The sequence below is a fragment of the Pseudopodoces humilis genome, chromosome 12 (assembly GCF_049639895.1).
Source record: "Pseudopodoces humilis isolate 2021_Gansu_Grassland_sample_001 chromosome 12, ASM4963989v1, whole genome shotgun sequence".
In the NCBI taxonomy this organism is placed as follows: domain Eukaryota; kingdom Metazoa; phylum Chordata; class Aves; order Passeriformes; family Paridae; genus Pseudopodoces; species Pseudopodoces humilis.
Window position 1 is genome coordinate 7,125,809 of NC_142211.1, and position 72,089 is coordinate 7,197,897.

The window sequence follows — 72,089 nt, forward strand, 5'->3', positions numbered from 1 at the left end:
CACCCCCAGATGGGTGGAGTGCCTCAACCGAACCCCCACAGGGGCTGGGCAGGGACACATCTCCCCTCCCCGGGGAACAGGGCCAGGACACCCCTTCTCCCGCCCCCCCACTGGAGCAGGGAGCAGGGCCACCCCTCTCACTCCCTCCCTCCCCGTGGGGACAGGAGGCAGGGGCGTAGAGAGCAAGATTGCAACATTTGGGGGCAGGACTGTAAGATGATGCCATGCTTGAGCAGGGTATTGCAGGAGGGAGAGGGATGTGAGAGAGAGGGGAGGGGTTATGGGAGGAGTGAGGGAATGGGGCTGAGTGAGGTGGATAGAGGGAGTCATGGGAAGGAGGAGGGAGATACAAGGGGGTTCTTCCATGTGTGTAGCTGGCACATGGCCAACTCCATCTTGGATTTCAGGCACATGAAGGCCCGGGAATTTCACGGTTGGAATATTAGGATATAGGTAAGAATCTCTGGGAGTTTTCGCAACACTATCAGAGCTGGGGGGCTGAATGAGACACATGGCTCTAGAAATGGCACTATTACAGTGCGTTTCTTGAGTTTCTGGATTTGTTCCATGTATCTTTTTCAGCACAGGAGCAGAAGGTATAGGGAAAAAGGTATGGGATACTGAGGAAGGTTGCAATGGCTGTTTTTTTATGTCTTTTTCTCTGTTGATCAATTCTTTTCGAATTATAAGAAAAATTTGGAGATATTTTGAAGCATTTTTGTCTCCTTCCTCTATTTTTAGAGTGAGAATATTAATAATTTGATTCCATGTACTGACAGAATTTAGTTCTGACCAATCAAGCTGTGGATTGTTATGAGATAACCACTCTGTGAAGCATTTTAACCTTTTTCTAAAGATTTTAACGTTTATAGTACTTAAAAATTCTTACAATTTGGATTCTAATTTTGGTTGGGGTGTAGATATGTTAGATCCCATGCCTGTTATTAAAATTGTGTTTTCAAAACTCATTTTTATCTTGTTTTACTGCAAAGCAACAGAGTGGTGGAAAGGCAGGCTTTTTTTTTGGGTTTTTTTTGGTTTTTTTTTCTCAGCTTACTACCCCCCCCACATACACACTGGGTTGAGAGAAGCTGTCCCGCAGCTGTCGCTGCCCTTGCCGCCTGGCTGTCCCGCGAAACTTGTCACGGCCGGTTCCATGCGGATGCCATGGTTTGGTCCCCGCACCGCGCAGAGGGGGGGCTTTCCACGCTGCAGCCACCGGCACTGCAGCCCTGGCCCTCGCCCCTGCCGGCCAGCCACGCACCCTGCATGTGCCCGCTGTCTGGCTGCGTCAGCGCCGCTGGCTCGGGCGCGCGCTCAGCTGATCCTGGCTCGGCTCCCGCCCCACTTTCACTTTCACCGCGACGGGCCAGCCGGTCTGACTCACCACTCTTACGTTGCCAATCAGTAGAAATGTCTCCTCCGTGAATTGGCTTCCTCTGGACCTGAGAAAGTTACCAATCCAGCCCTTGTAATCTCTAATTTAGCTTTTCAAAGTAGCTGACGTGCCCAGGCTTGCGAAATACCTGTGTTTCCAACCGGTTTTAGGGGATCATGCCCACCCAGGGACGCCACCTGCTATTACTATGTCCCCAGCCCCTCTGCTACCACTGTTCACTCCACAGTGGCCAGGGAGGCAGGGGAGGTAGGTTAGCTTGTCAGAGGAGACCCTAAAAACGAGGCTCTTACCCTTTGCTGAGATGGCAGTCGCAGCTTTATTTCTTGGGATCTTTCAGGGTGAAGTTGCAGGAGGGAAAGAGGAAAAGGTATCGATAAACAGTCCTTTTTGAGGACAGGGGAAAGGGGTGTGGGGGATTTACACAACCAATAAGGGGACCTGGGGAGAACAAGATAAGGGAAAGAACTTACAATTCTACTTTTTCGGGGCTACATTCTTTGGGTCATACCATTTTTCCTAACTGCATTACAACAGTGCTTCTCTTCTATCCTAGATTTCTCAGCTTCTTTGAGCTGAGCACCTTGGGGATACTCCCTCACAGGGAGTCCCGCATATCTCAGTTCTCCGGGTCAGGACAAAAACTCCAAAGCTGATAATAAAAGGCCTTAAAATCTTAGAAAGTTCGGGGACTTAGAAAGAATGTTAGGTTTGGAAAGCCCTGGGAAAAGCAGGCCCTGGAAATGTTAGGCCTTGTGCTTGCTAAAGACCAGGTCAAGCTGCACCTGTGTAGTCAGTATATGATAAATGATACAATTGTTAGATGTGATTAGATATAACTATTGTTTAGAGAACATGGGGAACCATGCTAGGGGGCTAAGGGGGGATCATGAGAAATTCATGCTTGGGTAAAAACAATGCTTACAATAGAACAATGTAAGTTTAATAATTAATATGTAAGTTGTATAACGATAGAGTATAAAACATGTCCAACTCGAAAACCCAAATCGGGTCACATTTGGGTATGTGTACCCCTGACACCCAGAGCTCTTTAAATAAAGCACCTTCATATAACCATTCGTGGTTATGTATGTTCCTGAACGCTAACAAAGCCTGTTAGGATCATGTTTCTCGTGTTTATTAGGATGTTATCACAAAACTTGGCAGGTCTTTCCAGACTTGCTGCACAAGTTTAATTCACTGCAACCTGGTACATTTCAGCTCTGATGGCTCAAAATGGCCCTGAACTACACAGTTCTTTTATCTTTATACTTATTCTTATCCAGTTAACAATAGACACGTAGGTTATTTTTCTTAATGACCCAATGACCCATCACCTGTGTGCTGCACTGCAACATTTTCTATCCAGTCACCTACTATTACCCAAAAACCTCTAGAAGAAGAACATGAAGAAAGAAGGAAAAGAGACAACAGTCTAAATCCTCCATCTTACTTTCTGCTTTCTAAACTATTTTAAACTCCAAACTAACTTTTTCACCCAGTGACTTAAGAAAACTCTATAATCTACACACTCACACTTTAAGCTTTTTTATCTAACTTTAACAGTTGTTTTCATGAAACACTATGAAAACATGCCCATCATAAATTTCATGTTATATGAAATTCAGTGTTCTTCTGCATCTCAGAGCCAGGTATCAGAGACAAGGGCACACACTCTGTGTTTCAGACTCCAACACCCTCAGCCATTCCTCAAAGGACCTGTGTTCTAGACTCTTCACCAGCTTTGTTGCCCTTCTCTGGACATGCTCCAGCATCTCAACATCCTTAAATTGAGGGGCCCAGAGCTGGAAACAATAATCAAGGTGCAGCCTAACTGTTGCAGTCAGCACCCTCAGGATATCGTCCAGGAAGCCGCAGGATTCTGGGGACCAGCATGGAACACCATCCGAGACGGGCTCCTGTTCATGAAATCATTTATTCAGCATGGGAACAAACTCAGGTCCAGAACAGAGAGCCCCGAACAGAGGCCGAGCAGGGGTTTTTGAAAGACAGAACTCCCGAGGGTCTCCACCCTTGAGGGTGGAGTTCAGGGTCAGGGACCAGTAAAAGCACACCAAGGGACAAACCCCCCAGGGACTCAAACCCAATCAGAACACCTGGGCCGCCCTTCACAAGGGGTTTGGGGTGGGACAATGTAACTCTTTGTCTCCCATGAGGCACACGGCCACACCTAACCAGTGCCAAATACAGGGGAAGAATGACTTCTCTAGTCCAGCTGGCCACACTATTCCTGATCCAGGCCAGGATGGCATTGGCCTTCTTGGCCACCAGGGCGTACTGCTGGCTCATGTTCAGCATGCTGTCAGTCAGTACCCCCAGGTTCCCTTTTGCCTGGCCACTGATGTAAAGTCTGTATTTTTTAAGTGGAGTATTTACTGTGTCAGCCAGCTGTGCAGACAGGGGCACAGATATGCAGGTTATCAATTTACCAAAAAAATATGGGGGTAGGAGTATTGTGGAGTTGTTTTAGGGAGTGGAGTGTCTCTAGTAGGAATGCAGTGACTCCCTTAAAAAGGCTAGTGCCTCCATGTGTGCAGAGGTAAATTGCTGCAAGCAGAGCTAGAAGGAAGAGTAGAAGACCCAAAGGAGTGTGCATTTTGCACAGTGAGGGTCATGCATAAGTCATATAATATAAAATTAATTTTTTCTGCTAAAACTTCAAGTGTTGTAGTAGTTGTTTTCCTATGTTTTGACTCTGGGAAAAAAAAAATGGTGTTTAAACCTTCAGGTCTTCCTTATTAATATTAGTATGAATTTTAATATCTTCAAAATTACGAATATTTATTCAGCTTTTACTGTAGTACAATTTTAACTAGTCTTATGGGTTTGCAAATTAATGAAACCATTTGTCCTGGGGTGACTTTATGATGCTGGTATCTCCAATCGTCTGGTTTATGTTATATATTAAGTTCTGCACCTTTAAGACTGGCTCTGAGAGCAAAAGGGGGGGAAGAAGAAGCACGCAGCTTGTGTTGAAAGCAAGCATCACTCCCCCACATCCTGATCCTGGAACTGTGGTGTCTGCAGAATGGACAGACAGCGGGACAGAGCTTCTCTTTGGCTTTTAGTTAGTTCTAGCTAGCTGAGGCAGAGGAGTCCCCTGGACCTTCTTTTTCTTTTTTCCCTGGATCTGTGCAAACCTGCTTTGGACTGAAAAACACCCAGACAAACCCTGGGAGCTCACGCCTGGGGCCCACCAGGGCCTGAGCCTCCTCACTGTCCAGCTCCAGAGGGACTGATAAGAACCTGAGCTAGCTGAGCTACACCACATGAAAAGGACTTTTCTTCCTAGATTTGCCATCCCATCAAACAGTGAGAGGTTTTATTATTTAATATTATTCAATTTCTTTTAAATAAACAGCTTTTTCCACTTCTCTCCAATGAATTTTTTTTTTTTTCCCGGACCAGTTGGGGGGAGGGGTCATTTGAATATTTTTCCCTGGTGAAACCCCCATTTAGAGTTTTTCTCCCAAATTTGCCCTAAACTAGGACACCATAAGATTCTTCAGACATTTTACAAGTACAGATGCAATGATAACATCTAATTTCAGGTATCTGAGACTGACTGCAAATGGGATGCTATTAACCTCTCTCTGTTACAAATGTGTCAGAAAACTGTCAAGAAAGTGTAAAATGGAGGTTAAAGCTGGAGTGGAGATCCACCAGCAGCCCGTGGAGGACCCTGTTGCCACTGGATACGAATAGATCACACGGACACAGGTCAAAGTGTGGTGAAAGGAAGAGAGAGTTTATTTTTCTTCCCAGGATTTATAGGTTTCTGACCATGGCCAGGGATTGGATGGTCAGGATACCACTTTCCCACTGCACTGTCCATGAGAGATGTCCATCACAAGACATGTAACAGAAGGAATGTACACATATCTATGTTTAGAGTTACTCTCCTGGGAAAGTCTTTAGAGAACTATGTCAGCAAGCTCAGAAGCTGAGTTTTCAGGATGACAGGACCCCATGCTTGAGCAGGTGGACATGCCTTCAGAAGGCTGTGATCCAGCGGGAAGCTTGTGCTGGAGTCAGCTCCTGGCAGGACCTGCAGCCCCATGAAGAGAGAGGAGCCCCTTCTGCAGCAGGTTTGATGGCAGGATGTGATAGATTGACATTTAAGAAACAAAAGTAAGAAACACGGAAATTAAGGCTGCTCGAGGCTGATGGGAGTTTTTTCTCCTGACCAATAACTTTCCATTTCTGAGAACTGACAGTAGTTTTGACCACTGAAAAGTGAGATCAACCTGTTAACACCACCCTTTAAACCCTAAGCCCAGGAATTTCTGTTTCTCTTTGGTTTCCGGCTGTAAGAAGTAACAGATCTCTGGTTCAGCCCCCTTCCCCCAGACCAGACCATAGGTGCGGGGGGAGCGGGGGATAGCCGGAGTTCTGCAGCTCCTGGGAGGGGGATGGAGACAGTGAAGTAGCAAGAGCCCCTTCACAGAGGGGCTGAGCCGAGCCACTCGCGAAAGCCCCCCGAGCCTTGTGCAGTGGTGCTGCCAGGCCAGGCCGGTCCCTGGCTCGGCTGGAATTTCTGCCGCTGCTGGATTTCACAAGAGACTGCCAAGTAAAGGGAGGAGAAGCCACCAGCCCGCAGCGTGCTGCTTCTGAGTGATAGCCTGGCTGCTGAAATACTCACCACCCTCTCCTAGCACAGCCTCTGAAAATTTTCCATCACAAACAGCTCCAGCCGCTGCCCTGGCAGAGATCACCTGACCATCCACAAGACCTGGGTGAGATTTTAACTTTTTGACTACCCAGATGAGACCCGCAAATTTAATCCTTTTTCCAGAGAGAAGAAAGCGAAAGTGATCAACATGTAGAGAGACAACATGAACTATCAAAGTTAGGGAAAAACAAAATTAAGCTTCAAATGAGAAGAGAAAAAGGAGATGCCTTAATAAGCTGAAATATTCTTTTGTTAAAATTATAGAGATAGACAATGATGTTCTGAAAAAATTCCTTTAATTAATGAAAGAGTATTTTGGGGGAAATGAAGTATTTTAAAGTGTAGATCTGAGCAAAAGTAATTCATTGCTGAAGCTGAGCAGATAGTGAAGTAGTTATGACCTCATGAAATGCTGGAACAGATAAAAAAGAAGTGAGAGTTGATAGAGTGGTTCCTAAGAAAAAACGAGAAAAACTCTGTTCCCAGAAATGATCACAGAGATGGATGAAAAGAACCTTTGCCTTTGAAGAACTCATCCTTAAAATAACACTCCTTGAATTCATGGCCTGTGAACACACCTCAGAGTAGTGTGAAATGGGAGAAGACTGATGGCAGAGTTTTCCGGGCGGCTGGCATTGGAAAAATAGAAAACCATGGGAAAACGGTTTTCTTGTGAAAAACTCTCTATAGAATGACAAAAGAGAACTTCTTTTTTCTCTACAAAAACTGATAAAAAGGCTACTATATAGTCAGAACTGCTTTAACCACCAAGTTTAGTCTCTATGTTGTCAATTAGACAAGGGAATAGCTGAGTGGTAGGGAAAAAGAGTTTCTGGAGGTTTTATTCTGGTTTCTTTTCCTTGTAGTTTTGTTAATAAACTTTCTTTATTCCTTTTAAGTTTTAAGCCTGTTTTGCCCTTCTCCTAATCCATATCTCACAGAAAAAAATAAATAAGTTTTCTAGTGATTTTTTTAGCTAGTGCTTTAAAACCACGACACAGGGTTTGTGATCCTGTGGAAGGGTGAAGAACTGCAACCCATAGGAAGGTCTCACATTGGAGAAATTCATGGAGGACTGTCTCCTGTGGGAGGGACCCAACTTTGGAGCAGGGGAAGAATGTGAGTCCTTCCTCACGAGGAGGAAAAAGTGGAAGAAACAACACATGAAACTGACCACAAACCTCCATTCCATGTCCCTCTGAGCCATTTCGGGGTGTGGAAGGAAAGTGTCTTAAGATTAAATTTTATTTCTCATTATCCTACTCTGATTTGATTAGCAATAAGTTAAGTTTATTTCCCCAAGTCAGGTCTGTTTTGCCTGTGCAGTCTGTCCTATCTTTTTAAATCTTAACACTCTCTGTGTCATCAAAACTGCAGAAAAACAAAAACTCTCTAATAACATTTTTAATGTTAGAGTCAAGGCATTACTTTATTCTGGCCAGGATGTACGACAGAAATTATCTCATCCACACATAGCCTGAGTGTGCAGTGAGAATCATTCCATGACACACAGCTTTTACTAGACTTTTCAGATCTTTTATACAGTCAAAACTCATAGAACAGTGTTCATTGGTCCCAAGTTAGTTCTTAGTATTTGGTCTCCTACTGGATCTGGATTTCTTCACTTCTGATGTTAATTAGATCTTCATTCTTTTATTTTCTGATCAGTCTTTTCCAGACCAGATGTCTCCAACTCTGCCAGAGGCAACATCTAAGGGTAGGTGTTCATAGATGGCCACTGATGTTCTGTTGATGTTGCATTGATGGCTTTTATCTTTCTGAGTATCTTTGGGCTACTCCCAGTCTGTTGGTATGTTAAGTTAATGAGGCCTTAACTAAAGAAACAATGCCCTGGAAGAAAGCTTCAGTTTTCTTCCCCTGGGGCAAAGGTGAACAAACTTGGCTAAAATTATACAAAAATTTTTAAACTGGTATGTTTTCCAACATCTGCATAATCTTGCTCTCTATCCCACATGTAAGTGTGCTGCAAGAACTAAGTGCCAGCTGCTAGTGAGACCTGCATGTGGGGAATTTGGTGCCAGCTACTGGAGTTAGATCAAGAGTATCGGTACCCCCGTCCTTTGGTGTCAGTTACTGGAGCAAGTGTGATCTCAGTAACAGCTACTGGAGCAAGTGGGGGTCTTTAACCTCCACCAGGATGGGAATGGTTGTGTGTTCCAAAAAACAGCTACTAGGACATACCAATGTGAGTGAGGGGTCCAGCACTATCAGCTGGAGCAGAAGTGTGGGTCACAGTCAATGTGCCTGGTGCCAGCTGCCAGCAGGGTGTGAAAGTGTGTATCCTCCAGAAATCCAGGTTGTATATGTGTGCATAATTTCCTAGCAAACATCAAGCTGGACAAGCAGGTGTGTAGTGTAGGAAGCTCTGGGTATAGGCAGGGTTACCAGGTGGGCAAAGAGTCCATGCTGGTATCCAAGCACAGTAGTGAATGTGAAGTGCCTGTGAGAGATTGAAATGTTAATGGTTAATGACTCAAAACAACTGCCCCTTTGTGGAGGTGGCAGTGCTTTGCTGAGGCCAGGTTTGCACTGCCTCCCCCCCTCTCGCCCTCCATGGGAGACAAGGTGGGTTTTTTGGTGGGTAATATCAAGCCTCAGGTCTGCATAAGACAGAGGGGGTGAACAATCACCACTCACCACCAGAGGCTACTGGCTACTCCCACCCAGCCCCCACCCCCCCATCTTGTCCCCTCCCATCCTGTCCCCCTGGGGAGGTCCTGAGAGTATTCATCCCTTCTGATGGAGCATAACTGGCTCAACTACGCTGACATGAGAGGCAGCTGTGTGGTGGGTTTTAGTGCTGGCTAAAATACCCAGGGTACTTACTCATTCCTCTCTGTGAGATATAGATTAGGAGATGGCCAAGACAGTCTCAGAACTTAAAAGGAATAAATAAACTTTATTAACAGGAATACAAGAATAAGAAACCAGAATAAAACCTCCAGAAACCTTTCCCCCCCTACCCAACATTTTCCTTTCCCAGCTGACAACATAGAGACAAAACCTGGGATGTTAAAACAGTACCAACTATACAATAGTCTTTCATCAGTCCTTGTAGGGAGCGGAGTTTACTCTTGTCATGCCATGGAGACTTCTCCACAAGAAACAGTTTTCTCATGGCTTTTCATTTCTATAAATAGCAGCCTCCCAGGCAAAAATTCTGCCATCATGACATTTCCTCCCATTTTCACAGCCCTCCCAGAGGTGTGTCTATGGGCCATGAACTCAAGGGGTATAATTTTAAGGATGACTTGCTCAAAGGCAAAGGTTCTCTTCATCTATCTCTGTGATCATCTCTGGGAACAGAAGTTTTCTTCTCTCCTTGGGAGCAAAGGGTCTTCATCAACTCTCATCTCTCCCTCTGTGCTAGCATCTCATGGGATCACAGCTATGCTTCTGCTCAGTTCTACAGTTTGAATACTTCATCCCCCCATACTTTCTTCATGAATTAAAGGAGATATTTCAGTATATCATTGTCCATCTCCATGGCCCTACCAAAAGAATATTTCAGCCCCATTCAGCATCTCCTCATCCATCTTCCATCTGAGGCTTGACTCCTTTTACTGACCTTGATGTTTTCATGTTGTCTTTGTACATGTCATCATTCCATCTTTTTCTCTTCCTGGAGAGAGGAACAAGGTCTGCAGGTCTCATGTGTGTAGTGAAAGAGTTAAATCTTGCCCAGGCCTGTGGATGGTCATGTGATCTCTGCTAGGGGTAGCGGCCAGAGCTGTTTATGCTGGATGATTTTTTTGGTGGCTGTACTGGGATCTCACCAGCCAGGCTAGCACTCAAAAGCAGCACACCACGAGCCAATGGCTTTCCTTCCCCCTGCCCAGCAGTTTCTGGTAAAACTCAGCGGCAGCAGAATTTCAACCAAGCCAGGGGCCAGCCTGGCCTGGTGGCACCGCTGGAAAGGGCTTGGCAGGCTCTGCCAGCACTGCAGCAGAGCCTGGCCCGGCCTGGGGTGAAGGCCTGCAGCCTCCATACCCCACCCAGGACCTGCTGGGGTACAGCCCAGCCTCCCCCAGGCCGGACAGGCTGCAGGGGATCAGGGCCGGCCTCATCAGTGTTCCGCTACCTTTCAAGGCCAGAAGCAAAAAGGAATAAATTCCCAGGCTTGTAGTTTTTAAAAGATGGTATTCAGAGAAGTGGACCTAATTTTTAAATGGTGCAAAATATTGTCAGTTCTCAGAACTGGCCAGCTATTAGCCTGTCTCAGGCACAGAGGAAGCTCCCAGCAGCTTCTCTCAAACAAATCACCTCCATAGGTGTTTCTTACTTCTTTCCCCAAATATCAATCAATGTCATACCACCACAAGCTGTCATGTCAGTAAAGCAATAAAATCACGGACAAAGGACTCTAACTACTTAAAGTTAGAAAGCGGTATGCTTTACTATAGCCAGGTGACATGCCAGAGTCATCTCCCAAAGACATGCACACCCCCCACTGCCCCTTATTCTCTATTTATTCCCCAAAGTATTACATATGCATAGGATTACACAATACACCTATACATATTCATTGCCTGACTCTGCCTGCTCTGGTCTTTTTTTTCTTCAGACTTAAATTTTTCAACTGTCTTGTTGGCAGCTCTCCTGGTTGTCTTGGACACAGTTCAGATCTCTTGCTTGCAGGTATAGACACAGTTAATTTCTCTTCCACAATAGTCCATCCTTCTTGTCTCCTTCTACAAATACAACTTAAGTGGAATGATATATATATCCTTGGACCATTCATTCCATTTTGGCAATTGTTGGCTGCATTGTATTCCCTTTGCAAGCAGGACCTGCATAGGCCTGCTTCTAACCAAGCATACCCAGTCCTACACTGCCTCTATCCCAAACTCTCTTTCATCTCCTCCACTCTGAATTTTCTCATATGCTGCTCCTATTTTAGTTAAAATCTTAATTCTATAATTTTCCTAACCCATCAGAAGGTGTCATAAGCCATCAAAGACCCTTGAATTTCCCCCAGAATGATTTCTGAGGCCTTCCACCAGAGACCTGAAAGATCCCTGACAGGGAAGATGTTCCCGCCAAGCCAGGGGTATATTAACCCATCGAACTTTTGAGTTTTAAAGGCCTTTTCCTCCATCCCCAACAGATCAAGACAGCAACCATCGCTTCGACCAATGTGTTGGAAATGATACAATTTTAAAATGTTAAAGTAACTTTAGTCATGGGTTTGTTCTGTTGCCTTTTTCCCAACCTGGAAATGAAACTCAATTTTAGTAAGGAGGTAATATAAAAGCATATCTTTATTTGAAGGCCTCCAAGGGCAGTTATGGAAATATGTCCACAAAAGCCCACCCCCACAGGGGTGAGTACATTTGTATAGGTTTTAGGAAATTAACTTAATTGATAAAAAGCACCAATTAGGAGGACAAGTGGTGATGCAATTTCCCCCTAGGTCAAGCCCCTTCGCTGGAGTCGCCCCCTTGGCACTAGCTATACTTTGTCCATGAAAATGTATCTCAAAGAGTTGTTCTCAACCTTGGTTCCCAGGAAGAACCAAGATAGCATAAGGGCCTTGTACTCCCCAGTCATGGAACTCTGGAATTTGTTTTGTCTTTCTGCCTAGGGAAAGGCCATGGAAAAGTACTGGGAAAACTAGTCACTAATACAATAGGCTACAGAGCTACAAATAGATGTGCAAAGAATACAGGGAACACACAAAAAAAAAATAAAAAAAGCAAAACAGTTCACCTTTGCCAAAGACAGGCAGGGAATTAAGGTTTCTTTTCAAAAAGACTGTTCACCAAGGGTTTGGGTTTCACTGGGTGAGGCCAGGTGGCTTTGATCAACAAAAATCTTAAAAATGACCATATAATACATATAATATTGTCTTTCACGTTTATGTATTAGCTTTTGTTGTTATTGATCACAAGTATTTGGATATGCTACAGTTTGTAACTCCTTTTGGCTGCTTATTAGTGTAACACAATCTATTCGTTTTGCACTGTATAGCTTGTAGAAATAGTGGTGTGATGAATGTATTATATCATAGGCCTTAGCAAAACATGAAATGTTAAAATGCTCCTATGTAACTAAGAGAATGGTGTAAGGCAATTATGCTTGTTTCTCCCACATCTGCTGACTGACCTCTCTAAGTGATAAGATAACAGTGACACAAATCAGATCTTCAGAGAAGAATTATAGAAGAACTCCTTATCAGGGAACGTGAAACAACAGAATGGAAGCACAAGAAGAAATAAAATATATGGACTTAACCCACAGGATGTCATGCAGATAAGTCAGAGTGTAAAATCAAACAAAAGAGTTCCTGAAACATCAAAAACCTCACAAGATTGTTTGAATAATGTTGTTATAAATACATATTATGATATTGGCTTTTCACAAAATATTGAAATGGATATTATATATCATGTTCAAGTAACTTTGCTATAGTTTTTATTTCTATTAACTAAACTTAGGCATAGTAGTGAAATAGCTCATATAGTTATGCTTGTGTACTGCTTGCTTGGTTGGGATAACATCTAATGGACATATGATAAAGACCCCTGCTACTGTTATGCCAACTATGAGCACACACCATCTGAAGAAAGTATGGACTAAAATCCAAGCTGTAGATGATAACAGGAATGGACGAAAACCACAGCTGAGAAATATGCATGCTCTAAAAAGGCAATCTCGGGGAGGAGCCATGCTAAGTAGTTCTTAGAATATGTAAATTAGTTTTGAGTAAAAGTTTGAGTATGTATAACTGTTTATGAGTATGCAATAGGCTGATGCAATAGGAAAAGTATATAAAGAGTGTCTCTGAAATAGCAGGTATGTTCTTGGCTGAATGCCAAGCACCTGGACATTAAACTTGGCTTTGTTATCTTTGTCTCCTATTGTCCTTTATTAAACTTTTAAATTTTACCACGAAAATGAACCTCATTTTTCACACGTATTATTAAAAAAAGGACCGCAATTATATTGGCTTTTGCATTTATATATTAGTGTCTATATTGATTATAAATATTTAGATATAGTATATATACCTTTATTTAGCTGTTTGTTAGTATAACGTAATCTACCAGTTTAAGTATGTACTGCATTGCTTATAGAAATAGTAGTGTGGTGAATATATGATATTATAAGCCTTAAATAAACACTGGATGTTAAAAATGCCTCTATGTAACCAAAACAAATGGTGTAAAGCAATCATATTAACCCCCTTCTCCACTGACTGAATTCTCCAAGTGATAACCATGACAAACCAGAGCACTGGAGGACAATTAGAAAATACCATGTTAAATTTAAAGAGGACATATGTTGGATTGCATGAAAAAGAAATTCCCGAGTCCCTCAGGGAGAAAAAGAAACCTAAAGACTGAATTAAAATCTTTAGAGTTAAAGCCTTGAGAAGTAAAATCTTTAGAGAAACTTAAACATGTTAAGCCATAAGTATAAAGTAAGAGTATAAATTTTAGTTTTAAGTAAGTTTTAATATAGCTTAAATACCTTAAGTGCCTGTGTTAGCTAGTGAAAAGCCTTATTACCCAGTTTAAAGTTCAGTGATAATACCCTTCACAGATTCAACTTAGCTCTAGACATAATGAAAATAAAGTTTACATTTTTAGATAGAACAGATAGAATTACTCATGTAAGCAGATAATACCTTATACGTAAGATTTAGGTAAAGAGAACATTGCTTTCACATGTTAGAATTAAGTTTGGATTGGTGAAAAAAATATTTTTTTAGAAGCGTGTTTTTAGCTGATTGGATGATTTATTAATTTAATCCCCTGTATTGGGGATCAGAATCCCACCTTCATCCACCCATTCACCCATCGATCCATCAATCCAGCAGACCAAGGAAGAACAGCAGCTCCATCATGGCCAACTGCTTCTATGGCCCGGGACAACAGAACTCCACACCGAGAAGCCACTGCCCTGAACATTGGGACCTTGTGCCCATGAGCTGCTGCTCAGAACTCAGGACTTTGCGCCAAAACTTTTAGTAAAGACTTTAACTTTCTAAACTTTTTGCCTTTGAGACTGATGCTTTTATACAATAAAAACCTTTCTAGCAAACATCAGCTGCTCATGTCTCTTTGAGACCTGGAAATATTTCTGTAATCCCCATTGAAGCTGTGACAAATGGTGCCCCTGTTTTAAGCAGCTAAAGGAGTGAAGTGGTTGAGCACTCCAGAGAACTAGTTGAAGGCCTACTTGGAACCAGAATCCTGGGATCGAAATAACCACGGATAGCCGGTGAGTGCTTAAGGAAAAAGCACAAATTCCAGGCTCTGGACACCTGGACCAGGCTCATGAAAGAACAATCACCTACTACATGGACAGGTGAGCTCTGGGGTAATGGGAGTATAATGGGGAATAATATTTCTAAGGAACAGAAGCATATTTATAATAATTTAAAATCACTGTTAATAAAAAATTATTTTCAAGTCTCAAACAAGGAGTTAAAAGATCTTTTAATATATGCTGAAAAGCATTTCCCAGAAGTGAATCCATCTAATGGTTTAAATACCTTACTCTGGGACCAAATTGGTGTCAAAATAATTGATGATGCCACCTGTAGAGACAAAGTAGCTACTTCTTTATTACCAGCTTGGGGATTAGTTACAGAAGTTATATAAAGATCACATACCAATCTTGCAAAATCAGAAAGATCCTCCATCCCTTTTGCGCTGCCTGAGCAAAGTGATGGAGAAAGTTCTGATAGTGACTCAGTCCCACAGTTTCATGTTAACTCCCAGGGGAACCTGATACGGGAGGGGGTGCCTTGCTTGCATTCATCGCTGCGAGCTTGTTGTCCGATCCGAAGAAAACACAAACAACCGAAGTCGTTTATGCGGTGCTTTATTGAGGGCCCGGGAGCCTGTGGACTAGCGTCCAAAGACAGAGCCCCATTTCACAGAAAAATCACAGGGTTTTTATATGTTTTCTACACGATTTCTTCATCATCATAATTTCTTACTTCTCTTTCACTACCTGGTACGATTATCTCTCTGACATTTAAGTTTTGCCAAAAAGTACATTCCTAGATTATCTCCTAGTTACACTGCTTACATTGCAATATCTGCTATATAGTTCATCTGCAGGTTACATGTGGCCTACCAAGCCTTAGCATAACTACTACTAATGTCAAACTGATGCTAACTAATACAGTTTATTGAACCAAATGGCAACAATTCCCCCCTTTTGAGCATTCTTCAATCTTCTGCAAGAATGCTCAACTCTTAGTTATCGTTGGTTCTTTCAAATGCTGGATTATCCTGCCCAACGACATCTTCATACTTCGGAGGAGGTCGGCGTCTTTCATTAAGGCGTATCTCATTGGTTCTTGCCAAGGCTTTTATCACTCTTCTGGTGCGTCTTGTTTCTTTTTCGATGACTCCTAGAACACACTTATAGGCTAACCAAACAATTAATAACAAAACTACAAATAACAGAATGTACTGTACTATTGACGAAACCCATCCAGAAACCTGAAGTCCTAAGGACTCAAATATAGCTCCGATCCAATTGTGTTGTGCTTCTTTTTCAATTTCTCTTGTTTTGGATTCAATCGTTTCCAATTGAGAAATATCTTTTTCTACTTCAATGGTCACATTTGGAATATGGATGCAGCAATGGTCAATTTTCGTTTTCAGATATTGACACACACCATGCTCTTTTAACAATAGCATATCTAGTGCCATCCTGTTCTGTAAAGTCATTCGAGATGTGGCTTGCAATTGCAAATTCATGTCTTTAAATCCTTTCTTGGTGGCTGCTGCTAATCTCTCAAGTTTGCCCTAGCAATTTGTATAGCATTTCTCTGTTCCTGTAGGAGGCTACAGGTGCAAATAGTGATTCTAAAGCCCATCCAAATTTAACTCCACCATCTGGCTCGTGCCATTCATTTTCCAACTCAGTGAATGCATCTACTTCTCTTTTCTTCCGGTTGGGTTTTAATTTTGATTGTTTCCACAGGGGACAGAGGGTTGGGACTCCTAGAGTTATTTGTGTCACAGGCCCATCTATAGGAATATGCGTAGTCCATTGTCCATGTCCCATTACCCAAACCAGATTTCCTGGACTTTCAATAGTGGTAACTCTACAACTTACAGCTCGTCTGATTCCACTGTTTCCGGATGCTTCTCTTGTAATTGTATGATTAAATTTCCTGCATTCGCATCCCCACTTAAGCAATACTCTAAGAGGTGCCAGGCTAATTTGGCTTTCAGGGGTATCACATGTAATAACTTTGGTACAATTCCAGTTTTCCTTAGCTGCTTTAATTCCTCTTGTAGAGGTCCCTGTTCTATAGACTTCTTCCGAGGTTTGATTTTTACTTCCTGTCCATTGTATACACCAATCTACTGCCCCAATATAGCTATAATGTTCTAATAAACTCGGACCCCATATGGTTTTCCAATCGTCCCACAATGTGGTTTTGCTCGTAATATTTTGACAATCTTGTAACTCATCATAACTACACCACCCTAGATCATTAATCCCTCTCATCTGGGTGAATTGGCTGCTGGGCAGTTTCATGCAATCTTCTTCAGGTCTGATAACTACCCTTTGGACAGTCTTTTGACATACCATAGATGTGCTGTCTGCCGTTTCAGGTAGTAATGGAATGGGGATTATTCCCCACGGAATTGGTTCTCCTGCTGCTTGTGGGAGGGGCAAGCATGCCGTAATTCGAGACACATTTTGGACCTTTCCGAAATCTCTAATCAATCCTACTACTAAATTCTCTTGTTCGTGACTTCGATATGCAGCCACTTCTGTATCTCTCAGTTCTCTATGCTTCTTTTGTGCATCCTTACCCCAAATTGTGACAGTTTTTGCTTCTGGACAATCAGCACCTTTCTTCCAGGTTGCTTGCACATTCTGGACTTCAGTTTTCCGGTCATAAGTCAGGTTCCCATCCATCCTTTCCACTGGTTTGGTAACTGCAACTACCATAGAACCGTTAACAAGAATTGGTTTCGTCATTACCAGTAACAATATAATCAAAAAGGCTACTTTTTGCGAAAAATCATTTGTGTTGGAGAGACTAGTTGAGTCTCCCATTGTACAGGGACTTTCTTGACTCGGGTGTAATGGATCCATGAGTCGATTCCTTCGACCTTTACTGCAGTGTAAGTTGTCAGGATCACTTGACGGGGCCCGTCCCATGTCTCTTTCAAGGGGTGGGTGGACCAATTCTTCACGTACGCTTGGTCTCCTGGTTGAATGTCATGCACCGGATTCTCCAGTGGCATAGGTCGGTTCCACTGCAAGGCTCCCCTTAAAGCATTAAGAGTTTTGTTTAGTGACATGATGTAACCAAATATTGTCTGATCACCCTGCACGTGCAAGTCTCCTTTCAACACATTAGCATGGTATGGTTTTCCATATAGAATTTCGTATGGACTAACTCCCACTCACTCCCTGGGTTTGATTCTGATTCTGAGCAATGCCAATGGCAGTGCCTGTGGCCACTGTATCTTTGCCTCTTGGCAAATTTTCTTAATTTGTCCCTTAATTGTTTGATTCATCCGCTCCACCTGACCACTCGATTGAGGTCGCCAAGGGGTGTGTAAGTCCCAAGATATGTCTAATATCCTGGCCACTTCTTGTACTATTCCTGCTGTAAAGTGTGGGCCTCTATCTGATGACAGTCCTAAAGGTACCCCAAATCTTGGAATGATTTCCTTCAACAGTGTTTTGACCACTTCCTTAGCCTGATTGGTGCGACAAGGAAAGGCCTCAGGCCATCCTGAAAAAGTGCATACATACACTAAAAGATACTTAAAGTTCTGTGCTTTCGGTAATTCTGAAAAATCTACTTGCCAGTAATCTCCTGGTTCTGGTCCCACTTGTAATTTCCCTAACTGAATCTGTTTCCTAACGATTGGGTTATTCTTCAAACAAGTCGAACACATGGCATTCACCCGTTTTGCCAATGTTAACATCTGGTTAGAAATTACTTCTCTTTTTAGAAATGTTACCAATGCCTCTGCTCCCCAATGGCATTTATTATGTTCCGTCTCTAAGATGGCTTTCATAATTCGGGTGGGAACTACAACTTGTCCCATAATTGTTACATACCATCCAGTTGCATTCTTTTGCGCCTTCAGCAGCGATGCTAGCTTTTCATCATCCGGGGAATACTTCGGTTCCTGAATTAAATGTGGAGTTACAGGACTCACCTTAGTGGGTATCAGGGCCATTTGGGTCCACACTTCTCTGGCCGCTTCTCGTGCTGTGACATCAGCTAATTTGTTTCCTCGATATATTTTTCCTTCCTCCTTCTGGTGACCTCTCACATGCATTATTGCAACCTTTTCAGGTTGGTGTACTGCATCTAGCAAGGCTAGAATTTCAGTTCTATATTTGATAGTAGTTCCTTGGGAGTTCAATAACCCTCGTTCTTTCCACAAGGCGCCATGAATGTGCACAACCCCAAAAGCATATTTAGAATCAGTCCATATATTCACTTTCTTTCCGGAACTTAACATTAGGGCTCTAGTGAGTCCAATGATCTCAGCTCGCTGAGCTGATGTTCCAGGAGCCAAAGCTTTTGCTTCCACTACAGTGGTAACTGTTACCACTGCATATCCCGCATACCTGGTACCGTTTTCTACAAAGCTGGACCCGTCGGTGAACAGTTCCCAATCCGGATCTTCCATTGGAACATCTTTCAAATCCATTCGGCTGGCATACACTTGTTCAATCACCTCCATGCAGTCATGTGCTAATTCTCCTTCTTCCTGCTCACTGCAGAGAAATTCTGCTGGGTTAACATGATTAGTCATTTTTAGATCTACATCATCCTGTTCTCTCAGAATTGCTTGGTATTGCAGCATTCTGCTGGATGAAAGCCAGTGACCCCCCTTTTGTTCCAAGACTGCCAGTACCATGTGAGGCACAAATACCTCTATTTTCCTTCCCAAAGTCAATTTCCTGGCTTCCTGGATGAGGATCACTGTGGCCGTAACTGCCCGCAAGCATGACGGCCAACCAGCACTTACTGTATCTAGTTGCTTCGAGAAATACCCTACCGGGCGTTTCCAGGAACCAAGTCTCTGAGCTAGCACTCCCAGTGCCAATTTCTGTCTCTCATTCACATACAACTGAAAGTCCTTGTTTAAATCTGGAAGGCCTAATGCCGGAGCTTCTTTCAATGCCTGTTTCAAGTCTTCAAAGGCCTTTTTCCTCTGTCGATTCCAGCTCAACTGCGGTTCTTTCAACGCTTCATATAATGGTTTAGCTAGAAGTCCAAAATTCAGAATCCACAGCCTGCACCACCCTACCATTCCTAGAAAGGACCTTAGTTCTTGATGGTTCCTGGGAAGGGGAATAGCACAAATAGCTTCCACTCGATTGACTCCCAACCGTCTCTGGCCTTGGGTGATTTCACATCCCAAATATATTACACTTTCTTTTATCAGCTGTGCTTTTTCTTTTGACACTCGGTAGCCAGCTTGGCCCAGCATATTCAAGAGCAATAGTCAATTTCAGACACATTCCTTTTTCTGCTGTCGCTAAAAAGATATCATCCACGTACTGAAGAATGACATAAGAGGAAGGTAACTCTCTTACCTCAGCAGTCTTCCATTCTTCCAATTCCTTTGCCAGTTGATTTCCAAATATTGTAGGGCTGTTTTTGAATCCTTGCGGCAGTCGAGACCAGGTGAGCTGTTTCTTTCTTCCAGTATCAGGACTCTCCCATTCAAAGGCAAAATATTTCCTGCTTTCCAATGCCAGAGGGATGCAGAAGAAAGCATCTTTCAAATCAATAACAGAAAACCATTTAAATGTTTCTGACACAGATGTTAATAAAGTATACGGATTGGCAACCACTGGGTGAATGTCTTTAGTAATGTTATTAATTGCCCTCAAATCCTGCACTAGCCGATACTTACCATTGGGTTTTCTAACTGGAAAAATAGGAGTGTTAAAGTCTGATTCACATTCCTGCAAAATTCCTTGTGCTAAAAACTGAGTTATCAAAGGAGCGACACCCTGTTTAGCTTCTAACTTGATTGGGTATTGTTTTATTCTCACTGGCTGAGCTCCTTCTTTTAATTCTACTACCACCGGCTGAGCAGCTTTTGATTTTCCTGGATTCCCAGTCTCCCATACCCAAGGTACTACAGCTTGATCTACTTCAATAGGAATAGGAGAGGGATCAATTTCTTTTATTACAAACAATTTAGCAATTTCTTCTCCCGGAACCTCTAATTTCACCCTCCCATTTTCGAATATGATTCTGACATTTAATGATGACAACAAATCTCTGCCAAGCAATGGCTTGGGGCAATTAGGCATGTACAAAAACTGATGATTTAATTCTTTTCCTCCAAATCTCAAATTTAATGGTTGCAAAAAGGGTCTTTCTTCTAATTGTCCCGTTGCCCCCACTACCTGTATGGTAGTATCGCTGATAGGTCCTAACCTTTTGTTTAAAACTGAATGCGTTGCCCCCGTATCCACGATAAACTCTTGTTCTTTCCCATCAATATCAATCCTGACCCTTAAGTCTTGTTCTAGTCAGCTTTGATTCTGATAATTTCCCAATACAAATGCTTGGGCGCCACCTACTGGATTCACGGGATAACCTGTTGGTCCATTCACTGGCATTCCTCCCAATCCAGCTTTCACTGGGCACTCATTCTTCCAGTGTCCTATCTGACGACAGAACGCGCATTGATTGGGAGCAATCTCTCCTTGCTGGGGACTAGGAGGGGCCATCCCCCGTCCTCCAAATTTAACATTCTGGAATCCTGCCCTGCCACGTCCAGAACCACGACCGTGCCCAAAACCACCTCTGCCTCCCCCCCTTTCACTGGCTTGCTGCATTATAGCTAGTATGTTCGCCTGCTGTTTCTTGGCCGTTTCTTTTTCCCTGTTATTATAAACTTTCCAAGCCACTTCTAGCATTTTATCCAGGTCCCGAGTATCTTGTCCTTCTAATTTCTGCAGTTTTTTCCGGATATCTTCCTGTGTCTGACCCAAAAAGATTAAAGCAAGCTGCAATTTTCCTGCTTCACTGTCGATCTCCAAATCAGTGAAGCGTCTAGCAGTTTCTTTAAGTCTTTCTAAAAACGCCGAGGGAGATTCATTCTTATCCTGCCTGACAGAATACAGTTTTGACCAATTTAGCGTCTTAGGCATCCCAGTCCTGATTCCTTCTACTAACAACTCCTGGTACATCTTGATAGATTCCATTCCTCCGACCCTGTTTGGATCCCACCCTGGATCATCGCTCGGAACTAAGTCATTTACTGTTTCTACTGTACAACGCAGCCTAATCTCCTCTCGAGCACGCTCTTTCATTGCCCGTAGCACCATCTCCTTTTCGGTGGAATCCATCAAAGTATCCAGCAAAACCTGCATGTCATTCCAATCTGGATTCTGGGTTTTAATTATCATTTTGACCACCCGGGCCACCCTCTCCGGATTCTCACGGTAACAGCCTGCTGACTGCTTCCAAATCACCAGATCTCCTGGGGAGAAAGGCACTTTCACAAGCACTTTCTCTCCTTGAGGTCCCATAGATTCCCTTAAAGGGGCAATAAGCTGGGATTCCCTGTAATTTTTACGTCCCTGTCTAGTTCGTGCTGCGAGCGGAGTATTTCGCCGATTCTGGGGAGAAACAGGGGAAGGGGTTTTAGGTCGGATAACAACTTTCTTAACATTCCCCGGTACTGCCGTTAAATTTGCCACCTCTTCCTCCTCTTCCTCATCCTCATCCTCATCCTCAGTGCTGGTTTCTGGTAACGGTGGATACAAAGAGGAATGGGGTGAGACAGAGGGAAGAGGTGAGACAGCAGGAGGGGTTGAGACCGCAGGAGGGGTTGAGACAGCAGGAGGGGTGGGTGAAGCAGGGAGCGCACCGGGTGACACCATTAAAGACAAATCCTCTTCTGGTCGAGAGGTTAAGGCTAAGCACTGAACACATTTAGATCCTTCTTTACAACCCCCGCACTTAGATTCTTTCATCTCCAATACCATTATCCCACACTCAGTCTGCCACTCCTTTTTACGGCGCAGTAAATGGAACAAGTCTAAATACTGTATTTCATCCCATTTTTCATTTTCCTCCAGATAGCGCATTAACGAATTTATGGTGTCAAAATCCACAGTACCATTCTCTGGCCATGACGGCCCTTCTCGCCTATATTCGGGCCACCAATGATTACAATAGTCAATCATTTTATCCTTACTCATCTCCTGGAAAAACCTTTCACTTTTCCACCTCTTCAGTAAACATCCCAGCGGGGTATTTTCTGGGATACCTTTATTAGACTGAACCATAAACTTAAGTGTCTTAAATGGCATTTTAAACCTTACTCACAGCCGTACCAAAAACTCGGTAACCAATAGCAACAACCAATATGCAGCAATATATAAAACAATAAAACCACAATCAATATTAACAATCCAACAAAATCAATCATACCACACACTCACACAACAATCACTTCAATTCTGAGGTAGTTTCCTTTTAGCAGCAACAAATTCAACTAACAATTATATTAATCCAATAAGCAGCAATATACAAAACCACAATCCAAAACAAACTACATACAACAGACAAAAAGGACTAAATACCAAATAAATACCAGACCAATCCAACTTGCCGCTTCTCGACGCCGCGAGGGGCAAGTGCCGGACCTGCGCAGCTTTCGCCGTGTCTGACAGCCGGCGCCTAGGCTTCCCAGACCAACCAGACGTCTTAGCCCAACCCTGCGAGGATCGCCGCCTCGTCTTATGAGCAGGCACCCAAACCAGAAAAAAATAAAGCACCTTCGGGCTTACCTTTTGCAGTCGTCCGTCAGGTGCGGGGGTCGGGCACGAACCGATGACTCCCCGAGAATCACTCGGTGCCGGCGTGGAGTGGATCAGAACGCGAACCGCCCCAGGCACCTTCGGAGTCCTGCCGCGGTCGCCAGAAAACTGTTGCCCGATCCGAAGAAAACACAAACAACCGAAGTCGTTTATGCAGTGCTTTATTGAGGGCCCGGGAGCCTGTGGACTAGCGTCCAAAGACAGAGCCCCATTTCACAGAAAAATCACAGGGTTTTTATATGTTTTCTACACGATTTCTTCATCATCATAATTTCTTACTTCTCTTTCACTACCTGGTACGATTATCTCTCTGACATTTAAGTTTTGCCAAAAAGTACATTCCTAGATTATCTCCTAGTTACACTGCTTACATTGCAATATCTGCTATATAGTTCATCTGCAGGTTACATGTGGCCTACCAAGCCTTAGCAAAACTACTACTAATGTCAAACTAATGCTAACTAATACAGTTTATTGAACCAAATGGCAACAAGCTAACTTGAGATTTAGCAGTGTTCGGCCGGGAGAAATGAGTCCTGTCCCAATTTGACTGCTCATTCCTGCTTTAGATGACCGCTGGTCAGAAAAATCTGCAGCAGCTCCACGGTCTGTACCAGAGTTGAGCAGTTTTCAACTGCAATTAGCAAAACCTGTGCCGGTTCTACTGCTCGCGCTGGCTCCAGAGGCTCAGGAGATTGTGGCAACTAAAGACCGGCTCCTGTCGGCTCTGACCAAGGACTCTGATTCCAGAGCGTGGCCAAAAAAATCTCGGAATGCCACTGCAAAATTTCCACCATGTCACGTGGACTCCCCAAACCCGGAAATGTTAGCGGTGCAGCTAGGATCATGTTTCTCGTGTTTATTAGGATGTTATCACAAAACTTGGCAGGTCTTTCCAGACTTTCTGCATAAGCTTAATTCACTGCAACCTGGCACATTTCGGCTCTGATGGCTCAAAATGGCCCTGAACTACGCAGTTCTTTTATCTTTATACTTGTTCTTATCCAGTTAACAATAGACACGTAGATTATTTTTCTTAATGACCCAATGACCCATCACCTGTGTGCTGCACTGCAACATTTTCTATCCAGTCACCTACTATTACCCAAAAACCTCTAGAAGAAGAACATGAAGAAAGAAGGAAAAGAAACAACATTCTAAATCCTCCATCTTACTTTCTGCTTTCTAAACTATTTTAAACTCCAAACTAACTTTTTCACCCAGTGACTTAAGAAAACTCTCTAATCTACACACTCACACTTTTAGCTTTTCCATCTAACTTTAACAGTTGTTTTCATGTAACACTATGAAAACATGCCCATCATAAATTTAATGTTATATGAAATTCAGTGTTCTTCTGGATCTCAGAGCCAGGTATCAGAGACAAGGGCTCACACTCTGTGTCTCAGACTCCAACACTATGCAGGCTGCTGCCGCTACCCCAACCAGCCCTGTGGCACCTTTGGTTCTTGCACAAAATAACCCTCTGCTGAACCACTCCGCTGCGACTTCTATGCTTGCGCAAAACCCACCCCCTCTGCCACCTTCCCCCTCTCTCACCTCACCAGCTAAACAAGAGCCCAAATTGGGAAAGAGAAGGGGGAAAAGGAATAGGGGTGGGAAGAAATGTCAGGGGAAAGTGAATGAATATGAGTCTAAAGACAGAAATCATCGGACTAGGAAAGATGAAGGGTGTGAAAAACGAGATTCACTCACCTAATAAATTTTAAAAGGTTTAATATAAACAAAAAGACAATTAGGAGACAAAGATAATAAAGCAAAGGGTTAAAACGGCAGGGTGCTTGGCTCTCTTCCAAGGACACACCTCGTGTCTTTGGAACACTCCTTTTATCCCATTCTGCTGTAAGGGTTAAATGCATAGTCAAACTTTTCTAAGAACTAGTTTGCGTAGCCACTCCCTGGGTCCGCCTTTTTAGAGCACGCACATTTGTTTTTAATTTCTCTTTTATTGTCTTTTTATTTAGGCTAGGGGTCTTTCGTCTACAGGCAGTCAGCGTTGATAGCAGCCTGGGCCCCATCATCTGTTCCCTGGAGGTTATCTTGCTTTGTACAGACAAGACATAGCCCTAACGTCCAAAATTCTTCTTGACCTAAGCCTAAAACCTTTTTAGCTGATCACAGGAGAAAAAAGAAAAAGATATAGCAAAAGCATACAACATACTACAGTCATCTTAATACTTGCGAAGAGCTGATATCACAATATGGATTTATAACAAAGGGGTAAATGATGAGTGTTTTGTTTCTGAGGAAGAATCAGATTCATTGATTACAAGTTCAGTAGACTCAAATTGGGAAAGAGATCTTCCCCTGATTCAGAACACCCTTCACCTCCGTGTAAATCAAAGGAGTCAAAGAATCCCCTGAAAAAGATTCAACATCAACTGTCGCTCTATTGGGAACGGCGAGAAGAACGACACAGACTCTCTTGGGAGTCGATCAGGAGAATTTCTCTCAGTTTATTGCTTCATGTCTTTTTTATAGACCGATACGTGAAAAGTACAGAAAAGAAAACTCTTATTGGTCAGTAAACTAACACATCACCATCATTGGTCAGTGGGGTACACCACCCCTCGACCCTCTCTTGCCAGAAAACAAGGAACAGACAAACAGCACCTGCAAGGCTGTCTTCTATCTCTGAGGACTGTTTTAATTCCTCCTGATGAATTCCCAGGCCACTTTCCCAGGCAAGACTGAGAAAGTTATGTGGCCTGCTATTCCACAGGCACTGTGCTCCCTGCTTCACAGTTAGCATCCATACATCAACCTATTACAAACTGGTCAGAAATGAGACGCCAAGCAATAAAAGAAAAAGACTTTGATTTAGCTGACGAGCCACTCTTAGCCCTGCCAGTTAGGTATGGCAGAAGAAATGCTAATCCAAGGTGGGAACCAATAGATCACAATGATATTAAAGACTTGAGAAAAGCAATAAAAGGAAGTGGAATTGGCTCACAATATTTTAAACAATTGCTGAAAATGATCTATCGTAATGTGGACTTAACACCATATGACTGTCATTATCTTTCTTCCATATTATTAACAGAATCACAATATGTTTTCTGGGATTTGAAATGGAGAAAATTTTGGGGAAATTTACATGAAAATTATGCTGGGGGCCCCAATGCATTATTGGCACTTGCAGAATTAGCAGGAGATCCTTTGAATGACAGGGCTGAGGACCAAGCAGCAAATCTACCTAGAGCTGTACTTACTGATATAAAAAATGCTGTCTGCAAAGCCCTGCTGCTGACTCAGTCAGTGGGGACTCCTGAGGGGACTTACTGGGAAATAAGACAAGGGGCAATGGAGCCCTATTCAGTTTTTATTGATCGTTTAACACAAGTTCTAGAGAGACAGTGTGAAGATGACGTGGCCCGTCCACTTTTGCTTCGCAATCCTGCTTATGTGAATGCCAATGAAGAATACCAAGAAGTTATTAGAAGCTTTCCTAATCCACAACCTGCTTTGCTCCAAATGTTAGAAACCTGCAGCAGGATTGGTAGCCCTCAACATATAGCTACCATCCAAGCAGATGCTTTGGGAGAGAGACTTGAAAAAGCTTTCACAAATCAGACAAAAGCAACCCTTCAAGAAATACAAGTAGGGAATGAAAAACTTGCAAAAGCCCTCGATGACCTTAGCTTAATATTTCAGTGTTATAAATGCAATGGCAAAATAGGGTTAATACAAAAAAGCGATTTATTATAAAACAATTTTAATCACAAACAACGAGAGAAAAAAACCACAATAAATCAGTGCAGCGCTGGGTGGACAGGGAGACGTCTATACCCGGAGGTACAGATTTACCCAAATCCACAAAGGAGGGTAGACTGTCTGGGGTTTTTATAGGGATTTTGTGTCCTGAGGCCAAAACTCTGAGCAGTTACTGTTCAACAAAGAGTTTAGATGGCTGGCTGAATGAATTTCCTGGAACCGTGGACCTGAATCAATAGACGACTGGGCAGAGTCCGCTCGCATGTGAAAGGTTCTGAGTGCTTCTTGATTGTATCTTCGGTTGGACTCTCAGGGTGAAGTGTCCAAGTCCGGTGCGGAGTCGATGGATATCTCGGCTGGGCTTCCACTTATTGTCTGGCCTGATTGCATCTTCAGTCGGGGCTTGCAGGAAGGGGTGCCCAGGTGCGGTGTGGAGTCGATGGGCATCTCGGCCTGGCTCCTTTCTTTGTTTAGCTTAATTGTTCGTGTCCTGCTCTTTCTTTCAGGCTGATGAACGTCGCCTAGGGTCGTTACCACCTGAATGGGTAGTTACTGCTTTGTTTGGGGAAATTCTTAGGCCACACTATATTTTATATAATTTTTACATTGTTACAAATCCAGTTATAGACTTATTTATTCTTTCACGAATTTTTATCCAAGGTTACATTTATCACAGTCCCCCGCTTAATAATTTATCACATTAAAATTCGTGTTATTTCATTCATTTCTAGTGAGGGAGAACTGTGTAGTTTTAACTATATTTGTCTTCTTCCCAGTCTGTAAGTGAATTCTCACAGTATTCTTGAGAAGGCTTGTTTTTATTTTCAAATTTCTTTAAGGCTTCAACTGCTTTCTGGTTCTCTCTTTTCTCCTCTAACTTCATTAGTTTAGAGAAAAGAGTGGGTTTCCCTGGTGCTTTTTCTGGGTCAATTGGAAGAGTGGCAATTTGCATTCCTTGCACAACAGAATGAATCAACCTGATGAAGCAAGGAATCAAACACGGGAGAAAGATGATTCCGGCAATTGAACAAGATATAAAGAACGCTAACTTTTTCCACCAAGCCCCCTGTCCAAATATCTGGTCTCACCAGGAGGCTTGCAGAATTGAGTTCTATTTTTGAACTGGCACATGTGCTACCTTTTTTATTTCGGCAGCTAGTCCTTTTATTGTCTCTCCATAATCATCTATTTCCATGCAACACTCGGATTCATTGTATTTACCGCATACTCCTCCTTCCTCGGCTAACAAATAATCGAGAGCTTATCTGTTTTGGTACACAAAAGCTCTCATTTGTGAATGTTGCTTCACTAGGAGTTCTAGGGCCTCCGAGGTGTGGTTGGAAACCACTTCTACTACCGCTTGTAACCTGATAAGTCTGTTGAGAAGGTAAATGGGAGTCCTGTAACCCCAACTGCCATCGTTTGCTCAAGTGGCAGGCCCATAATACTTAATGATCCTTTCGGCAGGCCATTCTTCTTCTTTCCATTTCTGACTGCCTCCTGCCATGGGTAGTTCCCGTTTTAATTCCCTCTTTTGTCTATTTAATGTTTCAAAGAGGGGAGCTCCCAGCAATTTACTTTCTGTTCTGGGTAAAGAAAAAGGGCCTAATTATTCCGAGAGTGCAAGACCCCTTCCATTTCTTAGGTAGCTCACTATATGCTTTTTTGCCACATAACCAGTAAATGCCATCGGGAGCTTCCCAGCCTTTGTTTGTTCTTGCCGGATCATCCCAATATTCTTTCAGGCCTTCTAGTGCTTGGAAGGGTTTGGCCCCGAGCTTTTGTATCAACATAGTTCAATTATTTCAACCCATTCGCAGTGATTACCCCGGGTGCGACTCCAATAGCCCGCGGGTGGTTCAGGTTGCCAAGTTTTTGATTTACTGTCAGAATTCACTGTGAGTGTGCTTACACATGGGGCATAGCCTACTAAATCAGTGAATTCTTTTCCTTCTCTGCTAATGCAGATGGTACCAATTATCCTTTGGTCTATAACCCATCCCTCTGGTCTTCGTTTTGTTTTTGACATTTTAGAGCCTTCCCATTTTAGAAGTTGCTCTGGGGTGAGTCCCTCTCCCTTCCACGGCCACCTTTCAGCCGACTTTAAACCGCCACAGATCCAACAGTTAGATAGACCTAATTCTGTGGCTATTTCTTGCATTAGGTCTATGAAAAGATTCTGGTTGGGGGCTGGCAATCCCCAATTGCTGTATTGTCTCTCTAATTGCTCATAGTGCTCACTAAGACAGTTAAGCCTCTCTTGTTCTAGTCTCTTTTTCCGAATTTCTACTTCTCGCCTCTTTAATTCTAGGGTTAGTTGTTTTATTTTGTTTTCAGGGTCCATCCCTTCCTCATCTCTGGAGAAGCAGAACACTTGGTCGAATTGCAAACATACTCGGTCATCATCACTTTTTAACAAATCAAAAATTATCGGTTCATTACTAAAGGAGGCTTTCTCTTCATGTTTTAAATTTTTACCTTCCCAATACACTTTCCCCCCTATGGTACACATTTTTAAGTTTGCTTTATTGTAACACAAAGGGTTGACTTTATAATATGCTAAAAAGGTGGATTGTCTTTTTCCTCCTATCCAGACAGTTTTGTTACATTGGCTGCAGATTGGAATTGGAGGGAGCATTCCCACTTCTCTCCTATACCTGAAGTGGGTAGCTTTGGTTTTTCTTCTCATAGGAGTTTTAGACTGCCCGTCCTTAAAACTTGCCCTTGAGTGATAACACCAGACCTCCCCCTTTAGTTCACAGAGATTATACCGAGTACCGTTGGATAAACAAAACCCCTTTTGTCGTTCTGGAGGACAGTCAATTATTCGTCCGGCATCTGTGGCAGTCTGACACTGCTCACACTTCCCTAGGGGACGCTCCCCCAGAGGTACCTCAGGACTCATTCCCTTGGTCAAGCACATGGCTAGATTCAAGACTATCAGGATTCCCCACCGGTGTACCCCTCTGCCTTGCCCTTCGCCCATATAAAAATATATGGCGGGGATTACCATCTTCTCGGCAGCAAGGATATTCTTCAGGGTCTCTTGTAGTCCTTATGGAGTACCTTCTTTTGAAAGCAGCCCACCAAGACGACTTAATCGTGTCTGTCCTGCACGGTACCTTTACTGTCTTTCAGCACTCGATTTCCAAAGCTTCTGCCTTGGAGTCTAGCTTCCCCCTTATCCCTTTTTGAAAAAGTAGGAACCACTCAGGAGAGTCTAGTTCTAACAACCCCGCCCTGGTGGCAAGTATTAAGAGACGGCTAGTCAAATCCTGTTCTTTTTCTAGACACTTTGTACACAATCCCTTAGGCTTGTACCCTCCCCAACAGTGGGTTACCCAAATCTGTTTACAATAAGCGCACTTAAAATGTATAAACGGAAAACAATCACATTCAGGTTTGATACAACTTATCTGGTCGTCACTGGTCATTTGTGGTGACGCTGAAACCTAATTTTCAGTTCTCCCGCAGGGGTGGTGACTTTCCACTCGGAGGTGTCGTATTCCTTTATTTTTTTTACTCGAGATGAGTGAGTCCTACCTCTTTCTGCGGTCCGGACAGCTGTGTCTGTGGTCAGGAGAACCAGGAAAGGTCCTTCCCAATGGGGGGTGAGGGGAAGCTCCTTCTAAGCTTTGACGAGGACTTTATCCCCAGGCTGTATCTGGTGTATTGCGAATCCCAGAGTGGCGCTTTGGGGGATCAGTCCTCGTTTTCGCAATTCCTGTAAATTTTTGTTTATAGCAATGAGATATGGCTGTATTTGCACATCCTCCACTTGAGGGTGTCCTACTGGCATTCCATGTTTGTATGGCATCCCATACAACATTTCAAAAGGGGACAGACCCGTCTCAGAATGGGGCATTGTTCTTATATTTAGCAGAGCAAGGGGGAGAAATTTAATCGACGACATTTTTGTTTCTAGCATGAGTTTAGACAATTGGGATTTAAGTGTTTGGTTCATCCTTTCCACCTGTCCTGAACTCTGAGGATGCCAGGGAGTGTGGTATTGCCACCTAATACCCAGGGCCTCTGAAATTTGTTTTATAATTTTTGAAGTGAAATGAGTTCCTTGATCCGAATCAATGCAATCCACTATCCCATACCTAGGGATGATTTCTTCTAATAGAATTTTTGATACTGTTTGGGCTGTAGCCCTTGCCCTGGGAAAGGCTTCTACCCAGTGCGTCAGTTTGTCAACTATTACTAATAAAAATTTATATCTACCGATTTTTGGTAATTCGGTGAAGTCCACCTGGATCCTCTCAAATGGTCTATATGAGAGAGGACGCCCTCCCCAAACAGTTTGTTTGGAGTTGGATTTATTCACTTTTTGGCAAACCACACACCCCTGTACCTCTTGCTTGGCAATTTCAAAAATCCCCTTGCACCCGAAAAATTTCAGGAACTGATCGGCCAGTGCCCGAGTTCCCCAATGGGTCTGTTTGTGTAGTCTTTGTAATACTCTCCTTGCCGCTCCCTTCGGGATTAGTTCCCTCCCATCAGGTAACCACCATTTTCCCTGTTTCACGACTCCCCCTATTTTCTTGAATTCTTAAATCTCCCTCTCTGAAGGGAACACGGGGATTTCAGGCGATTCCTCCGGAGTCACCTCGGGAATACTTACGGTGAGCAGAGCTGCTCGTTTTGCCTCTTTATCGGCTAGGTTGTTACCTCGGGTTTGAAACTGCAACCCCATCTGGTGTCCTTTTACATGGACAACTGATATTTCTTTCGGTTCTCGGACAGCCTCTAGAATCTGTCGGATTATTTCTCCATGAATTAGGTATTTTCCTTTAGTATTTATCAGTCCTCTTTCTTCCCAAATCTTCCCAAAAGTGTGTACCACACCGAAAGCATACCGTGAATCTGTGTATATGGTCCCTCTCCTTCCTTTCAACCTCCGGAGGGCTCTCAGGAGAGCATAGAGCTCGCAAGCTTGTGCAGACCAGCTTGCTTTCAAAGGACCAGATTCTACAACCTCCCCGGATGCACCATTTATTATCGCATATCCTGATTTTCTTTTTCCCTCAATAATTTTCGAAGATCCATCTACAAACCACTTCTCTCCCCCTTCTAACTCCTGATCCTCTAAGTCCGGTCTTATTCTGGTCTGCAGCTCCACGATCTCAGAACAATCATGTACTAATTTCTCTAGAGGTTCACCGAATAGAAACTGAGCAGGATTTTGTGCAGAAGTGGTTTTCAATTCTAAACCGGGTGAGCTGATTAAAATGGCTTCATATTTTAGAAGCCTGGAATCAGTCAGCCACTTCTCTGCTTTTTGCTGCAATATGTTTCTCACATCGTGGGGAGTGTAAACTACCAGGGGAGCCCCAAAAGTTATTTTCTTCGCTTCTCCCACTAACAGAGCCACTGCTACAATTGCCTGTAAACACATAGGCCAACCCTGACTGACTGGATCTAAGATCTTTGAAAGAAACCCTATAGGCTTCTTTTTGCCTGCCCATTCCTGAGTCAGGACTCCCTGTGCTGTTTCTCCACTCACATCTACAAACAACTGGAATTCTTTATTCGTATCTGGTAGAGTTAGTACGGGGGCAGTCATAAGAACAGTTTTCAATTTCTGGAAATTAGACTCATCCTGTTCAGTCCACTTCAGCCTGTCAGTGTTTAATCTTTCATACAAAAACTTCACTTTTTCACTGAAACCCTCAATCCACTGCCTGCAATATCCCAAGAGCCCTAGAATTTGTCTAATTTGCCTTTTTGTTTTTGGTGCAGGCAATGCAAGGATGCCTGCTACCCTCTCTGGGTCCAATTTTTTTTTCCCTTGAGATATCCAATGTCCGAGGTATTTTACTTCGGGCTCTGTGAATTGCAGCTTGGATTTTGAGACTTTCAAACCCTTCTTTCCTAGGAAGTTCAAAAAGGCAATAGTGCTTTTTCTCACGCTCTCTTCAGTCGGTCCAGCTATTAGCAAGTCATCTACATACTGCAAAAGCTTTGTCCTGTCTTCAAGAACAAATTGGGTTAACATTTGTTCTAAAGCTTGCCCGAAAAGGTTCGGAGACTCCACGAACCCCTGGGGGAGGACCGTCCACCTTAGCTGTTGCTTACAGTTTGTATCTGGGTCCTCCCACTGAAATGCAAAATAATCTCTACTCCTTTCATCCAGAGGGCAAGTCCAAAAAGCATCTTTCAAATCAATCACACTATACCACACATCTGGTGAGAGTCTGTTTAGTAAAGTATAGGGGTTGGCCACCACCGGGAATCTAGTCCGGGTCCTGGAGTTTACCGCTCTTAGGTCCTGGACCAATCGGAAACTGCCATCCGTCTTCTTTACAGCCAGGATGGGGGTGTTATGTTGAGACATGCAAGGTTCTAAAGTACCTCCTTTTAGGAGGTCATCAATTATTTGTTTCAACCCCCTTCTCCCCTCCATCGGGATGGGATATTGTTTAACCCTTATAGGGTCCTCAGAGTTCTCGATTTCTATTTTGATAGGTTTGATATCTAGCTTTCTTACCTCTCCCTTTGAACGCCATACTTCAGGGTTTATTTTCTCCTCATCTTTAGGAGTCAACTTAAATATTTTCACCACCAATTCAGAATTTTTAATCATGATATTAATTCTTAAAGCGACAATCATGTCCCTTCCTAACAAATTGTAATCTGCTTCTTCCACTAATAGTAAATTCCCTAAGCAAATTTTATTTTCAGATTCTATTTCCACATCTTTTATTACAGGCACTTCAAAGGGGTCTCCCTTTGCACCGATTACAAAAACTTTTTCTCTGCTAGCCACACATCCGTATGGCAATTTCTGCAGGGTACTTCTCTCTGCCCCAGTATCCACAAGAAAACTTACCTCCTGTCGTTGGGGGCCCACTTTTAATTTTATCAAGGGCTCCTTGGATGTTCCGGTCCCCAAATTAAAGAGCCCCTGACACCCCTAATCCTCCTGAAAAATTTTCTCGTCTTTTATTCTTTGTTTACAATTCCGCTGAACGTGTCCTACCTGTTTACAGTAGTAGCATTCAGGGGGTTCTCTCCGTGGGGCCGGGGCTGCCCGGTGAGAACCTCGACCTTTTCCGGGCAGTGTTTTAAACTTACCCTGCATCTGCTCTTGTTTCTGGACCTCTTTCACTGCAGTTACTAAAACCTTAGCCTGCAATTTCTGCTTCTCATCTTCTCTCCTCATGTATACTTTTTGAGCTTCCCTTAGGAGCTCTTGGAGGCTTTTATCTTGCCACCCCTCGATCTTTTCTAATTTTCTCCTAATGTCCTCCCAAGATTTAGCAACGAATTGTGTTTTTAACAGAACCTCCCCCACAGGAGAGTTCGGGTCAGTCCCAGAGTAAATCTGTAAACTTCGCCGTAATCTCTCGATCCATTCAGTGGGTGGTTCCTCTTTCCCTTGACACTCTCCAAAAACTTTGCTAATATTCTGGCCCCTAGGGACCGCTTCTCTTATACCTTGTACAATTATGCTCCTTAAATCCATCATGTTCCGTCTGCCTTCTTCCATCTGTGCATTCCAGCTTGGGCTTACGCTAGGCCATTTCTGGTTACCTGGTGTCCCCTGTGGATTGCGTCTGTCCCAGTCTCTGATACCGGCTTGTTTAATCATCTCTCTTTCCTCCTGATTAAACAATGATCTTAGGATTGCCATAAAATCGTCAAAGGTATAAATACTACTCCCTAAAAATTCGTCTAAGCTCTCAGCCACACCAAAAGGATCATCTAACAACCACCCCATCTCTTTCTTAAATGCCCTTACATCTCCAGAGTTAAGGGGTACATTCACAAAACCGATCACTCCCGGGGCCGTTGGTACTTCCCTAAGAGGGAACAACCGGTGTCCTTCTTCACTCTCTCCCCATTCATTATCCACCATTCTCGCTCTCAAACGGGTTCTACTTGCGGGAGGGGAGCTGGTGATTGTGGGTTGCCTCCCCGTTATCAATTGTGGGAACTCCGCCGCCACCCGGTTGACAGGAGGGATCCCCTCCGTTATATGGGAGGGTCCCGGTTGTGGCTGCTGGACCGGCAAGGACGGATAGAGTGATCCCCAGCCTTGTGCAGGAGAAACCTCCGAAGAGGCTACTGTGGCTACGGTGTTTGCAGGCGGGGAAAGGGGAAGGGCTGCCGGCATCGCTGCCGGCACCGAGTCTCCCGCTTGAGACACATGTATCTTAGTGGGTTGGTCTCGGGGGCCCAAGGGTGCTGAAGGCACCACTTGATCTACAGAGGAAGGTCCCGCCGGTCCATGATATGGGGGTGGTAAGTGGTCGAGGGGTTCCCAGGACTCAGCTCTCGACTCACGTTTTTCTTTTTGTTTCATTGGGAATAGCCCTACTCTGACGTTTACCCAGAGCTTAGCATATTCCCTCTCCTCAGGATCTGAGGGGACCTTGTTCTCCACATAGGAGAATAACTTATTACACGTCCATTTTTCAAATGTGCCTAACACTGGCCAAGTGAGGTGACTTCTCAACTCCTGTCCTCCCCAAACCTCCATACAATAATGTATCAATTTTGCCTTTGATTTCCCCTTCCTCTGGGGACAATCTTCCCAGTGTTTTAGCATCCACCCCAAGGGACTTTCCAGCGGGATGTCTGGTGATTCCTCCCCCTGATCGGAGGAATTTTTCCCTGTGCTTCTTCTTTGAAGCTTACTCTTTTTCCGCCCCATACTTCGCAAATATATTTTCTTACCTGTCTTCGACTTCTCCGTGAGTCGGTATCAGTTTCTGCGTTGTGTACGTACTCTAGGAATCAAAATTTTGCCGATACTCACCCTTCAGCGGGCTGAGCTGAGGTCTCTTGTAATCGGTACTTTTGATCCTCTTCCGGACCTCTACCTGGGTCCGTTAACTAAAAGGGTTTACCAGTTCCCGAGCTCGACAGGACGTATCCTTCCCCTTTTAGTTCCTTGCGATCAGTCCCCCGAGACACCCTTTGGCCTCAGGTTTTTACAAGTGTGTGTCGAGAAAAAAAGCTTTCACTCTGGATCGCTTCCTTCGCGGCCGGCCAATTCCCTCGTGGGAGGATGGAAACGCGGCCTTGAAGCCCACACTCGCCCCGTGATCAGATCACGTCTCACACACTCGCCCGATCGCCCACTCAACCAGCAGTACTTACAGCTATTTTCCTGCGTGGGTGTCTTTGTGCACAACAGACGTTTTACGAGGAAAACAAGCCACGGCTTCCCGAAGGCTCCGTGCCTTCCCGAGCTCTCCGATCCGGATCCTTTTCCTTTTTATTGTGGTTTTTATCTCAGCCTAAATTTGGTTCGGACGTCGGAACAAGCTACGGGGGTTCTCACTCACCAGGCCGCCAAAATCAGTGGGGGTACCCGTCCTGGGCAGCGAGATTCCCCGCAGTTTCTCCGATCCGAGTCACGGCACCAATCTGTTATAAATGCAATGGCAAAATAGGGTTAATGCAAAAAAGCGATTTATTATAAAACAATTTTAATCACAAACAACGAGAGAAAAAAACCACAATAAATCAGCGCAGCGCTGGGTGGACAGGGAGACGTCTATACCCGGAGGTACAGATTTACCGAAATCCACGAAGGAGGGTAGAATGTCCGGGGTTTTTATAGGGATTTTGTGTCCTGAGGCCAAAACTCTGAGCAGTTACTGTTCAACAAAGAGTTTAGATGGCTGGTTGAATGAATTTCCTGGAACCGTGGAACTGAATCAATAGACGACTGGGCAGAGTCCGCTCGCATGTGAAAGGTTCTGAGTGCTTCTTGATTGTATCTTCGGTTGGACTCTCAGGGTGAAGTGTCCAAGTCCGGTGCGGAGTCGATGGATATCTCGGCTGGGCTTCCACTTATTGTCTGGCCTGATTGCATCTTCAGTCGGGGCTTGCAGGAAGGGGTGCCCCGGTGCAGTGTGGAGTCGATGGGCATCTCAGCCTGGCTCCTTTCTTTGTTTGGCTTAATTGTTCGTGTCCTGCTCTTTCTTTCAGGCTGATGAACGTCGCCTAGGGTCGTTACCACCTGAATGGGTAGTTACTGCTGGGTTTGGGGAAATTCTTAGGCCACACTATATTTTATATAATTTTTACATTGTTACAAATACAGTTATAGACTTATTTATTCTTTCACGAATTTTTATCCAAGGTTACATTTATCACATTCAGCAAAACAAGAAGGCATTGAAAAATGAGAATTTTAAAAGGTTATGTTTCTGATTGTCCTGGGGTGACTTTATGATACTGGTATCCCCAGTCGTCTGGTTTATGCTATATATTAAGTTCTGCACCTTTAAGACAGGCTTTGAGAGCAAGAGAGGGAGAAGAAGAAGCGCGCAGTTTGTGTTAAGGAAAAACATCACTCCCCCACATCTCGCTGGCGGGACTGTGGTGTCTGCAGCACGGACAGACAGCGGGACAGAGCTTCTCTCTGGCTTTTAGTTAGTTCTAGCTAGCTGAGGCAGAGGAGTTCCCTGGACCTTTGTTTGTTTTTTTTCCCAATTTTCTTGCATCTGTGCAAGCCTGCTCTGGACTGTACACCCAGCCAAACCCCGGGAGCTCACACCTGTGGCCCACCGGGGCCTGGGCCTCGGCACTTTCCAGCGCCGGAGGGACTGATAAGAACCTGAGCGAGCCGAGCTACACCACATGAAATGGACTTTTTTCTTCTTAGATTTGCCATCCCATCGAACAGCAAGAGGTTTTATTATTTAATATTACTCAATTTCTGTTAAATAAACAGCTTTTTCCACTTCTCTCCAAGGAATTTTTTTTTTTTCTTTTCCCGGACCAGTTGGTGGGGAGGGGCATTTCCCTGGGGAAATCCCCATTTGGAGTTTTCCTTCCTAATTTGCCCTAAACTAGGACACTTTGCCAGAATAAAAAGACACACAGCAGCATACATTTTGAGGACGGCTGCTGCCAGTCCTTGAGAGCCTCAGTTACTTCCTTCATGAAGTTGTTTTAACAACTGTGAGGCCAGAGCTTTTGGTGTCTGTGGCATGATGGTCATAGGTGGGGAGACAAAGATCCACGACTTGTGCTCCAGGTGCTCATGAGACAAACAGCCTCATTTATTATTCAGAACTCACTTAAATACTCAATTCAATTTTCCTGGGCTAGACATCCATTGGTTGATAATTCTCTCTCTGCCCAGCGTCCTGGCCAGTGGTGTGCAGTGGTTCAGACATGAATTAGGCTAGCCAAACTAGATTTGTGTTATGGCTAGATTAGATTTGTGTTATGCCTAGATTTACTCTGTCCAGTCCAGACCAACTGCACTGTGACACTACTGCAACAGGTATGCATTGTTTACCATCCTTTGTAAACCAATTACCCCCTCTTTCCTCTGCCCCCCTCTTTTTAATTATCTCAAGTTCCTCTGGTAAAAAAGACAGCTTCTCTGGCAAGAGTGCAGTTACTGGGAGCAAGGGGAGGTTCTCATGAGCCAACGTTTTCCTAGCAAGTTAATAAACCTCTTTCTATCTACAGTTTCCCAAATGCATGTATCACCCCATATACGTATTTAGAATCAGTAAAACTATTCACTGTCTTGTGTTGGTATAATTCACAGGCTCTCACAAGCACATACAGCTCTGCTGTCTGAGCTGACCAGGTGGGCGATAACCTCCCTCTTTCCTGTAGGAGTCCAGAAATGCAGAGACATTTCTCTGTCTATTCAATTCTTTAAAAAATACATCAATCATATATAATATTGACAGAAAGGCTTCCAAATATCCCTGAGCAAGCCAAAATTTGTAAGAAATTAAATAGAAAGTAGAGAAATGTTTAATTTATCACTGAGGTGAAAATATAGATTTTAAGAGGGTTTCACAGATGGAGTAAAGATGGAGGAAAAAAGCTGTAGTTTTTAATCCTTCTTCCTTCTTCTCCATGCTTCTGCAGTTTTTAGAAGCACAAAGAATGATTGGTTTAGAGTTAGTCGCACTTTTAATTACGTGAGTAGATGTAGAAAACTTATTTGCTAAGATATAACAATACACTTGTCTGTAGTTAATAGGGTAAAAATTGGTATAAAGGTGAAAAGACCGCATGGTTCAGGGCCATTTTGTATCATCAGAACGAAATGAGCCAGGCTGTGGTGATTTAGGCTTGTGCAGCTAGTCTGGATAGACCTGCCAAGTTTTTGTAAGGATCCTTCAATAAACATGAGAAACCAGAATCTAATGAGCCCGGGAATTTTCTTCGAATAATAAGGACTGAGATAAGTGGGACACCCCATGAGGGAGGATCCCAAAAGAATTCAGCCCAAAGGAAGCTGAGAGAGACTGGAGAAAAGTTACAAGTGGTGCCCCTTGAGTGTGCTACAGATAGCTCACCAAAATCTTTATCAACGCCTGCTTGGGTCAGAGCTCCAGATCTTGGACGACCCATCTGCTAGCAAACTCCGAAGTTCCAAGGGCCCTGAACTCCGGACACTGGATTCTGGTGGTCGGTAATTCTCATAGATAGCCATCTGAACCGGTAAGCTCGTTCCAGCCTTACGAGATGGGATCAAATATCGGTAAAGGAGAACAGGCAATCTTAGAAAAATTAGAGATTGTTATTGAACAATATCATTATAAAATTCCTAGGAATGATTTAGAATTGTTGTTATGTGGATAAAAGAGAACTACCCTAGTGTAACTGAAGAGCAAATATTTCAGCCATGTATATGGGCAACTGTAAAAATGAAATTGAAAGAATCAAAAATCCCAGGGACATGGGTGCCGGAAAAAATGATAGAGAGGTGTGATATTCTTTTTGATGTTATGTATCAGTATAATTTTCTGAGATTGCCTTCCCTGGAAAGTAGGGAGGGAGGAGATATTGAACTGCCCTTTCTGGAGCATCGGGAAGCTCCAAAAAGCCTCAGTGGCATGGTTACCCCTAACCCCATCCCTTCGGAGCATGTGGGGGAGGAGGGAGGAAGGCGAGGGGCGACAGAACACCAGAGAGGTTTCACCGATACTTCAGAAAGCAACGTGAGCAGTTTGTTACAATATTTGAGAGAAAAAAGTCACACGCGGAGACATGAGGAATGGCATAGAGTATTTATGGAATTATTGCAATCAGAAGAATTAGCAGGAGGGGTGAAGAAAGTACTAGAAAATGTCCATATGTTGCTGCTGAATATGAATAGATCACACAGACACAGCTCGAGGTGTGGTGAAAGGAAGAGAGAGTTTAATATTCTTCCCAGGATTTATAGGTTTCTGACCACGGCCAGGGATTGGATGGTCAGGATAACACTTTCCCACTGCACTGGCCAAGAGAGATGTCCATCACAAGACGTGTAACAGAAAGAATGTACACATATCTATGTTTACAGTTACTGTCTTGGGAAAGTCTTTAGAAAACTATGTCAGCAAGCTCAGAAGCTGAGTTTTCAGGGCGACATCCATGCTATCTCTAAAACCACGCCTTTATAACAACCCCCTTACCCGCCTCTGTCAGAGGAGCCAGAGCGAGGGAGGGAGCTTTCCCCGCCCTCTGACAAAACTAATAGCCCAGAGATGAAATGGGAGAAAACTAATGAAACAGAGCATGCCCAGCAGGCTAGCTCAAATGTACCCGCCCAGCAGAGGTACAGAGGCTGCCCAAGAGGAGGAGCCACAAGGGGCGGCGGGAGATGGCGGATTGGCCGCGCCGCAGGGAGACCCCGAATAGAGTGGGGAGAAATGAGGAGCAATACAGAGTGCCGCCTTAAAAAGGCAGGGAAAGGAAGGGGGCTGGCCAAAGCTATAAAGGCTCGTCCTGCAGGGAGACCAGCGATGCGTCCATGACGCGATGGGCCCAACCCAGCGAGGGGGAGATTGGGAAAGCCCCCTGCCAAACTGCGCATGCGCAGTCTGGCACAGATACCGAGTCTGCGCACCTTAAACATAAAGACAATTCGGCAACAAAGAAAGAATCCTCTACCATAAGCGTTATTAGTGCTGAGAGGGATTAATCTCTTAAAGAGGATTATCCCCCTGATTCTGCATTTTTAGAGGTTTTCTCATATTTCCTGGAAATTGTGAAAACAAGTAAAAATGACTCGGCAGTAACAGTTACAGCCGATTGGTGAAGCAACATCGCCACCTTGTGAGCAAACAATATTACAGCAGCCCTCATCATCATCTAAAATTAGAGGCACAGCATGTGGAAGATTATAGCATTTTAGCCATTACTGCTGGTGAAGGAATCCCACTGTCATCATTTAAAACACAAGATTTTTTGTTCCAAGCTGATAATTCAGCTTTTTGAAATATTGACTAAAGAGACTGGTTTTCAAAAAATTATTCCTCCTCTTCAAGAACATTACAATATTCTTTAAATTTCCAGGATCCAATTGATCCTATTTCTACTCAACTCCCACAATCACAAGATTTTCCTATAATACCTCAAATTTTATTAAAACAAAACCAAAGATCAATATGGACCCTTCCACAAAGAGAAGGGTGAGGAACAGATGCTCCTGGAAACATTGAGGATATTGCTGTATTACCAGTGAGATTTGGAAGAAGGGAGGATGTCCCAAGATGGGAACCAGTGGATGGTTCACTTTTAAAGGACCTACTGGATGCAGTAGAAAAAAGAGGACTTGGTTCCCTATATTTTAAACAATTATTGAGAGGTCTCTTTTGCAGTCATGAAATGATACCCTATGATTGCAAATATATAGCATCAACAATATTTACAGACTCACAATATATGTTATGGAATTTGAAATGGAGAAAAATCCTCCAAGAATTGAGAGATAAATATGCAAGAGGACCATATGCACACATCACAGTAGTCCAGATGGCAGGAGATATTCCATATCATAAACCAGAAACCCAGATAACAGATCTGCCTCCAGAAGTGCTCTGAGATATTGTAGAAGCAGATGAAAAGACACTGCTGCAAATTCAACCTTCTGGACCCTCAGAAGGTATCTACACTGAAATAAGGCAAAACCCTTCAGAGCCTTTCACCACCTTTGTGGATCGCCTCACACAAGCAATTGACCGACAAGTGATGGAAGAAAGGGTGAAGCCACACTTGCTTCAAGGTCTTGCTTTTGCAAATGTTAATGCAGAATGTCGACATATCATCAGTGCCTTGCCAGGATATCCAACAATTGAAGAAATGATAGAGGCCTGCAATAAGATATGGACTTCACAAGTTATGTTTCAGCGGAAGAATTTGAAAGGTTACTTGAAGAACAATGAGAAGGATTTCAGAAAATTGTAAAGAGCATGGAATCAGGATTTCAACAACTTAAATGTACAGACATGGTGGAAGCAGCACTCTTTAAAGGAATATGTTATCAATGTGGAAAACAGGGACATATAAAGAAGAATTGTATATCACAGAAAAAAGCACAAAGTCTTTGCCCTAGATGTAGAAGAGGAAAACATCATCCTAGTCAATGCTTCTCCAAAACAGATGTAGAAGGAAGACCTTTGGCAATGCTGGGAAACTTCAAAAAGAGCGCGCCGAGCCACCGCGCGACAACACAAGTGGTGGTAAGGGAAAACCCTCAACATCAATTTTACTGAATTCTTCCAATCAGAAAGTGATCATCAGGGAGCAACAATCTGACTCTCTTAGCAAGACCATTTGTCAATTCCCCAGTGATCCAGATTTATTACCACCAGGTGCACAATGTGAATTAAGGACTTCAAAAATGGTGTATTTTCTTAATGAAGATCATGCAGTAATCCATACAGGAGCTACTGGAGCATCAAGGAAGAGACAAGATTTTTTGATAATAGGCAGGGACAGATGTGCTATTTTGGGACTTATTATTTATCCATGTGTTGTCTCTGCAAATTACAATGAAGAATTGACAGTACTAGCTAAAGCCTTACGTCCTCCATTGACTCTTCCAGCAAACACATTGATAGCCAAAGCTATTGCCTTGCCTCCACATGCAAATACTCCAATCAAGTTAAAGACCAGAGAGCGAATTGCATCTATCAATGAATATACAAAAGTTCATGCTACCTGGGTGAAACAAATTAGCCGTGATCGACCTGTAATCACTTGCAGATTAACATATAATAACAACACAGTCTCAATACAAGGGACAGTGGATACAGGCGCAGATGTTACAGTCATTTCACATCTTCTCTGGCCCGGGGAATGGAGTTTAAAAACTCCTTTGAGTGCCCTCTCAGGCATTGGAGGGAACACCTTGTGCCTGCAGAGCAAACATCCCATCATCATTACAGGGCCAAAAGAGAAGACGGCTATTGTGTGTCCTTTTGTTGTACAGAGACCCTTCACAGTATGGGGAAGAGACATTCTATCCCAGTGGGGGATGAGAATTGAAATGGATTTTTGATATGGGCCACTGAGGCACTCACCACCTTGAAATTGACCTGGAAAACAGATGACCCTATTTGGGTGGACCAGTGGCCCCTGGAAAAGGAGAAATTGAGTGCTCTAGAAAAATTAGTCCAAGAACAGTTGCAAAAAGGCCATATTAAACCAACTGCTAGTCCCTGGAATTCTCCAGTTTTTGTAATTCATAAAAAATCTTCAGGTTCGTGGAGATTGATTCATGATCTCAGAAGAATCAATGAGGTCATTGAAGAAATGGGACCCCTTCAAATCGAACTTCCATCTCTTTCGATGATTCCAAGACATTGGCCAATCATGATCTTTGACCTCAAGGATTGCTTTTTTAACATTCCACTTCATCCAAAAGATGCTCCTAGATTTGCTTTTTCAGTTCCAAGTATTAACAGAATGAGACCTCTACAGAGGTATCATTGGGTGGTGCTACCCCAAGGTCTTCGCAATTCTCCAACAATTTGTCAATGGTTCGTGGCACCATTTTCTCCAGTGAGAGAAAAACATCCAAAGGCATTGATCATTCATTATATGGATAATCTGCTCATCGCTGCTGCAACAAAGCAGGAATTGGAGAAGATTCGCAACAGCATGTTTATGGAAATTCGGACTAGAAATTTCAACTTCTAAAATTCAAGAAATTTCGCCATGGAGCTATCTAAGTTGGAAGATCACAGCACAAGCAATAAGACCACAGAAAATACAAGTAAGAACTCGAGTCAATAACCTACAAGAATTACAGCGACTCCTTGGAGAAATCAATTGGGTCAGAACAACTTTGGGAATCACGAATGATGAACTCTCACCGCTTTTTAATTTGCTTAAAGGGGACACTAACATTAGATCTCCCAGAACTCTCACACCTGAAGCTCAAAGAGCTCTTGAAAATATCACCGAGGCTCTCCAGAAACGACAAGCCCATCAATTTTCAAGGACTCTCCCCTTTTTCTTGGGAGTGTTAGGGGAGGGCATTCAATTGCACGGTCTTATATTCCAATGGGACAATTCAGAGAGAGATCCTTTGTTGATAATAGAATAGGTATTTTTGCCCTACAGATTCCCTAAAACAATTTGTACTGCATTGGAGATGGCAGCCCAGATAATTATCAGATAATTATCAGAGCCAGAACTAGATTGTTAACAGGTAAAGATTTTACTACGATTTACCTGTCTCTGAAAAAGGATTATTTAGATTGGGCATTGCAAAAGTCGGATGACTTACAAATTGTGTTGCTAAATTTTTCAGGGGTTTGTTCAAGTCATTTCCCAGCCATAAACTGTTACAGTCCAAATTAAGTTATAAGGAGAAACCTAAACTGAGTGAAGTACCATTAAATGCAATAACTCTATTTACTGATGGTTCAGGGAAAACCCACAAAGCAGTTATAACATGGCAAAATACCACTACAAAGAAGTGGGAATCAGATATTCAAATAGTACAAGGCTCACCCCAAATTGTAGAACTGGCTGCAGTAGTCCGATCATTTCAGTTATTTCAGGAACCCTTTAATCTGATTACAGATTTGGCCTATGTAGCAAATATTGTTAAAAGAATAGAAGGATCTCTTCTGAAAGAAGTAGATAATGAGAATCTATATTGTTATCAGTATGCAACAACTAATAGGACAAAGAGAAAATCAGTATTTTGTTTCACATATTAGAGCACATTCTTCTCTCCCAGGGTTTCTAGCAGAAGGAAATGCCCGAGCAGATAAATTGACTTTAATTATTTCAAATACTTTACCAAATATTTTTGAGCAGGCAAAATTGAGTCATGCATTCTTTCATCAGAATGCACAAGCGTTGATGCGCACTTTTCATATTTCAAAAGAGCAAGCAAAAGCCATCATAAATACTTGTCCAGATTGCCAGTTGGCACAGCCTCCTGTGTCTACAAGAGCAGTAAACCCAAGGGAATTGGAGAGTTTGCAATTATGGCAAGTGGATGTCACTAAGTATCCATCTTTTGGGAGATTTAAGAACATCCATGTATCAGTGGACACTTTATCAGGTGCGGTTTTTGCCTCTCTGCACACAGGGGAAACAGCAAAACATGCATGTAAACACTTCTTACAGGCGTTTGCATCATTGGGTGTACCTAAAGAAATCAAAACAGATAATGGTCCAACATATAAGAATTGTACTCTTGAAGAATTTCTGAAAAAATGGGGTGTTTATCACACTACCAGTATTCCCCATTCTTCAACAAGTCAAGCAATTATTGAAAGAACGCACCGTACTTTAAAATCTATTTTAGATAGGCAGAAAAGAGGAGAGGCAGAAGCTACACCCCAGATGCGATTGAATAAAGCACTGTATGTTTTGAACTTTCTGAATAGCTCCTTTGCAGAGCCAATTCCACCGATTATTAGGCATTTCTCAAATAGTAACGAGGCAAAACTAAAGGAGAGACATTTAGTTTTGATTAGAAACTTAGAATCAAAACAAATAGAGGGTCCATTTCAACTAATAACTTGGGGGAAAGGATATGCTTGTGTCTCCACAGATGCAGGACCAAGGTGGGTTCCCGCAAAGTTTGTGAAACCATATCTGACCGGGAAACAAGCAGAAGAAGAAGACACCAGAAATCGAGAAGCCAGCACACAAACCTGATCTCGTGTGAAGACAACATTCAACATCTCAGGCGCTGAAGAATTAATGATGTACAAAATATGTGGACTGAGAAATTTAAGAGACAGCTGTTCATTATAGAAGTTTAAGAACTTTTGGGGAAGATAAGGTTTTTGAATAAGATCAGTTAGTCATTTTGTTTGTGCCTTATCTTTTTATTAATTGCCTTAAGTAATACAGACTTGCTCATGATTCAGTCAAGTGAAAATGTCTGAAGACATTGTCTGCTTGGCTGATTCATGGATAGGGAAGCCATTCTAGAAAAATTAAAAAAAGTTTTGCAAAGAGAAGGGGGAGATGTAGGAGTCTAGAAATGCAGGGACATTTCTCTGTCTATACAATTCTTTAAAAAATACATCAATCCTATATAATATTGACAGAAAGGCTTCCAAATTTCAACTGATGTGAGTAGTGTATGTCATGCAGTATTGCAAAATCGAGCTGCAATTGACTTTTTGCTCTTAGCACAAGGATATGGTTGTGAAGAGTTTGAAGGCATGTGCTGTTTAAATCTTACTGATCATTCAGTTTCCATCCATAAGCAACTACAACAGCTACAGGATGGGTTACATGCCCTGAAAGAAGATAGTGACCCCATTGGAAGTTGGTTCGCCAGCTGGGGTATCGCTGGATGGTTGAAGTCTCTTGTGCTAGAAGGGGGATGGATTTTACTTATGGTGTTGAGATAGTGGTTTTAAGTTGTATGTTGTCTTCATAAAAGTGTAGAACGAGTCGTATCTGTTGCAATGCAGTTAGGAAAAATGGTATGACCCAAAGAATGTACCCCCGAAAATGTAGACTTGTAAGTTCTTTCCCTTATCTTGTTCTTCCCAGGTCCCCTTATTGGTTGTGTAAATCCCCCACACCCCCTTTCCCCTGCCTTGAAAAAGGGGTGCCTCTCGATACCTCTTCCTCTTTCCCTCCTGCCATCTCACCCCGAAGGATCCCAAGGAATAAAACTGCAACTGCCATCTCAGCAAAGGGAAAGAGCCTCGTTTTTTAGGGCCTCGTCTGGCAAGCTAAAACTACCTCCCCAGCCTCCCTGTCCTCTGCAGGGTGGACAGTGGTAACAGAGAGGTTGGTGACTCAGTCATATAGCAGTATCCAAAGCCTGGCTTGTGCAAAAAGAGAAAGGGGGAATTGTAGTGAATATTTTATATATTAGTAAAGGCCTGTCTGCACAAACCAGCCTTTGGAATAAGTTGTGATATTAAAGGCTAAAGTCCTTGAAACCTTCCTGCAGAAGAGAGAGTAAAGCAAAACAATATCCTTGTGTATAAGAGAAAAAATGCAAACCTATGTGCATTAGCCAATAGTAACTTGCTTAGCCCGCAGACCCTGGCAAACCCTATAAAAAGTGTACTAAATATAGAAAAAAACGGTCTTCACTCTTACCTCTGTGAAGATTCGTGAATAGCTGGTGGTCTCTCAATAGTTTACCCTAAAATACTATCAGAGAGACCACAAGTTAAGTTCCTTAAGGATGAGTTTAAAGAAAGATGGTGGGCTGTCATTCCAGGGGGACAGGTTGTAGTTCCATCCCTGCTCCTTAGAGAAATAGCACGGCTAGAGCATGAAAGTACCCATTGGGGAACAGAAAACCTTTTGAAAAATGAGCAAGGTAGTAATGGGGAGAAGAATGACTGATATTGTATTATCTATGACAAGCAAATGTGAAATCTGTTGTAGAAACAACCCCGACACGAGCAAAGTAGTTGTGTTAGGGATAACAAAAGCAGAAGATCTCCCTGGAAATTATTGGCAAATAGATTTTGCTGAGTTACTAAGCAAAGGATACAGGTATGTATTGGCATTGCTTGACACCTTCAGTGGTTCAGTGGATGGACTGAGGCTTACCCTTGTTGCATTAACACAGCAAAAGAAGTGGTGAAAGTTTTGCTCAATCACATAATTCCAAGGTTTGGGGTTCCTTTGGGGTTGTCATCAGATATGGGACCACACTTTGTTGCAACAGTGGTTGGAGAAGTTAGCCAGATTCTAGGAATTGCTCGGGACCTGCACATATCATACAGGCCCAAATCAAGTGGCAAAGCTGAATGTATGAATGGAACCCTTAAAACCCAGATTAGTAAGATCTGTCAAAAAACATCCATGGCATGAGTTCAGGCCTTACCTGTAACTTTACTGAGAATCCACATACAACCAAGGCAGGGTGACAACATAGGTCCTTATGAAATATCATATGGCAGGCTGTATCAGATGCCACATATCCCATGAAAAATCCATATGAGGGGGAAAATTGATTTACACAAGTACTTAATGGCTTTAAGCTCCAGAGATTTGTTGTGTTATGCAGGCCAATAGGACACACCTGGTCATCTATTCCAGCCTGGAGATTGGGTCTATGATAAATTGTGGGACAGTGATCCCTTTCAGGCTAAGTACAGGACCATTCCAAGTCCTGGTGACTACCCTCACTGCAGTTGAAGTTGCTGGCAGGGGACCTTGGATCCACTACTTCAGAATTAAGAAGGCTTCTGTTCTTGAAACCACTGGGAAAACAGACACTGATGAAACTGATACAAATCAGGATGATGTGGTTTAAATTGTTCTTGTTATGTCTGTTATCTACACAATTGGTAACCATGACTCAGGGTTGGCCCCAAGATTTGCATGCAAATTTAGTCCAAAATGTTTCCAAAGCTCTTAATAAGATCTGTTGCTGGATTTGTATTCAATTGATGGGAATGGTAACTAGCCACTGATTGGTGTTTAATGAAAGTGAATCATTCTAAAAGGTAGGAACGAATCAATAAGACCTTTCTGCCTCCTATTCCCCTGAGCAATCTAATAGATCACAGGAATTATAGAGTTCCCTGCACAATTGTAAGGAAAGGCCATTCTTCCTTCATATTGCCATAAGATCAAATCTGTAGAAAGAGTAAACCCAAAATCTGTGAAAAAGGTAGCACATACAACATGGAGACTAGTCCTACCACATGGGACAGGGTGGTATTGGGTATGTGAAAATGATGCTTGGAAAATTCTACCCATAAAGACCAGGCCTGTGCCTTTGGGGCTGTAATTTTAAACATAACAATATTTGATCATATTGAGGATCCAAAGGGAAGGATGAGGAGGACTAAAAGATCCATTAATCCCCTCACTGACTGTCCCACACTTTTCCATAGTGTAATCAGAGCTCTCATTCCCTCTTTGGAGTAATTGAGCTGGAGAGAGCAGTTGTAAACATCTCAGCCCTTATTGAACATATTGAACGGCAGACTGTGGACACAATTTCAGCCTTACAAGAAGAAATCCAGGATTTCTCTTGTATGGTTTTGCAAAACAGAATAGCTCTCAATTTCCTACTGGCCGCACAAGGGTATGTGTGTGTGATTGTTAACACCAGTTGTTGTTCTTATATGGACCAGAGTGGAAGAACTAAGAAGGATTTGGCTGAAATTTGGGAGCAAATTCAAATTTTACATGAAGTAGCTTTCAAAAATAACACCTTGAACTTTGGGCACTTCACAAGCTATATCTTCCACACACTCACTTCATGGTTACCAAACTGGGCCTGGATAAAATAACTATTCATAGTAGCTGTAATTATAGTTGGTTTCTTTATGATAGCCAGTTGTGTAAATTGGTGCTGTGGTTAAATACAGAGTACAGACTCACAACATGTAGATGTTACACTCTTAGAGTCTAGGAATCTTTTTGTTGATTGAGGCCCATCAGGCCTCACCCACTGAAACTCAAACTCTCAGTGAACCAATTATTTTGAAGAGAATCCTCAGTTCCCTCCCCTTTGGCAAAGAACAATTTCATGATTAAAGTTACTTAAAAACTAAAAATATTTTAAAAGTTATGTCATTTCCAACATTCAGAGGGCTGAAACACTGGTCCTATGAAGGAAGGTTGAGAGAGGTGGGGTTTTTCAACTTGGAGAAAAGAAGGCTCCGGTGAGACCTTATTGTGACCTTTCAATACTTGAAGGGGACTTATAAGAAGACAAAGAAAGACTTTTTGCCATGACCCGTAAAGACAGGACAAGGGCCAACAGTTTTAAATTGAAAGAGGGTAGATTTAAATTGGAAATAAGGAATATTTTTTAAATTTTTTTTTTTTTTATGATTAGGGTGGTGAGGCACTAGCATAGGTTGTCTAGGGAAGTTGTGGATGCCCCATCCTTGTGAAGTGTTCAAAGTCAGGTTGAATGGGGCTTTGAGCAACATGATCTAGTGAAAGATGTCTCTGCCCACGGCAGAGGCAATTGGACTAGAAGATCTTTAAAGGTCCCTTCCAACCCAAACCATTCTATGATTCTATGATGTCTGATTTTTTTTAATAGATGTCCCAGTCTGCATGTGGAGAGGGGAAAAGTTTGAATATAGCCAGAGGAAGAATAAGACACAAATGAGGTCAAATGTTCGTGACCAAAACAATAATTCACTTTTATTTACTATGAAGGAAGAAACAGAGAGCAAGGAGGAAAGTTAGGGAAGTCGGAAAAAGCAAGGAGTAATTACAGAAAGCAATGGATAGTCACCACCACGGATCAGGGGCATCCCATTGATCATTTCTTCTTTTATCTATCAGTGTGGAGAGCTCTGCTGGGATTTGCTGGCTAAGTGGCACACTTTATGATAGTGACTTGTCAGTTTTGCTCCAGTTTGGGAGCTATGGCAATGGCACGTTCACCATGTAGGCATTGGTATTGACACAACGTTCCTATGATATACCCAGTCTGAGTATTGATATTCACAGGACATTCATGCAATACAGCCAGTTCACTGTGCATGCAGGTGATCCACTTGTAACGGTAGGGGCGTATTCATTGCCATCACTGCAGACCGTCATAACCCATTATCCCACTGGTTCTTTAACTGCAGATCTTATTGACACAGACAGTAAATGGCAAAACAAGTTGCTCTTTAACAATCCTCTACAGATGTATTAAAAACAGGAGAAAAAGAACAAGAAAATGAGCAGTGAAGGCCAGCCTAGATTTAAGATGGAGTTTACTCATTAGACATCAAAGGCATCATATTGATTAATAACAGGAGCAAAGTTCAAAATAACAAGATAAAGAATCAAGATGTATGCTGGTTTGAAATTAAACCAGCGGGAGTAATTAACCCCATTCAAATATCTTGCAAGAGATTTCAAGTTGGAGTTACAATTTAATAGAAAGATTGCAATAAATAATACAGATAAACTGGCTTAAAACCACAGAGTACAACTGGCCCTTGTTGGTCAGGGTGGTGGTCACAGCTCGAATAAGCAGTGGTTGCAGTGGTATTGAAGTGATGGTTGTGGTCTTGTCAAAAGCAGTAGTCCTGTGGAAGGTCTGGTCCCCCCCAGATGTCCAGTGATGGTGGTGTCCAAAGCCCCAGATTATATACAGGCAGAACTGTTCAGTACCTCCCGCAGGGAGGAAAATTTTTCAATAGAATAATGTAATCCTAAGAGTCACAGGATATTTTGGGAAGTCCTTGATGACCCATTGACAGAGATGACCCCTCTTAGTCTGGGTGTAGTTATCATGTGTAGTTATCACGTGAAGACAAAGAAAACACTACACCTGGCTCATAGGTGGGGTGTGCACTGGACAGTTGTTGCAAACAAACTACCATTAACAGTTCATCAGGAATAATCTAGATGGGTGTGGAATACATTTTCTGACTACACCCATATTGGCACTCTTTCTCCTGTAACCACAACAAGCGGTTAAGCAACCGAAGCAATAATCAGAGGGATGTAAAAGACAAAACTGATGGCCTAAGTTCTTGAAGGAGGGAAAGCAACAAAAATAACACCCTTGTTATCCAGGATGTTTAATGATGAGACAACAAATCCCCAGTTTTGATTAGTTCTGTAGTAAGAACTTGCCCCAGTAATGAACTTTTGCTTATTATAATGGTAAAAAACACACCCCTAGCTAAGGCACCACCTGCCCACAAAAATACCACTACTCACCAGAGCATGTGCCATGATTTCTTGGGACACTGTGCCTTTAAACTGAAGAGGAGAAAGAACAAGCCAATAGCAATTTCACTAAGTGTGATACATAGCATGAATAAATTTGTGCTAAAGTTATAATCTTGTCTGACAAGAATCCTAGCATATTTCCAAGAAACCTCTGTCCAATAAGATTATAACGATATGCACTCATAAATATTCGTCTGCAAGAAGTGTATTTCCAAGAAACCCGACGAGATTACAACATATACACCCAAAACAGCATGAATATTTGTCTGCAAGCAGTGTATTCCAAAGGACCCCCGAAAAGCCTGAAAACATATAAAAAGCACCCTGGGACAGTCACAGTTTGTGAAGCACAGTGGAGAGGTGCTATAGAGAGCCCTCCCTGTCCCACCCAATGCAGTTTTCCCAGTACAGCGTCAAACTAATTTTTGCTTGTGGCTTTTTACGATTGTATTTTGATTATAGAATAAATTCCTATTTTATTAATGAAATTGGCTACTCATTTATAACACTTTGTAGTGATTTAAGTAAGATATGCTAATGCCCTAAGATTTTATCTGTATAAGTGTGCCTACTTCTGTGTGCCTTAGTGTGCTCATTTTGTGGATTTGCCACCCAGCACCCCTTTCTGCTCAGAACTGTAAATAAATACCTTGACTCTGTGTGTGGATCAGCCTCTTTCACACTGGGTGAAAGAACCTGTTTTGGGACATCATCAGAGCTGTGTAGTGGTTTAGATTTGCCGATTTTTAATTTCCCAGCCAACGCACCAAATAATGCAGTGGATTTTAGCGCTGGTTAAAATCACCAGGGCATTTACTCATTTCTTGCTGTGAGATATGGATTAGAAGAAGGGAAAAACAGGCTTAAAACTTAAAAGAAATAAAGAAACTTTATTAACAGGACTACAAGAATAAGAAACCAGAATAAAACCTCCAGAAACCTTTCCTCCCTCTGCCCAACTTATTCCTTTCCCAGCTGACAATGTAGACACAAAACCTAGGATGCTAAAACAGTACCAACTATAAAATAGTCTTTCATCAGTCCTTGTAGGGAGAGGAGTTATCAGGATGTGACATTGCAGCTGGGTTCTTTTCCCCCTTGGACTGAGATTGATGAGAGAGAGGCAGTTTTCTCTTGTTCAGACTTGGTTGTTTATTCTTCTCTTATCTGTATTACATATATAAAGGGTACAAGGAGCTACATACACTAAGATATAAAGGTGCAAAATGCTTAACAAAGAAATTCATTAAGGTCTTCTATATGTCTATTTACCCAATTAACAAATGCTAAGTAAATTATTTTTCTTAGTGACCCAATGACCCAACACCTGTGTGCTGCACTGTGGCACTTTTTATCCAATCAATTATTACTACCTAAAAACCCTAGAAGAAGAAGATAAAGAAGAAAGAAGAGACAACACCCTAAATCCTCCAACTTGTCTTTCGTTTTCTAAGAGCTTAAACCTTAAAGTCTTTTTCACCCAGTGACTTAAGAAAACCATCAAATTTACACACTCACACTCCTAGTGTTTCTATTTAACTTTAACAGTTGTTTTCACTGTGTGATATGAAATTCAGTGCTTTCTTGGATGTCAGACCCAGGTATCAGAGATAAGGGCACATACTCTGTGCCTCTGACTCCAACAAGGAATTTTTTCTTGTCATGCCATGGAGCCTTCTCCATAAGAAACAGTTTTCTCATGGCTTTTCATTTCTATGAATAGCAGTCTCCCAGGCAAAAATTCTGCCATTGTGACATTTCCTCCCATTTTCACAGCCCTCCTAGAGGTGTGTCCATGGGCCATGAACTCATGGGGTATTTTAAGGATGAGTTGTTCAAAGGCAAAGGTTCTCTCCATCTGTCTCTGTGATCATCTCTGGGAAGAGAGGTTCTCTTCTTCTCTCCCTGAGGGAAAGGGGTCTTCATCAACTCTCATTTCTCCCTCTGTTCAAGCATCTCATCGGATCATAGCTATGCTTCTGCTCAGATCTGCAGTTTGAATACTTAATCCCCCCATACTTTCTTCATGAATTAAAGGGGATAGTTCAGTATATCATTGTCCATCTCCATGGCCTTACCAAAAGAATATTTAAGCCCCATTCAGCATCTCCTCATCATTCTTCCATCTGAGGCTTGACTCCTTCTTTTACTGACCTAGATGTTTTCATGTCTTTCTACATGTCACTGTCACCCTGAAAACTCAGCTTTGGAGCTTGTTGACATAGTTTCTAAAGAACTTTCCCAGGACAGTAACTATAAACATAAATATGTATGCATTCCTTCTGTTACATAGTCTCTTGATGGACATCTCTCATGGCCAGTGTGGTTGGAAAGGTGTTATCCTGACTACCCAATCCCTGGCCATGGTCAGAAACCTATAAATTGTGAGAGAAGAAATAAAGTTCGCTTCTTCTTCACCATATCTTGAGCTGCATCCGTGTGACTTATTTCATGTTCAACAGCGACATCTGGTGACCCCTGACGTGTGTTGAAGGTGAAGTTGTGAGGCATTCTCTGTCTAGCCTGTGGCTATGGCTGCTTTTGGGTTCTCTCCTACAGAGGGCCTGGTTATGGGACTATGGCGTGCGGTTTTTGATCAGAAAGGGGTTGATGTTTCAGATGCTGACTTTCAGCAATTGTGTGAGTATGGGAGAATTGAAGGGTTTTTCCCTGTGGTTGAGGCAATTTTTTCGAAGCCGGCTTTGGACGCATTAGGCAATTCCCTGATCGAGGCTATGGTGGTAGGTTATGACCCCCGGCTGGTCCGGCTGCTGGGGATCTGGCGATGGTGCGACAGTGTTCTGAGTAGTTGCATGTCCTCTCCTGCTGTTTCTGTGGCTGCTCTCTCTGACCTGGATGAGAGAGATGACTCGGATGCCAGTTGTGGGAGCGGGGCGGAGCTCTCCCTCTGCCCCTGTGATGTGGAGCTGGTGGATGTAGCCCTGCCTCGCCTGGCACCTCAGTGGCGTAGGTCTGGGGCGGGGTTGTATCCTGTCTGGCGAGCCGTCGGAGGCGCATGTTCCAACGGAGGGCGGGCCGGTGCCGATTCCTGGCTTTTGCGCTCCCGACGAGATGCTGTTAGGGGCAATTCCAAGCATTGCCGGATTTGTGGGGCTTGGGGAAGGGTGCGGCGTGTGGTGCGGACGCCGGGCCGGCTGCCAGCTCCATGGTGCGGTTTTCCCTTCCTGCGAGCCCGGGACGCCCCCTGGCAGCGGAGCGGGATGGTACCACGGCCCCGTGGGCTGCACCTCGACAAGTGCCACAGTCCCCCCCACGCTGGCGGCGGGCCACGCTTTGCCAGCTTCACCTCGCCCTGCCTTGGGTTCCCAGGCATCGCCCAGGCCTGCAGCTGGAGGTGGCCCTCCCCTGTCCCCTCCTGTGGCTGCAGTGGACCAAGGTCCTGCACTGTTTACCATTGGTTTGGGTGGTGCTGCCATGGGGACGAAACCGGTGGCCTCCATGGGGAAAGGGTCCTGGGCTGCTGGAGCTTCTTCGGCTAGCCTGTGGACCTTGCCTCCCTGCCAGATGACTCTGCGGCCACGGCATCTGAAGTGCTTTTGGGGCTCTGTGAGAGCTAAGGTTGATGAGGTTGATGACAGCCCCCTGGACGGTGAGGATGGCTCCTCGGATTCCACTGGTGTTACGGCGGCTGTGGCGCAGGATGCTGTTGTGGGGTCTTCCAGCCAGGTGCCAGGTCCTGTCTCGGGGCACTCTCCGAGACGGGATGCAGCAAATGAGGCCGCTCCTCTGGATGAGTATGAGGCATCTCCTGTGCTTCAGGATGCGACTCAGAGAACTCATCAGCCGTTATCCTGGAAGGCCTTAGCAGATCTCCGGGAGATGGCTGAAAAACATGGGCTTGGGTCGAATGAGGTTATGCAGGCTCTTTGGGGCCTTGTGGGAGGTGTCCTGGTACCTTGTGATATCCGGAGTACTTTTTCAGCCGGTGGAGTATGGCATTTTTGAGGGGGTATGGGCTGAGATAGCCTGTCAAGTGGTGCAGCAGAATACTGCCTTGGGTCAGTGGGATCCCAGGCGGGTGATCAGCTCTGATGTTCTGCTGGGCAAGGATGGCTTTGCTGATGTTAATAGGCAGGTTAACCTTGACCCTCTTGTACTTGAGCAATGCAAGGAGACGGGCATGGCAGCATTGGTGCGGGCGTTAGAACTGGCCGCCCCCAAGGAGCCTTTTGTGACTATTGTCCAGCGAGATGATGAGTCTTTTCTGCGTTTTGCGAATTGGCTGACTGCTTTTGTGGAGCGGCAAGTGCAGGATAGTGTGGTGAGGCAGATTATGCTCGAGACTCTAGCAAAGACTAATTGTAATGCCGCGTGTCGGAGGATCATTCGTGCGATCCCTGGTGATCCTTTGCTGACGCAGATGGCATGGGCTTGTGTAGAGGCTGGTGTCGATGCTGAAGGGACCCCTACTGTGGCTGCTGCGCTGCGGCCACCTTGGGTGAAGCCGCAGGGTGGGCAGCAACAACAGGGGACTGCTCAGGCCAGCAAGAAGCAGAAAAAGAAGGTGCAGGGAGCCTCGACTCCTCTGTATTACCGTGCCCAGTGTGGTAGAGGGAATCATGGGGCGAATGTGTGCAGGGCAACAGTCCATGTCAATGCTAAGTCTCTGTCAGGCTCGGGAAACGGGAAGCTGAGTGCAACGGGCAGACGTGCTCAGACACAATCCTCTCTTCACACTCCGGAGCCAATGGAGGTCTGCTCAGCCAGCTCATAGCCAGCACCTCCAGCTCTGCAGGCCTTGATGTCTGCACGGCAGACACAGTTGTCTTGGACTCTTGTAGAATGTACAAGGTTCCTTTGGATGCCTCGGTCCCAGTGGATGAGTGCATGAGTGCTCTTCTTGTGGGGAGATCTAGTGCCACTGCTCAGGGCATCATTGTGCACCTAGGAATCATTGATTTGGACTTCACGGGGCGGATTTACGCCATGGTTTCCACACTCACCCCTTCTGTTACTATCCCTGCAGGAACCAGACTTGCTCAACTTGTGCCTTTTAAGTCTTGTGTTCGCAGAGCGGAAGATCAGCAATGGGGAGATGGCGGCTTCAGATCCACTGGGCCGCCTCAGGTTCACTGGACTGCTGTTCTGGCAGCCAAGGATCATCCTGAGTGGCTCTACACCCTGTCCATCCCTGGTGAGACACCGTCAGAAGTCAGTCTTCGTGGGCTTCTTGACACTGGCACAGACGTCACGATCATCAGGCTTGTCGACTGGCCCCTGGACTGGGCCTTGAACCCGGTGCAGATGTCTGTCGTGGGGTTGGCAGGAGCAGCACAATGTTATGTGAGCCGAAGGCCAGTGTTCATCACGAACCCTGAGGGAGATATGGCCATGGTTTGGCCGTATGTCACGAAGGATTCCCGGTTAACACTCTGGAGGAGGGATGTTCTGGCTGCATGGGGGGTGTGTATGGGGACGGATTTTTGATGGGGGCCACTGTGTTGGAGGGTGCAGACTGTCCTATGCCTCCCATACGTTGGTTGGTGGAGAAACCCATTTGGGAAAATCAGTGGCCTCTCCCTCATGATAGATCAGTTGTCCTCCATGAATTGGTGCAGGAACAGTTGGACCAGGGTCATCTGGAGCCTTCAACCAGTCCCTGGAACACTCCTGTTTTCTGCATCAAGAAGAAGTCTGGGAAATGGAGGTTGTTACAAGACCTCCAGAAAGTTAATGCTGTGATGGAAAGCATGGGGGTGTTTCAGGTTGGAATGCCGTCACCCACCATGTTTCCTGCTGATTGGCCAGTTCTCATTGTGGATCTGAGGGATTGTTTCTTAACAATTCCTTTGCATCCTGATGACAGACTGAAATTTGCCTTCTCAGTGCCAGCTATCAATAATGCTGAGCCTGCACAGAGATATCAATGGAGGGTTTTGCCACAAGGCATGCGAAATTCACCAGCCATTTGCCAATGGTATGTGGCTTGAGCCCTGTCTGGAGTTCGCGAGCAGTTTCCTGATGCTCATCTCTATCATTATATGGATGACATCTTGGTGGCTGTGCCCACTCAGGATGAACTGCTGAGGATACAGCCTCAGCTGATTACTGCCTTGCATTCTCATGGGCTGCAAGTGGCTCCAGAAAAGGTTCAGCAACAACCTCCTTGGAAGTATTTAGGGGTGAAAATTTTGGAACGAACAGTCCAACATCAGGAGGTACAATTTGTGCATTCAGTGAAGACACTGAATGATGTTCAGAAATTGGTGGGTGTTGTTACTTGGTTGTGCCCCTATTTGGGACTGACCATGGCACAACTGTCCCCCTTGTTTGGCCTATTGAAGGGGGACTCTGATTTAAAGTCACCTCGGACGCTGACCCCAGAGGCACGGCAGGTGCTGGAGGAGGTTCAGCAAGCAGTTTCTGTTCGTCAGGTTCATTGCATTGATCCTTCCATTGATGTTGCTGTTTCCATTACCACTCCAGATTTGCATCCTGGAGGTGTCATTGGCCAGTAGAATGATGAGTGGTCTGATCCCTTGCATGTCCTAGAATGGGTTTTTTTTCCCCATCAGCCACAGAAGACGGCGACTGCAATGTTTGAGCTGATAGCTTGTTTGATAATCAAATGCCGACAACGGTGTTTACAACTGATGGGTGCAGATCCCGCAAAGATTGTGCTCCCGGTACTGCGGGAGGACTTTGACTGGAGATTTGCGAACAGTATTTCCATGCAAAGTGCTCTGGAGAATTTTTCTGGGCAGGTCACCTATCATCTACCCAGTCATAAGTTGTTGCAAGTGGCAAACTTCACGGAACTTTCTTTGCAGCCCAAACATAGTCAGGAGCCTGTGCAAGGCCCCACTGTCTTTACTGATGGTTCGGGGAGGACTGGAAAGGCCATTGCAATCTGGAAGGAAGGATCTGAGTGGCATGTTTTGGAGAGTCGTGAGACTGGGTCAGCCCAATTGGTGGAATTACGGGCTGCTGTCATGGCATTTCAGAAGTTTTCCCAGGCACCTTTCAATCTAGTCACGGATTCTGCCTACGTGGCCGGTACAGCCCAGTGGTTGGGTCATTCAGTCTTGAGGGAGGTCAGCAATCCTGCCTTGTTTCATTTACTGAAGGCCCTGTTGAGTGCCATCAGGCCCGGGTACATCCATATTACATTCTGCATATCAGGAGTCATACCAGTTTGCAAGGGGTCATTGCAGAAGGTAACGCGAGGGCTGACAAGATGGCTAACCCTGCGTGGGTTGCGCCTCAGCCTGATACGCTCGGCCAGGCCAAGGCGTCACATGGATTCTTCCATCAGAATGTGCATACTTTGCAGAAACAGTTTCAGCTGACGTCAGCTGAGGCCCATGATATTGTTGAGTCTTGTGACTACTGTCACGCGCTTGCTGCGCCTTTGCTGGCAGGGGTAAACCACAGGGGCCTTAGGGCCTTGGAGCTTTGGCAGACAGATGTCACTCAAGTTGTAGAGTTCGGCCGGCTCCTGTATGTGCACATCAGTGTGGACACTTTCTCCTCTGCCATGTGGGCTTCTGCTCACACAGGGGAAAAGACCCACGATGTCATTGCCCACTGGAGGCAGGCCTTTGCTGTTTTGGGCGTGCCTTCTGCTGTGAAGATTGATAATGGTCCTGCTTACACCTCTCAGAAGGTGTGGCAGTACCTGCAGTTGTGGGGTGTGTCACAGAAGTTTGATATCCCTCATTCTGCGACAGGTCAGGCTATTGTAGAACGTGCTCATGGTACGCTGAAGCGAGTTCTGCAGAAGCAGAAATGGGGAATGCAGGGTGAAACCCTGCACAGTCGGTTGGGGAAAGCTTTATATACCCTCAATCATCTTATGGTGCCGCAGAACTCCAGTAACCCGGTCATGTTGAACCATCACCTTCCTTTGCAGGCTTCAGATGAGACGCCTCAGCCTCTGGTGAAAGTTTGAGTGAGGAATCTAGTCACAAAACAGTGGGAGGGTCCCTATGACCTCATCGCTTCGGGGCGCAGGTATGCGTGTGTATCCACAGATATTGGGCTACGCTGGGTACCTGCGAAGTGTGTTTGCCCTGACCTGCAACCGCAGAGGCAGCATCCGACTGGCGAGCGGGCTGGAGGCCGTGATCAAATTGGAAGTCATCGGATGGGTGGGCCATCGGATGAGGACTCAGATGCAGATGACATGAGTGCTCACCCCGATGGCCCATCCACAAGCAGGTGTTGATGCTAGACATTTGTTTCACTTTATTTTTTTGTGGGTTTTTTTTTATTTTTTTGTAATAACAAAAGGGTGAGATAGCACCCTGAAATTACAGCCGTCTGATTGTATGGAGCATTGTATTTTTCTATTATTTTTCCTTTTGATTGCTTATAATGTTGCTGGCTTCTTTGTTCATTTTTCTTTTTCTTTTCTTTTTGTTAAAACCGAAAAGGGTGAGATTTCGCCCTGAAAACTCAGCTTTGGATCTTGTTGACATAGTTTCTAAAGAACTTTCCCAGGACAGTAACTATAAACATAGATATGTATGCATTCCTTCTGTTACACGTCTCTTGATGGACATCTCTTACGGCCAGTGTGGTTGGAAAGGTGTTGTGCTGACTACCCAATCCCTGGCCATGGTCAGAAAGCTATAAATTGTGAGAGAAGAAATAAAGTTTGCTTCTTCTTCACCATCTCTTGAGCTGCGTCCGTGTGACTCATTTCGTGTCCAACAGCGACATGTCATCTTTTTCTCTCCCTGTATAGAGGAACAAGGTCTGCAGGTCTCATGTGTGTAGTCAAAGAGTTAAATATTGCCCAGGCTTGTGGATGGTCACGTGATCTCTGCCAAAGGCAGCCCGGCTTGAGCTGTTTATGCAGGATGATTTGTCAGTGGCTGTACTGGGATCACAGCAGCCAGGCTAGCACTCAGAGGCAGCACGCCGCAAGCTGATGGCTTCCCCTCCCCCTACCCGGCAGGTTCTGGTAAAATGCAGCGGCAGCAGAATTTCAGCAAAGCCGGAGCCGGCCTGGCCCAGTGGCGCTGCTGGAAAGGGCTTGGCGGTCTCCCCGGGAGGGATCAGCCCCCCTGGGAAGGGGGTTCGGCCACCGCACTGGAACAGGACCTGGAGGGCTTCCCAGTAGGGACCAGCGCTGCCGCAGAGCCCGGCCTGGCCTGGGGGGGGGGCAGGGGGTGGGCTGCAGTCTCCATGCCCCTGGGGTCTGACCTGCCCCCCCCACCCCCCCCACCCCCAGGCTGCACAGGCCACAGGGGAGCGCGACCGGCCTCATCAAAGCTCTGCTACATTTTAAGGCCGGAAACAAAGAGAGAGAAGTTCCCAGGCTTGGGTTTTTAAAATTTGGTAGTCACAGAGGCGGATCTAATTTTCAGTGGTGCAAAGCGTTGTCAGTTCTCAGAATTAGCTAGCTATTGGCCTGTCTCAAGCATAGAGGAAGCTCCCAGCAGCTTCTCTCAAATAAATCACTTCTGTGGGTGGTTCTTACTTCTTTTCCTAAATGTCAAAGTATCACAGCTGAGAATTTCAAAACTGGTCAGGTGTGATGGGTTAGACTTGGCTAACAGCCAAAATCACACCTAGCTGCTCCCTTGCTTCTCTCCTGTGAGATGAGGTAAAGATAGGAAGAACTCTAACTCTTGTTTTGTTTTCCCCCACAAGAAAGTTTTTGGCTTGAGATACAGAGAGATTGCTTGCCAATTACTTTCATGGGAAAAGAGACTTGACTTAGGGAAAATTAACTTAATGCATTGCCAGTTAAAATAAATATTTAATTACTGATTTGGGTTGTGGGAAACAAAAGGACAAATGTTAAAATAACACATTTCTTTTCTCCATCTGTCATAGTCCATTTGGATCTCTCAAATTTACTGGGCAACATAGTCTGTAAATTAAACTTTATTTTTTGAGCTCATTAGAAAAAATAAAACCAGAGACATCAAAGAAGTGTTCAGTCCCCTTTGTACAGACTACTCTAACACACAATTTCACTAATTAATTCATTGATTCATGAAGTTTCTAGTCACAAATTCTCTAATTCGTGACTTCTAACTTGTGCACCTGTAGCAGGATGCTGTGTCCTGGAATGTTGTCAAACAACTCAAACAATGCCTTATTTTGCAAGCTATCATTTGTGGTCTGAGAGGGGCATCATGTACTGGTTTTTGGTGTTGATTTATGCTGAAACACATCTGACACACCAACCTTAAATCAATATCCTGATAGTGAGGCAAAGATTTGGCAGATAAGCTCCTAACTGACCTGGAGGCATGTGACTGGCAGTCAACCACTACACTATAAAAGTCCAGTCCACTTTGCATATGGTAAGTTCTTCCAACATATTCCTTCTGGAAGTAATGCCTTAAGTTTTAGCTTTCATATTTTCCAGATTCTGTATTGCATTGATATATAACTCTAAACTTCATATAAAGTGTTAGCAAGTTCTCTTCACAGTATAGTTAGACAAAACAATCCTTTTCCAGCCCAAAAGCCAGGGACATCATTGCAGCTTCAGGCCCAGAAAGCATAAAACAACAGTGAATTGAGGAGAGCAAACTGGGATGATGGGACTTCATAACTTGAAGCTGTAATTAAACAATTAACCCTGATATGTAAATGGACCAAAACTTATAAAAGTGTGAAAACTCGTGAACTGTCATCCATCTTGGGTATAGCCTTGGCTGGGCTCTTGTACTGCCCAAGGTGTATCCTTTGAAAGCCTTTTTAATAAATACCTACTTTATACCTTTAACACTGCCTAGCCTCTGTTCTAGAGAGCATCTTAAGGCATCAGGAGTGTGTGTGGAGATTCTTCCCTTGGGTAGGGGACACTCCCCAAGGATACCCCTTGTGCTGGTTTTGCATTAATTGATATTTAGTAAGAAGGAAGAAACCCCCCACAGAAATTATTTTTCTGAGAGAAGCTGCTGAGAGCTTCCTCTGTGCCTGGAAAAAAATCAATAGCTGTCTAGTTCTGAGATAGAGAACTGACTGAACCATTTAGAAGTTGGATCCACCTCTGTGAGGTCCACATTTTAGAAACAGACAAGCCTGGGAAAGCTTTCTCTTTGCTTCCAGCCTCGAAAGGTAACTGATCTCTGGTGGGGCTGGCCCTCCTCCCCCGTAGCCTGTGCGGCCTGGGGGGGACTGGGCTGGACCCCAGTGGCTTCTGGACAGGGGACAGGAGGCCGGGGGTCCCTGGCCCCAAGTTGGGCTGGGCCACGGCTGCTAACATCTTGCCAACACTAAGCCCTCCCCCCCTGGCCTACACCGAGCCAGAGTCCACTGGGCCCCAGGCCGAGCCCCCTCCTCCTCCCAGCGGCTGCCAAGCAGAGGGAGGGCCCAGCATGGCCTGAAATACAGCATTGTGACTGTTGCATCCACTGCCCACAACCATCTCCAGTCCTGGGTGAGATATTAACCCTTTCACTACACAGATGAGACCTGCAGACCTTGATCCTCTCTCCCAGGGAGAGAAAGAGTGATGACACATAGAAAGACAGCATGAAGACACCAAGGTCAATAAAGAAAGAGTCAAGCCTCAGATGGAAAGAGAATGAGGAAATGCCCTAATGGGGCTGAAAGTTCTTTTGATAAGCCATGAAGATGGACAATGATATACTGAAATATCTCCTTTAATTCATGAGAAAGTATGGGAGGGGATGAAGTGTTCAAACTGTAGATGTGAACAGAGGTATCCATGATGAAACAAACTACATACTGTAGAGACTGATCCCATGAGAAGCTTGAACAGAGAGAGAGTGATGAAGACCCTTTGCCCCCAGGGAGAGAAGAAGACCTCTGTTCCCAGAAATAAAGATGATCACAGAGATAGATGAAGAGAACCTTTGCTTTTGAACAGCTCATCCCTAAATAATACCCCATAATTTGACATGGCCCATAAGCACAGCTGTTAGGAGTGCTGTGAAAATGGGAGGAGTTTCATGATTGCAGATCTTTTCCCAGGCAACTTCTATTCGTGGAAATGAAAAGCCACAAGAGAACTGTTTCTTGTGGAGAAGTCTCCATGGCATGACAAGAGAAAGCTCCTTTCCCTACAAGAATTGATAAAAGACTATTGTAAAGTTGGTAACTGATTTAAAATCCCAGGTTTTGTCTCTAAGTTGTCTGTTGGGAAAGAAAATAAGTCAGGCAGGGGGAGGAAGAGGGTTCTGAAGGTTTTATTCTGATACTTCTTATTCTTTTAGTCCTGTTAATAAAGTTTTCTTCATACCTTTTAAGTTTTGAGCCTGTTTTGCCTTTCTCCTAATCCATATCTCACAGCAAGAAATGAGTAAGTGCACTGGTGATTTTAGCCAGTGCTAAATCCACCACATTATTTAGTGCATTAGCCAGGAAACTCAAATCAGCAAACCTAAACCACTACACCCCTCAAGGCTGAGTGAAAGACATTTTCCCCTGGTTGTTGGTATGGGTGAATTGCATCAATCTGTAATACTTGTTTCTTTTTGCTAGCTTTAATATAATTGCTTTAATATTGCTTTGATATAGTGCACTATACTATCTTATACTGTAATAGTAATTTTAGCTTTTATGCTGTGTAGTAAATAATTCTGATTGAGTTATTTTTGTCTAATCATTTGTCATAATAAATAATTCATTTTTATATAAATATATTTGATGTGCCATCATTAAAACCTGTGGGACAAATTTGTAAAATTTAAACTGTTGACAAAGTCCAGGGCTAGGACTAGATCCAGCTGCACCCAGTCTCCTCTCTCTAAGAAGGAGTTTAGAAAGCAAGGGGGTCTTTTTCAGCACCTCGTGACTCAACAGGAAGGCTTCTCTAATAAAATTTGTCTGAAGCTTCCACTCCTACCTGTGACAGCACCTACAAACAAAATAGTTACCTAGTCAACAGTGAGAGTGCCTATTCTTTCTCCTCTGTCACAGAACAAAGCATTCCATGCAGGCATCCCTTCTATCACACTGGAAAGCATGAAATCCAGATGCTCTTGGATCTGCTTTAAAAGCTTTTTGGGTAAGGTGATGTGTTTATACCTTTCAGCTTGGAAGTTGCCATGGTTTGACTCCATCCAGCAATCAAGTACCATGCAGCTGCTCACTCAGTCCCCCACCATCAGGATTGGGGAGAGAATCAGAAGGGTAAAAGCTGGAGAACTCGTGGGATAAGATAAAGACAGTTTAATAGGGAAAGCAAAATCCATGCACACAAGCAAAGCAAAACAAGGAATTTATTCACTGCTTCTCATGGGCAGGCAGACGTTCAGCCATCTACAGGAGAGCAAGGTCCCATCATGAGTAGTGGTTACTTGGGAAGGCAAATGTAATCACTTCAAATGTCCCCCTTTTCCTTCTTCCCTTGGCTTTATATACTGAGTATATGTTGTCATATGGTATGAAAAATACATCAGCAACAAGGAGGGCTAAAGGAAAATTTCCATCCTTTATTGGACACTGGGGGGAACACTGTCACCTAGGATGAAGAAAAGGCTGAGGAACTTAATATCTTATTTGCCTCAGTCTTTAGCAAAAACCAGTTATCCTCAGGGCAACCAGTCCCTCGAGCTGGTAGACAGGGATGGGGAGCAGCATAGACCCCCTGCAATCCAGAAGGAAGCAGTTAGTGACCTAGTCTGCCACTTAGACATTCACAAGTCTATGTGGCCATATGAGATTTATCTGAGGGTACTGAGGGAGCTAGCAGAAGAGCTCACCAAGTCACTCTCAATTATTTATGATCAGCCCTGGCTAAGTGGGGAGGTCCCAGATGACCGGAGGCTGGCCAATGTGATGCCCATGCAGAAGAAGGGTAGAAAGGAAGATCTGAGGAACTACAGGCATATCAGCCTGATCTCTGTGCCTGGGAAGGTTATGGAATAGATCATCTTGAGTGTGATCACATGGCACATACAGGACAACCAGGGGATCAGGCCCAGCCAGCATGAGTTTATGAAAGGCAGGTTTTGTTTGACCAACATGATCTCCCTTTATGACCATGACCCACCTGGTGGATGAGGGAAAGGCTGTGGATATTGTCTTCTTAGATTTTAGTAAAGCTTTTGAGACAGTCTCCCATAGCATTCTCCTGGAAAAGCTGGCAGCCCATGACTTAGACAGGTGCACTCTTTGATGTGTTCAAAACTGTCTGAATGGCCAGGCCCAGAGAGTGGGGGTGAATGGTGCTACATCCAGTTGGCAGATGCGAGAAACTGAAATGTTAAAGGTTAATGGCTCAATCAGCCATTTGCAAAAGCAGCAGGTGCTTTGTTGAGGCCAAGTTTGCACCCTGCTGTTGCAATCCTCTCTCGGGGGGACCCCTCTGTCCCACCCCCGGTGGTGAGAGCCCCGCTCTTCACGGGACACGGGCGGCGGAGGGGGTCCTGGAGTGGATACAACACGGACTCAAAGTATCTAGACACAGGAGGCCCAAATTTGCTGGAATAATCCCGGGTTTATTGTATGTCATCCATCCGGGGCAAGAAAGAGACCGAAAAGCCTTAGGTCTTATCTCTTATACTAGGGGGCGGGGGTGATCGGGGGACACAGGGAGGTCACAGCCAATGGGAAGGGGGAAAGGAAAAAGGGTTCTCAGGTAGGAACTAACATTACACAAACCAGAGGTGAGTTTTACCCTTGGGAGATACCAAGATTTTTAGATGCACTACAACACCTCACCCTTTTCTGTTATACAAAAATGAGAAAGAAAGAAAACTCTAGCTCATTTTGTTTTTTACCGTGAGCTTGCCCACCACTCACGATTGGTGGGCCAATTAGGTTCATTTCTGTCAGCTAGTTCCATGTGGTTAGCTTCTGAGGTAGTAAAAATTACACTACTAAGGGCTTTTAAAATTAAACAATGGACAAATCCAAATGCTAAAACAATCAAAAACAAAACAACAAAAAACAACAAGATTGTTTTGATTATCGAGGTCCACCATCCTGTGAGTCCCCAGCCTTTGAACAGCTCACTAAACCAGTCCTCGGCTTCTTGCTTCACTTGTCCAATCAAGTTTTTCATCTCTCGGTGGGCTCCATGGACGTTGGGAGCTTTCGAGGTCAAGTTCAAACAGCAAAGTCCTTCAAACTCCTGGCATTCATGTCCATGCAGAAGCAAAAGAAAATCTATAGCTGCCCTGTTCTGGAGGGTATCTTGTCTGGTAATTTCTTCGTCTTCGAGAAGGGAGCTGAGGGCAGTGGATGTTAAGGTGGCCTGTTTCACTACCCAGCATTCTAACTGTCCTAATTCACCTAATGCCTGGGCAGCTGCAACCCATGGAAAAAATATGGAAACAGCAATTCTTTTTGATTTTGCCCAATGAAAAATGTCAGAATCACAATTTGGATCTAGAATGTCAGTGTTCCTTTTGTAAATTTTGTGGGTTGAATTTTCTTTTCAAATCCATTTTTTAATTTGGGTTTGGTTAGGTGCCAACAGAGACAACCTCCCAAAGGTGTGGCAGTATGCCTCAGGGGAGACAAAGAGTTACATTGTCCCACCCCAAACCCCTTGTGAAGTGTGGCCCAGGTGCTCTGATTGGGTTTGAGTCCCTGGGGGGTTTCCCCCTTGGTGTGCTTCTACTGGTCCCTGACCCTGAACTCCACCCTCATTGGTGGAAACCCTCAAAAGTTCTGTCCCTCAAAAACCCCTGCTCGGGCTCTGTTCGGGGCTCTCTGTTCTGGACCTGAGTTTGTTCCCATGCTGAATAAATGGTTTCATGAACCGGGACCCTGTCTCGTTGGTGTTTCATGTTGGTCCCCAGAATCCTGCTGCTTCTCTGGACGAGATCCTGAAGTTGCGGACTGCAACACATGGTGAGAGAATGCGTGACATTCAGCAAAGCACCAGGAGAACAGCAGGACCTGGCTCTATGGACACCTCGTAAGTCACCGGCTGATGGCTTGAGAGCCGGCGAGACCCCCGCCTAAGAAAGGAGGACTCGAGAGTACCTGGCAGGGAGGCTAGGTTGAGAGTGCCTCAGAGGCATGGGGGAAGAAAAGGGCTTACGGAGGTGGGGGAGCTGAGACCAGATGCTGTTACAAGCACCTTACATCACCCAACGAGACATATTATGGACGATATTAACATTATGGACGATTATGGACGGTATGGCTCTTCCGGTGGACTGTTTTTTGTCTTCTGTGAAGTTCCTCATTTTTTTTTTTTTGGTGTATACCTCCCTGTATCTTCCCCTTTCCTCTGTTCCTAAGGGCAGGACAAAGGGTGAAAAAAGCCAATATGGCTCGGGGCTGCTGCCGTCTCCCCGTCACCCCTGTGTCTTTCTGCCATCCCATCCCCTGTTTTCCTGAAGGCAGTCAAGGGATGGAGAACACCCAGAGTGATGCGGGTCTGCTGCCGTCTGCCCACCATTCTGTGTCCTCCTTCACCCCCTGTCTTTCCATATTCCCTGTTCCCGGTCTGGGAAAGTCTGTCCCGTACCGCCCCCCCCTTCCCAAGATGGCGCTGGCCACGTGGCTTGGGATCCCTTGTTTCTTGCCTTGCTCCTTCTTTTCCGGCCCCCAACCTTCCCTTTCCCCAGTAACTCCTGCTTCGGTCCCACCCCTTTCTCCGGCTGCTCCACCCCTGAGGGCTGTGCCTTTTCCATCATGGGCAACACCCCCTCCGGGGAAATCGAAACTGTAACCGACCTCGGAAAGCCAGCGTTTCACCAAGAATATCTGAAGGGGCGACGCCACATCAGATCCGGAGCCGAAGCTGGAGATCTAAGAACTATACCCCTCGTGAGAGGACATCTAAGAGCTGCACCCTTCCTGAAAGAAACTCCAGAACTGGAAGAGACTGAACTAAAAAACCATTATGTTTGTATTATGTACCATCACTGTTTAATTTGCCTGGCGTGGCCCACAATTTAAGTGTTTGTTTTTGTAATAAATAGAGACCCTTTTGTTCGCCTAAACATGTAAGATACGATGCTTTGCAAAACTATGCTTTGTGTAATAGGGATGAGGTTGAAGGCTGCTGCTGACGTCTGTATAATTATGAGAACAGCCTTGCAAGCTCTCTTGAATTCCAGAAAGTTAAGCCACTCAGATAAGCCTTAAAAGGAGAACAGTGAGGAAAGGTCAAAAGAGGAAGACTCCTGATCTTCATCCTACGACCACCAGAAGGCAAAAAGCGACCACCAGTGACCGGAGGCACATGCGCAGAGACACCCGAGAAAGGACACGTAACCCGGAAGCCGGACCACTTAAAAGGGAGAACACGGAAATCGGACGTGCGGCAGCCGAAGGAGTAGAGACTCCCCTGCCGCCCAGCGCTGATTTTTTGCTTATTGCTTGCTTGCTGTAATTAATAAACTTTTTACCATATCACTCTCTTGAGTGCGTTTATAACAATTTGGTGCCCGTGACTCGGATGCAATCTGTAGGACAGATTCTCGGCACTACCGGGGGGGCGCCCCGCTATTATTTAGCGGCCCGGGGGGGGCCGGTTTCTGCCTTGATTGCACCGACGAACCTAAAATTAAAGCAATAAGCAAAAGGGAGACCGGTCGACCCCTTAAAATCTGTGCACAGAGTCCGGACGAAGACGCGGGACGTGGGACGCGTGAGTATAACGGGGAACCGTTCGGTCGGGGTCGGGATCCCGGAGTGCGGCGAAGTGGTATGTGTGTGAGAGGGGAACTGGCAGCCAGATTCCCCAAGTGAGAGCGGACCCTTAATTAGTGCGTCTCCCATTAGCCCGCGAGGGCGTGGGCCACGAACAAGGGGAAGCGAAAGAGACTGTGTGATTTGAAGGCACTCCGGAAGAATGGGGCAGGGGAAAAGCAAGCCCCCTGTATCTATTAAACTCCCACTGGTACCTAGAGATAGTCCGTTAGGTTATATGTTAGAAAATTGGCAGTATTTCCCGGGAACAGAAAATAAAGATAAGGTGAAAATGATTCATTATTGTGTAGAAGTATGGGGAGGAAAGGAAATTTCAAAGAAGGTATTTTGGCCTATATTTGGATCAACCGAAGATTGGGTTAGACAAAAGTTAAATTCCTGGGTGAACACAAAGATCCCCTTTAGTTCAGAGGAAAGTGCTTATGCAGAGATCTGGGTAGTAAATCCCGAGGTTTTTATATTTAAGCTGACAGAGAATTCGGAGGAGGGGAAGGGAAAGAAAAAGAAACCTCGGAAAGAAAATACTTTGATAATTCCCCCTCCATTTGTACCACCACCTCCTCCACGGGCCCCTCCCCCTCCGAACCCCGAGGAGGAGGATTTAAACATGCCAGATGTGGGACCTGTTACCAGGAGTAGATCTAAAAGGAAACAGGAGAATCTATTCCCATTAAGGGAAATGCCAATGGGTGGTCCCCAAGCTGGAATAGGGTTTATATCTGTCCCTCTCAGTTCGGGGGATGTCAGAGAGTTCAAAAAGGAAATGGGGCATTTGCTGGAAGACCCATTGGGGGTTGCAGAAAGAGTGGATCAATTCTTAGGACCCAATATGTATACATGGGAGGAATTACAATCTATTTTAAATATTTTATTTACGGCAGAAGAGAAAAACATGATTAGAAGGGAAGGAATGCGCATTTGGGATGCTCAGCATGCCCAGGGGCCACTGGCAGATGTAAAATGGCCCCTCCAAAATCCCCATTGGGATCATCAAAATCCAGCACACAGAGTACATATGCAGGATTTGAGGACTATTATAATTCAAGGGATTAGGGAAGCAGTCCCGAGGGGTCATAATATCAATAAAGCTTTTAATGAGAGACAGAAGAAAGATGAAACTCCTACAGAATGGTTAGAAAGGCTAAGAAAGAATTTTCAACTATATTCAGGAATGGATCCAGACACCCAATTGGGGCAGGCATTGCTTAAAGCACAATTTGTGGCAAAAGCCTGGGAGGATATTCGGAGGAAGATAGAAAAATTAGATGGGTGGCAAGACAGAGGTTTGGATGAGCTGTTGCGGGAGGCACAAAAAGTGTATGTTAGGAGAGAAGAGGGGGCTCAGAAGCGGCAAATTAAGATGATGGTGGCTGCTATGAGAGAAAGTAGAGATCAAACCTGGAAAGGGAAACAACAGAGACCAATCAGAGATTCAAAAGAAAGACAGAACACTAAAGTTTGTTTTTACTGTGGAAAGAAAGGACACTTTAAGAAAGAATGTAGGGTAAGAATCCAGGATGAAAAGATGTTTAAAGAAGATTAGGGGGGGGTCAGGGGCTCTTTATTATGGGGACCCGAGAACATCAGAAAGAGCCCTTGATAAAGTTAAAAGTAGGTCCCCAGCACCAAGAAATAACATTCTTGGTAGATACTGGAGCTGAGAGATCAACAATTCAGTTTTTACCTAAAGGATGTAGTATATCCAAAGAAACTACTATGGTAGTAGGGGCAAAGGGGGAACCCTTTGAAGTGGGGGTTATTAAAAATGTGATGATAGAATCAGAGTCAAAAATTGAGTTGAGGAATCTTTTTGTTAATACCAGAAGTATTAGGAATAAAGTGAGAACAACACACCACTTAGCACCCTCAAAGTTCAGGGAGAGTGGAAAGGATGAATGGAGAAATAAAGAAGCAACTTACTAAGCTAGTAATGGAAACAAAACTATCATGGGTTAAGTGTATTCCACTGGCCCTTCTGAATATTCGAACCCAGCCAAGGGCAGATTTGGGAATTTCCCCTTTTGAGATGCTATACGGTATGCCCTATAATATAGAAGAAGTTCAAACACATCCAAATGTAAGTGATCAATACATCAATGAGTATTTGATAAAAATAATGAAGTTTAAAAAGGCATTGTGGGAAAAAGGGATGCTAGCTCAAAGACCACCATTGGATTTTATATTATACCAGGTACAACCCGGAGAGTGGGTGCTGATAAGAAGTTCGAAAGAAAATCCCCTAACACCGAAGTGGGAGGGGCTGTATCAAGTCTTACTAACAACTGACTCTGCAGTTCGAACAGCGGAAAAAGGCTGGACACATGCGAGTCGAATAAAAGGACTTGTGAAACCACTAAAATCTAATAACTGAGAAGTGGGGAGCCCGGCTGGGGACTTGAGACTTAAGATATCCCGAACAAAATAACATCCCAGAACTATTAATTGGCTTAGAAACTTATGAATAATAAATTACATAGAGGCTTTTATATAGAATATAAGATACCTCCATCTAGTGGTGAGGAAATATATAATAGAGGTGTTAAAATAGGCTGTACGTTATGCCAAAATTGTTACCCTTTTGTCTGTTTTAAATGTATAATATGTAAAGAATTCTGGTGGACCCACTGTCATAGAGGCTACCCACCAAGAGGCGTGTGTAGCTCTTGCTACACTGCCCAGAGGGATCTCACTGATTGGGCTCTAGTAACTAGAATACAAGCAGGAGAATTTGAAAAGGGATCAGAGAAGTGGTGGGCCATCTACTCAAAAAGAAGTCGATCCCTTGTATTATTGTTATCATCCAAACGAACCTACGCCTTTTGTAGCAAATATAGTAGCTGGGTTGTGCAGACGGTGGCTCCAGAAATTAGGGTGTTATACCCCTTTAATAAAGCATAAAAGTTGGGAAAAATACATACAAAGAATTAATAAAAGAGGAAATAATTCCCCTCCTGAAGAGTACTCTTGCTGTCGAGAAGATGGTACACCCCCTGTCCCGAG

At 44.1% G+C, this 72,089-nt stretch overlaps 2 protein-coding genes across 2 annotated transcripts in view; both read left to right on the forward strand.

The window, feature by feature from the left end:
• The first annotated feature begins 19,071 nt into the window (after window positions 1-19,071).
• On the forward strand, window positions 19,072-49,186 carry LOC148183318 (endogenous retrovirus group V member 2 Env polyprotein-like). The gene is given in 5 exon segments (XM_088061436.1): window positions 19,072-19,094; window positions 19,746-19,755; window positions 48,487-48,571; window positions 48,574-48,735; window positions 48,738-49,186. Coding segments are annotated over 5 exon segments (729 nt in total).
• Window positions 49,187-72,067: 22,881 nt separating this feature from the next.
• Window positions 72,068-72,089, forward strand: part of LOC148183319 (uncharacterized) — a 3,171-nt gene continuing 3,149 nt past the window's right edge. The window contains exon 1 of the mRNA XM_088061437.1: window positions 72,068-72,089. This exon is cut by the window's right edge and continues 809 nt beyond it. Within this exon, the coding sequence (XP_087917563.1) occupies window positions 72,068-72,089 (22 nt within the window).